Source organism: Notothenia coriiceps, unplaced genomic scaffold (genome assembly GCF_000735185.1).
Source record: "Notothenia coriiceps isolate Sejong01 unplaced genomic scaffold, NC01 NC01_scaffold00014991, whole genome shotgun sequence".
NCBI lineage: Eukaryota > Metazoa > Chordata > Actinopteri > Perciformes > Nototheniidae > Notothenia > Notothenia coriiceps.
In genome coordinates this window covers 124,636-194,981 of record NW_011347692.1, presented here as the reverse complement: position 1 = coordinate 194,981, position 70,346 = coordinate 124,636, and the positions used below count along the sequence as shown (strand labels likewise).

The window sequence follows — 70,346 nt, the reverse complement described above, 5'->3', positions numbered from 1 at the left end:
TGCCAGCTCAGCAAGTGCAGCCCTGAACTCGTCGTATGTGATGGTGCGACAGGATTTCTTCCTGTAATAAGGGCGAAAAAGGAGCTTAAGTATGGGATAACACGTGTAAAAACTACAGTCTTTAGGGACAGAAAAGTCATATTTTTATCAGCTTTTCTCCAGCCTCTCAGTAAAGTTTGAAAGCTTAAAAGTAGACAGTAGTGTACACAGAGCCATGTGTGATCACTTCAACATGGCAGATGTAAGACAGAATGGAGATGGTATCCTGCTGAGATAAACAGTGGGAAAACTTTCACTGGTTTGTTGTTGTCGCCCTGTACTCAACTGTTGTCTGAGCAACCGCACACATTTACACACACACACACACCTGTCAGCTGTATATGTGACTGTCTCTTCATATCATGGATCATATTGTCCAGTTTTACACTTCAGCTGCAGTCAGGATCCAGCACCCTGATGTTTTTCATTCCAGCTCTGGACATTTCAACCTGCTGAATCCCTGTATTCATTAATAAAATAAAGTGTCGTAAACTACTGACAGTACTGTACCACAGATCATCATCATAAATCACTCTCCTTCGGGGAGTGCTCCCGTTGTATAACTGGCCCTTTGCCCGTTTTACTTCCATGTAAAAAGTGCATAGTAACACAAACACAAACAGCCATTGCCGTGGTAATAAATCACCTAAACAACAGTCCATAAAACTGCTGGGCAACCTGCTGTCATAGCAACAAGCTACAGTAAACAGGGATGTTTGGGTTTATTATTAATTTGACTCATCTAGTGAGCGGTTTTGTTTGGGCGATCCATCAGTGTTGAACATTTGAGAGCCCCATTCTGCGCCTGTTCCATGCTGTCTATTGTCAGAGGGGAACTGGACTTCCAGCTGCCGCTTCTGTCCGAGCAAGATAACTGTGTGTCCTCTGCACATCTCCCCACACTGAGCTATTACTTTCCCCCAAGCACATACATTATTAAACTGTGTAAATAAACAGTAAATCACAATCTGAGGCGGCTGTGATAAGGTAGGGAACGACAAAGGTTATAGGGCGAGTGGAGCTTTATTTTATTTCTGGTTACTGTGGTATCTGACCTGCTGTTTATTTACATAGTTCAACCATCTGCAGTACATGATCCATATGGATCTGACACAGTAGTTGGCTGAATCTGTGTCATGCAGCTAATACGCTCCTGCACCGCCTACGATCATGTTCAGCCTAGAAAAAGAAGCCACCATAACACCATGTGTGCAGTTAATTAGGCAAGACCAGATTATTTTCTCATCCATAGTTAAAGCTGTGGTGTTCTGGCTCAAAGCAGAGTAACAACACAGCAGAGACTCAATGTGGAGCAGCAGACTTCCACACCCACAACAGATACAGATTCATTCGGCCGTACTGTGATCAGCCAGTGCTAATTAGGATGTTTAATTTTTCGTGTGCAAGCAAAGAGCTTTGACACTGATTAAAGGCAAAGTGGAGATCTGCATCTGTGGCATGGCAGCCCTCCAGTCATGCTTGGAGTCAGAAAAGACATGAACACGAGCCCTTCCCCCAGTCTGTACCTCTGGCTCACCACACGCTTTCTCGGAAAGTATACCGTAATATCCTCCTCGACACGGCTGTGGTTCAGAAAGCAAGCTATCTGGGACCCTCAGTAGAACCAATGACTATGTCTTAACATAGTGTGCTGTAATGTGTAAACAACATTACACAGATTCACCACAGATAGCATGTATGACAGGAAACATGTTTTTTCCCCCTAAAGTGCTTGGACCATATTTTTAAGCATATTTCTAAATATTGCTCTCTAAAGGAGTGGGATGTAAACAAGCTTAAATCATGCTGTCATCTTTAAGTTTACTTGATATTCTTGCCAAGAAATGTTAACGATAGTAAACATTGACAACCATTGCCATGCCAACAGTAAAGGTGTTGACTGGTGTCTGACTCACCATGTGAAAAACCAGTATACTTTTTATGCTTTATAAACACTTCTCAAGCTTACTGTAAAAAGGGATGGCTGAAATAATTGAGTTTGATTATTATCTTTCAACAGAGAATGTCCATTATTGGTTGCTACAAATCATGAAAACATGCAGACTTCAAGAACCTGTTTTTATGGTTTAGTTTGCATTTTCTATTCTGCAGCCAAATCTTATTTAGAAAATCTTTGAACATAGGGTTGTGACAATCTGGCTTCCTCTTTGAGACAGACGGTTTTCTGCGCTTTTGACTATTTATGATACAAGCTTACAATATTTAGGCTGTTTTTTTGTAACTAACTGGTGGTGTGCCAATTGATTTTAAAGTACAACACTTATTTTATAATTATTTCTGTATTTCTTTCGATGTGATACACAACAAATCCGAAATCCCTCAAATATAGCAATTTCACACATACTCTATATTCATAACTGTTGAAGTCAGTAAGTCCTAGTTTGATGGAAATACATTTTTAGGACTACAATTCTTATGTTATAAAAACAGGGATAAACACTTTCTAAAAAATCACATTTAAACCATTTTGGATCACCTCATTATATAAGGTGACTAAGATTGGATAATTGTTACACACCAGCAGATTATGGAAAGTTCACTGATTCAATGTGAGATTCTCCTTCCTGCAGAGTGTGTCTTCAAGCCATAATGTTTTATTCTGGTGCTGCCTAGCAGAATAATCTTTATTCATAACATTGAACCAGAAAAATAAATAAAAGCTGCTTTATGTATGAATGAACATTGCGGGAAACAAAATACAAACCTGCATTGTAACAGCCATGTTCTTTCTTACATCAGCTTTATTCTGTGTCCTATGGTATGTGGGCAATAATATGACATTCACAACACTACACTTATAACAAACAAAATTTTTCCTTTTTGGTTAAATAATATTAAGGTTAAAGCATATTATTAGACTCTACTCCAATTAAATCTGGCAGTAAAGGATGAATAAACCAGGCATGAGGTTTATTGCTCTGGCTGCTTCTAATGGACAGCCAAGCCGAGATAATATAAGAAAAGAAGGCAAAACGGCCAACAAAAACGGAAATCAGTCACTACAAAATATGTGCGGTTGGAGTCTCTTGCATTTGCTAATTTGACAGACATTGTTGGCCTAATGTTTGTTGGTGCATACACTAATAAAACAGTTGACACTTTAATTAGGTGTTATTAATAAGGTCGAAGCCTGCTTGCCAAAGACGATGCCACAGAAGAACGTATCTCAAAACAAAGACAATAGAATAAAAGCATTCCTACAGTGCAGTCCAAAGACTTCTTATGTTCTTAATAACCACAATGCAACCATGCTTGCATCACTTTAGTGACCTTTGTGCATGCTAATCTGAGTGTGTAAGCATGAAGTCATCTCTTATTAAGAATAAGAATCATGTCGTGGCTTGCCTGCAGGCTCAGGTGTTGCCAGATCAATTAAAGGTTCCTTTATACAGTGAACTGTAGCTCAAATTGACAGTTTGCCTTTCTTACTTGACTTTGCTGAAGACGATGTCCACATCAGTGAGGGTGATGTTTTTGCCGTCGATCACGCCACAGTCCTTGCAGAGCTTGGACCAGTTCTTGCCGTGCAAGTCCTTGCCTGTAGCGCGAGTATCACCGTGGATGGCAAAGCGGCGAAACGACTCCTCTAAAGCGGTCACCTCCACCGGTGTGGACGAGCCCACCCCTCCGTCACTGGTCCCATTAGAGTCAGTAGAAAGCCTTTTGGACATCCGGTCTTTAGACTGTTCACTGTGTGGCCGTAAAGGGGCCGAGCCCAAGTTAGGGTGCTTGGCTGTCTGAACTTTAAAGTCATCTATGTTGTCTCTGAGGGGGGGGAAATACAACATCATTTGTAAGAGGTGAACATCGCAGTTTTCAGTTGAGGTGATGTCATGGAAAATGCAGCAACACTTTCCAATGACAGAATACAGATTACAAGAGGTCCTATTGGCTGAACATCAAGCAACAGCTTTTTATAATTCCCTAGTTACATAAAAAGCTAAGCATTTCATAAAAAGGAACATATATCTTTTACACTAGAAAAAGAAGAAGAGGAGGAAGAGGAGGAGTTTTTGGCAGAGTTACATCTGATCCAAGCCTCTTCTGCAAGATTTGCAACGGGCAAACCCTTCCACAGAAAGTGTCATTCCTTAAGGTCAAGACACAACTTGCTGTCCCCTCTTTGTTAGGTACTTCTGTGTAACAAGGCAAGATTAGAATCTTAAGAGGTGCGTTTCTGTGAATGCACAGATGTCTTGCGTGTTCTGGCAAAGAGGAGAAGGATATAAATAGATCCTTGTGGAATTCAGAAGGGCGGACAAATCAAGAACCAAGAGAGCAGATGGATATTTGTAACCAACACACAAAATGTGAAGTGAAGACTCATAACGTGACTTCTGCACACTTACTTCTGGTCTGCCATGCTTGTGTGGGAATTTGGTTCCTTCTGTGCAGTGCTTGGAATAGCTGACATTTGTTTTCTCTTTGTGCTGTGGAAAAGATGAAAATGGAGGTGAATACGGTGAGAGGATGTGTCTGTACATACTGTACGTGAGTGGAAGGGATTTAAGGAAAAAATACATTAAAGCACTTGACACGACACAACACAAAGTACAATATCCCACTCTTGTCCTAGACACTCTTTAATCCTGGTTCAATAAATACACGATTATGTATGAAAGAATGTCCAATCCAGTCACAAACACAACTACATTGAGGGAAACCTTCTAATAATAACTACAGCCTCAAAAGGAACAAGATAAAATGTCCTCCTCCTCCTCATCATTATTAACAAATTACTTCAAGATAACATCCGTGTGTAAGTAATTGTTTGCTGGGACACATCTTAAAAGGATTATATTTGCACGCTAACAACTTCGCTTCCCTCTCTTGATTAAGATGATTTCATTCAGTCTGACATCAGGGATTTCTCTCTCAGCACATCGTCATCCTGACAGAGCAGAAGCATCTGAAGGGCTTACAAAAGTCCTTATTCATTAAAGTCAAATTACTGTCATCCAAAACAGAAAAAAGTCCCTCTGCTATTTCCATTAAGAAAATGTAGTCCTAAACTTGTAGCAAGTGAAGGTGCTCTTCTCACCTTTCAGCAGTTCCCATACTTAGCCCAGCATCCTTAATGCTTGTGTGTAGCAAAGTACACACAAACAAAATATTTAAAAAAAACTGTGGTTTTACTCGCTACAGCTCATACAAGATGCAAGCCGTAGATAGATAGTGTCCCGTGGAGCAAACCGTCTGCTCCAGCTAGCAAAGTTTCAAGCCAGTCCCTCAAGTCTCCAATAAAGAGCTTTCACTCACCCCAAGTATGTACAGCGAAGGGGTGTGTGTCCACGACTCTGTGACCAACAATTACAAATGTGACGTTGCTGAGTACAGTCAACACTTAACTTGGTACAAAAGTTCCAAGCTTGACACTGCATAAAGCCATTATAATCAAGATGTCGATTCTTAGGAGAAAAAAGGAGAGATTATTAATGTCTATGAATAATGGCATTCAGAGCAATAGACACTGGGACCCCATTGTCTAAAGTGGCTCCTCTGTCTGACCCAGGCCCGTTTCTATACACACACACGCATGGGGACATCGCAGAGCACCCCTATTGATGGCAGGGTTTTGTAGTCATATGTCATCGAGGACTCAGGCCAAGACAATCCAGATAGTGGTTGTTGAAGATGTTATCATTTTTATAAGTTTACATACCACAAACCATTTGTACATACCACTACAAGTTGATCAGTTGTTAATAAAGAAAACATAAAATCAGTAAGTTCCACTTAATCATATGATTATACTTTGAACTACACTTAGAAAATAAATTAAAACATATTTAAAGTAATAAATAAAAAAGTGTAACCTTTTATAACTGTGCCATACAGGCTCAATGTGAGACACCATTGTTTTGTTTGTTATATAAAGGAACCAACAAAATCATGTCAAAGGCGGAAACTACAATTACTGTATATACTAAGTAATCGTTGATTTAGTTTGTATTAATCATTTACTAATTTAGTCAATAAAATGTCAACGTCCAATACCAAAAGGTATTTCATTGAAGGTAATAAAAACATACAAGCAGCAAATTATACACTTTGAGAGGCTAACCAGAGAATATCTGCATGATAAACAACCTAAACTATTTTGATCCTTATAATCTGCAATCATTTTTTTGTCAAAATGGACTTATAAAATAATGTATCCTTTTTTAAAACAGTTTCACCATCAGCCGAACATCTTCTTGAACAGATTCCTGCATGTTAAGTTCTGTTTGTGGAAATGACTTCATGTCTGCTTCACTTGGGTCACACAAATCCAATTGCCTTTGTGGATAAAACAAACAAATATTGAATTGAATTAATCTACTTAGCGCTAATTACATCACATTCACTTTAGATCATTGTATTTTCTGTTTTTAAAAAAGTAGTTCAAGTATGATTATATGTTTATGGAGGGTTTCTAATTGATATTCAACAGAATTATACTGTACTAAAACATTGTATTCCAATTATAACCTGCAAACATGGAAACCTCAAGCAGAGTAAAATCTCCTTTGTGTTTAGATGTGATGCCCACACTGAGGTTTCATCATATTACATTTACTTTTATGTGGGATGCACATCCTTCAAATAGAGTAGCCACTTGCTGTGTGTTTTCCTTTGTGCTTCAATGAGAGCAGCAAAATCGATGTGAAACAAAGGAATCTTTTCACTCTCCTCCTCCAAATTATAGTCAGTAGTTCCAAGTGTCTAAGTCCTTAGTACAACAAGCCTCCTCAAACCACATCATGTTCAATACATGAGGGAGGTCATTAACACAGTTCAGTGGCCTCAAGTACTCCTCAAACGCAGAAGAAATGAAATTCAGTGCTCTGACAGAGCTTTTGTAACGCTATTATGATAAAGTATATAGACAGTTTGGAGAATAATTTGGTGCAGTGAAGGTCTACTTCACCAATTTGGTAATTTGGCAAAATTCTTATACTGATACAAAAATGAATGAGACATTAAAAAACATCGTTGTAAACATTTTTTCTTCGTGTGCCCCACTTTGCCAGATACAAATGAGAAGCCATTTGGTTAAGAGCAGATCTCCAGAGACAAATCTGTGACTGGATGACAGCATGCTTACATACACTCGCCTTCTGGCAATACACTGCACAGATGAGTGCTTTAACCATAAATTGACCCATTTCGAACCGCATCTATTCATAGCAACAATACGCAGCCATGGCTAGAACATTCTATTCATTCTCCAGGGGGGAGATCAGCTGGTAGACAACATGCAGACTTAAACACCAATAAATTACATTTTGAGTTTTAACTGCTAGCCCGACAGATGGTTTTTCACCTACGACATGATGACACTGTTCCCAGAATGATGTGAATATATACGAGTGTGTGAGGGCAGAGTGTGTAACTGAGGAGTATTCCCTCGTCAGGCCATCGTAGTAGGCTTTCAGATATCCCATCTGCTTTTTTATCTGGATCACTGTCCTTTCCAGGCAGCTGCTCAGGAATGTGACTGTGTCAGACAATCAAAAAATAAAGCAGAGACCATCATTACTACACTGGACCCCCCCCAGTGTGCTTAAAACTGAGCTCCATCTAAAGTACACCATGTCTTCCAGCTTTTTGCTACCTATTCTGGTGACTAGACAGTCGTAAACCATGATTATTGCCCTGAAACTCAATCATTGAGCCAATGAACTGCAACAATGAGTCAATCAATTGATAAGCCGATCAACAGAAAGTAATTGCTAACTATTTAAATCATCAATGTACTTGTAAATCATATGTTAAGCAGAGATGGCAATCATTTGATGGTTCAAGCTGGTGACATTGGATTATTATTAAAATATATATATTCTGGTGATCTGAACTGATGGTTAGACAAACGAGATTTGATGACTTCATTCTATGCTTGTAGGCAGTGTTTGATGACCTCACATAGGTCTCAAGGAAACATTGACCGATGCATGTGGGATTTTTTTTTTAAATAAATTACTATGACCATTTAGGTTCCAATCCACCCAATGCCACAGTGTAGTTTATTAGGACTGCTGACTATTTTCTCAATCAATCACTTGGTCATGTTTGAATAATGTTTATTAAGAAGATGCTGTAGGATATAATCACTTTTTGTAACATTACATCATATATTTAGAAAAATATCACTTCAGTAATGTGTTTTTATGATTCAGAAAGGATTAGTGAGAACTGAAAAGGGACAAACACATTGTTGGTGTTGGTCTTTTCTTTGAATTTGTTGATGAATCCCTGTGCTTCAACATGGTCTCAACCTTGTTTCAAGATTGCCCCATCAGACACCAATAAATACACTTAACACAAAAAGTAAGGAAGTCTATGTTTGGTAGATTATTTATTTATTGTAACAATCCTTCTTGGCAATAAATCTTATACCGTTGGAAAGCCTGTTTATTTATCTTTCAAATGGTTTGTCATTTTTTTATGGGCGTAACACACATACTCAGTTCTGCTGCTCATCCCACAAATGCATGTTCCTCACAAATGTGACACCATTTGAAAGGTAAATAAACAGGCTCCAAGGGTATAAGAAGTATTGCCAAGAAGCATAGTGACAACAACAAATAAATAATCTACCAAACACACATTTTCTTACTTTTTGTGTTAATTTTATAACCTCTTAACCATTTCCCAGTTTGGCCAGTCCTCCAACCTCACTCCCACCCTGCCCAAAGACACAAAGAGAGAAGGCATGACATCAGCTTGCTGCAGCTTGACTCTGAGGTCACCACCACGCTGTCTTTGTCAGTCCTCGCCTCCCTAAACCCCTTTAACTGCTCTGTGAGTCAAACATCTTGGCAAGCATTGAGCAGAAGAAAAACAAGATGTTAGCAACAAGCTACAGTGGTTATTGTTGGCAGCAACAGCAGGCCAAATAGAGTTATAAGGCAGTGTAAAGACAGCCGGGGGTCCTTATGCAACCCCACATTTGTGAGGAATACATTATGCCTGAGACAGGATAAGTGTCCAGGACATGGCTCACATGGAGAGAGAGCAAGAGGCAGCAAATTATCTCTGAGTCTAGTTTAAGATTTTGAGAAGCCAGACTGGGTTGTATAATTTCTTAATTCAACTCATTTTTAAGTCTTTGCAATGCAATGTTAGTGCCATCTGTGTTTCTGTTGCAATTTATTTTATAGCAGCCACAAATGCTAAAAGATAACGCAGTGAAAAACACCATGGCAGCTACTCCCCAATGTAAGGTCAACATGAACAAAAGATCGCCCCACGGTTTTGTGTCGTAAAGAAAATGCTGTCGGACTACAACACTTCATTTCGCCCCAAAGCAACCCCCTTTATTTTCTAACCTGACCTGAGATTGAGTCATCACAAACAAAATAGGGTAAATTACTCTCTGAGGTCAATTGTTTGTGACAGAAGCAGAACCCAAAGGCTCTTAAACCAATGCAATGAAACCTAGAACAGAGAAATCTGGGACAAAGTCAGTGACTGTGTCTTCTTCTCATGCATACTTAATTCAACCTATGGGGAGCACGCAGATACATAACAAAATAACTGAGAAGGAATGAACATATTTATTTCGTAGGGGTCTTTGCATGGCCTTTACGATCATATTCACTCCTCTATGACATTCATTTGCATGGAATCAGCAGGCTAATGAAGGCCTACATTTCCATGCATAATTATGTAACTATCTACATGTAACCCATGCAGATTGGCATGCAAGTTGTAGCCACAGGCTAGACGCATTGTCAATCATTGCCTTTAACCAATAACGGTTCTTAATGCAGAAGCCTTCACTGTGGCTGTCAATGATCCCGCGTTTTAAAGATAAACAGTGAGCTCGTGTTTATGTTAGCGGACATTGCTGCAGCTCCTGTTGAAACGAGGGTGTATGAGCGAAACATGTTACATAATGTCAGATCCCCACAGAGTCCACGTGATCAATGTGTTATTGCCAGCCATAATGCATGTATGTCAATACCAAACATGGCAATATAGCTAAATATTTGTTTAAAATCTTTAAATTCTCAATCTGAAACTCGAGGCGTAGCATTATGCCAAAACGTCTTTACAGCTTTAAATGTCCCTTATGTTGCAAACTCAGAAACCTCTACAGGAAGCAAACGTGCAGAGACATGACAACAAAACAACAAACACCTTGTCAGATATATTTGTGTGGGCTGGCATGCAGTCATCGAATTCTTTATAGTTTGAAAACATGCATGACCGCAATGAGCCAAAACAGGCAACTTTAAGAAGTGACAAATCCGTGTTTTATCACCTGGTGTTGATGTAATCCTCCGTCAAATTCACAAAAGCATAATTGCGCGTCGCGGATTCCTGAAGTGTGTTTCCTTACCGCCGCTGATCTCCGGTCTGCCCAACGGTGCGCTCCCCTCCGAGATGCTGAAGAGAAACCAGCCCGCTGATTGGCTGCCGCGCTCTGCGACGGGCTGTTTTCCTCTCGCCTCGATGCTGGAGCTGTGATGGTGCCACAACGGTCAGTGGAGCCCTGATAAACAAGCCTTTTGGAGCATATTTATGTGGTTCAAGAGGCGGTGATGGAACATGTAAACAAATGACCGAGTGTTTTATGTGGAGGGTCGTTGCAGCTTCATTAATAACCAACCAGGATTAACCCTTTCTGTGATCATGAACTATAGTATGAGGACATGAGAGTCCATGGTCACATACAGTAGCAATACTTGTTTTGTTTTAAATATGAGGTCACCCTGTTCCTGGCTCTTGTCCAGGGAAATGATGTCTTAATGTCCTGGTTGAACTCTTGGTGCACATATGATACATATACATACATACACATATGATGACTCGAGGGACTACACTTTAAATCATGAGAAATGTTCTGCTGGAAAATGGATGCTTATCCTGCCAATACATCGGAACCTTGCTCATCTGATGTCCAGTGAACTAATGTGTTACATAACAAGTAGATCGTTATACAGACTTTATATAACCTCTAGTCTTACTCATGGTTTTAATTATATTGTTGTCAAGATCTCCAATGTAACCACAGGGGCAAACGTGCATGTCCATAAGCAAAAGGAAGGGCTCAGATCATGATGAAAACAGCTTGGACTGAGTGAAATCATTGCATGACATAATACTGTATAGTCTATTTTAGGCTGCTTCAGCTGCGCCACAGTGTGGTTAAAAGATGCACTTTAAAAAAAAATCCCCCTCAAATAATTCCTATTTACACAACTTGTTTTAGTTGTGGAATGAAAACATAGAATAATGGTCCTTTTAATTGGTTAACTCATACCAATATACTTATTAAAACACATTGTTTTAACACTAAAACAATATCATTTATTGTTCCTCTTTTTACATTAATGCTGTTGATAGCCATCTAGTGGTAAAATATGTAACAGCCTACAGCTGTATTTCAACAAAGAGTTCAAGCAGAGATGTTAGATAATAGAATACAAACACATATCCTTCCTCATTGTTGAATTTCAGCAGAAAAAGCTCAGATCTGACTTCTTCCAGGTCCATTTCTGTGGCTACAGCCAGTTAAAAAATGTTGCTGTTCCCCTCTAGACACATCCATTTGATTATCAGTTGGTGATACACTTTATTTTACTCGCGAAAAAAATTAATTTAAGGTGGAAATTCTTCCCTAAATTGTAGCCTTGAGCATCGATCTCTCTGGTGAGGTATTTTCCATCTCGCTGAAAATAATTTTTTACATCAACGTACAGGGCTCTATTTGGATCTCAATCAAAGGACCATCTTCAATGCTTTGTTTTACCCACTTTTGCTGATGAATCAGTGGTTCTACTGTATGTTGCTGACAAATCCATTCAGATACGTACTGTACAGTATTTAGCTCAGAATACAGTGTTAGAAACTGTAAAAACGTGTAGAAGCTGGGACTTTCAAAACATTAACAGTTTAATTTAATTTAATATCTTTACTATCAAATCTAGCAAAAACAGTCTCTAAACACCAATAGCTTTGAGAAATCATTCAATAATAAATACAATTCACAGTGAGCTCCACTACTTCTAGTGAGACTATTCATTTTGCCATAAAAGGCTTTCTCTTTGGACATCAGATACAATGATAAGAGGCTGAAAGTTACTGCCAGTACATTTCTTGATCCCATTTGGCTTGGAATATGAACAGTAAACTGTTTGAGAAACATGCCAAAATCTGTCCGTTTATCTGACTCAGTGTAGTGGAATAGGGGCCGACCTGGAAGTGGGGCCGGACTTTGGCTCTCTTTTCAAAGTCAGTGAGATAAAACAATGCTTTAAATAATTGAAAAGGTTGTCATAAAAAAAGTGCAGATAAAAAAAGGAAAAGAAACACAATGACGGGTTCACAGTTCAGACTGCATACAAAATATCCACTGGAGGACAAAAGCATTCCATGAAGTCCATATCACAATGCAGCGTTTGATTGCGTCGCAAATGTTTCTTGATAGAATAATAAATCCTCAGAGCAGCTTATCCCGATGCACCGCCATACGGACATCAGGTACTGCTAAGTGCCATCTGGAGTCATAACGGCGCTGCCCAGAGGGTCCTGCACTCCTGGAACTCTGTGAGCAGACGTCACAACGCCGCTCTGAGTCTCTTCAATGTCGGGCATCCTGCTTTTACCGTTGCTCAATTCCACTATTAGACACAGGAATCAAGAGGAGACAAGAATATTTTACAAACTGTATGGACTAATATTCGTTTGTAATCCATATGCTGCTGACAAAAGTCCTTAAAACTGTCTGCAATTGATATGTATACATACTTTATTTACACTTTAGTCCAATCATGTAATATTTTTGCATCTCTGGCATCTTAAATTAGGCTGATGCAAAAAAAAGTGTACCGTAGATATAATTGTCAAACTCTTACTTGCTGCGTTTTTTGTGGGATTTTCTGTGCCATAATGGAAACGGTTCTCTTTATCTGCCGACTTCCTAAAGGTTTCCAACTAGAAAGCAAGCAGATTTCAATGTAGTATACTTTTATCTTTAGATTTTTCTATGTCTTTGTAAAGCACCTTTTTACTTTATGAAAAGTTGTTATTTTTATAACCCATTTGATGCATGTCAAATAATTCAACAGATATACAAAGCAGACACCCTTACCTCAGTGCATATGGACTCTGAAAATCGGCTTGTGAGTGAGCCTTTATTTTCCAATTTGCAGGTACTGCAGGAAAACCAGAGTGATATTAACTCACCTCCAAATTAGCTTAAATAAGAGAACAACAAGATCTGTAAGGAATGTGTTTTACCCTGAACTCTGTGATAATGCTGGCTCACAGTCAATGGAGGTATCTTGACTCTTTAAAAAAAAAAGGGAAAACTAAGTATTTTTAGACACCAGAGATTAACTAAATGTCACCCAGTGTGAGGCAGGACGCGTCTCACCTGTAGGGTCTTGTTATGGATTTTCACATCTTTTGGATTTCCTGATTCAGATTTCCTGCCTTCTTTTTGGCGCTGCATCTTTATATAATCATATGTGCTTATGCCTTTAAAAACTGAAAGGCAAAGAAGAGTGAGAATGATTGGCTGATTGAAGGGAAATGAACCTAATTAAAATGTCTGTCTTGAAGATTGGGACTCACAGAGGTAACAGTGAAAGCCCAGCAGATGAGCGAGCAGAAGCAGGCAGGTGATGCTCAGCATGGCTGTCACAAAGGCTAAGATAAGCAGACCAGCTGAACTAGTCTTTATGGGAGCTAAGGGTAAAAACACCAGCCAGGTACTGTTCCCCAGCAGATCTACAGAAAGAAGGAGCAAAGAACAATTACACAGAAACAGATTTTAACAACAATATGATCAAAATCGTTTCTAAAAACAAAGTTCAATATTATGGTGACTCACTGTGAAACTGTGGGGCAGTCCGGAGGCTGTCTGGACTCAAGTAATGCTGAATACATATGAAAAAGATGACAGCAACGAGCATCAACACGCCAAGCGTAGCCGAGCACAGTGCCACAAAGAAGCACCTGAAGGCAACACACAAAACCTGTTGTTAGTTTATACAGCATGTCACGTTTCATTTAGACATCGGCTAAGAAGTCAGAAACAGAAAGTCCCTCCATGTTGTCTTACCAGTAGTTTCTGCCCCCCACACACGTGTTCAGCCATTGGCAATGGTGATCAAAGTCTTCCACACACTTGTTGCAAACACCACAGTGTTTAACGTTGGGGCCACTACGTAAATATGGTAAATATCATTAAACACAACTTTTGAATGATTGCAAGAATATATAGCTGTCAATTTAAAAAAGCAAAATCAAAAACATTTATTTCTAAAGATACTAATTATATTCATTATTGATTAATCTGCTAATAATTTTTTAGATGGATGAATTGTTTGGTTCATAAAATTACAGAGAAAAGTAAAAAGTGTCGATTCCCGGTTTCTCAAGGCGATCTTTTTAAATGTCTTGTTTTATCAAAGGAAAACCAAAGGTATTCAGTGTAATACAAAAACAGAGAAAAGCAGATTTGACTTGAAGCATATTTGGTGGATGGATTGTCAAAACTGTTGGCCATTGTTTTTCGTTTCACTAGATTAAATCGATCAATGGACTGATTAGAATACTTACACCTTGACATCACAAAGATAACAGTGTAGATCCTTGATGACATGCGGTTGCTTCATCCGGTCAAAAAAGGGCATTGGATTTGAGTAGCTCTGTTTGGCCCTCACACTGGCATCTGCTGGGTCTATAGTGGCAGCTGCAATATGGGTGAAAAAGTGCAAAACAAAAGATATGCCAATCACCTGTACACAACAAGAGTCAAGGAAAATAGCAAACATTTTAGAACAATCCTGCAATATGTGTGAGAACACTAGATGGCAGTAAGAGAAACTGCAAACTGATGCACACAAGTGAACCTTTTGTGTGAGAAGTCAGTTCTGAAGAAATCGACTGTTCTTATGACTGAGTAAAGTGAACCAGTGTTGACATCACGCTGCATCCAACATGTGACAAAAACACCAATGATGTCTCTTGGGCTTTATAGAGACTACAGAACTATAGACAGTGACATCTGGTGTGACTAAGGCCCATACACACACAACAACATCTTTGTCTTGTCCAGCGGCCCAAACAAAACTGTAGCAGAGACTACATTTGATAAAGCTTATAGTTAGGGCTGATTAGATTCAGCCCCTAGTTTTGCTGATATAGGCTTAGTTTGTCGGGGGACATCTTACTTCTTCCTTCTCTCTGTCTATACCTGTGTACTCTCATGTTCCGATTAACCCAGCTTCCCCAAATTTCTTTCTTTTTGGTGTCTATATACGCCGGGATCCGGAGTCATGGATGATCCTGCGGTCCTGTGTCATGGATCGCGAGTCCTGGATCTTGAGTCGTGGCTGTGGTCCTGGATCATAAGTCCTGGATGGATATCCTCGTGGATTCATCTTCCTATTATACACACATGCATTTCCAAACATTTGGACTACCTATGTTGCAAATGTATTATCTTTTCAATTTACACACGGCATCTATTGCACGTCTGTCCGTCCTGGGAGAGGGATCCCTCCTCTGTTGCTCTCCCTGAGGTTTCTCCCATTTTTCCCTTTAAACTGTGGGTTTTCTCTGGAAGTTTTTCCTTGTACGATGTGAGGGTCTAAGGACAGAGGGTGTCGTATTGTCATACTGATATTCTGTACAAACTGTGAAGTCCACTGAGACAAATGTAACATTTGTGATATTGGGCTATATAAATAAACATTGATTGATTGATTGATTGATTGATTGATTGATACATATTCAAATCTGAAAGACCCATTTCTACACACTTAACAGTCAGCTACAACAACACAGTATCGGCTGTGTGTGTGTTGAGGATACAGAATAGACCACATGGTTCCATGGCGGAGGCAGAAGAGGGATATAGATGCCGAAGCTGACGATCCCGAGGTAGCTGTACACCAGCCAGCCGACTACTTGGAAAGCCTGAGGGGGCCAAGACCATCCGTTCATCCTGGGAAGTTTTGAGGGGACGAGTTCATTTTTACTGCTGCCATGTATGGGAGATGTGCGTCTCAGCTTTTTGTTGAAGCAGTTCATCTGGAGAATAAACAGTCAGATTACAAAAAGCTTCCTCCAAGCACCTTCAAACCTCCGTCCACACATTACAAACACTACAAGTCCAGCTCCAGCAGAGTGCGTGTGTATTTGCTGGAGAAATGAGTTAGGAAAATGAGTTGAGCATGATGATCGTGACTGTTCAGCCATTATGGTACAACACTCAGACTAGTGTAGCTAATAGACTGGCAACTAATACAACAGCCTTAAAATATTTTATTAAAATAAATAATTCAGAGACAAAATGATAATATACAAACAACAACAAAACTACAGCTTTCTAAACTGAAATTAACAAAAACTCAGACTGTAAATGTTGAGGGTATGAGTCATTGCAAAGCTGTTGTTTTACATTTCATTACTTTTACAATAGTCTACCTCATAAACTGACATTGCTGTGTTTTGTGTGACAGAGGCAGTACAATAATTGTGCTTTATCCATTCTAACAAATGGACAGCATCAGTGCGTATATATATAACAAGGAGCATATTGTCACATATTGCCTACAGAAAAACAGCTGATCAATTGTAAAACAGTGACACAAAGTAGCCTACTACATGCATTTCCTTAAAATGGCCTTGGAATCACATGATTTGCTTCTGGCTTGTAGCCTGACACAATGCTATGATACAACTCCATCAAATAGCCTAAAAAACATCTACAGTAGCAACAATGGTTTAAGTCAACCCATCAACTTGTAAGTCTTGTCTTCAGGCCCATTGGTTTTGTTGCCTCCGTTTTGCTGGCTTATGTTGGTTGTCTTCTTTAGCTCACCCAGCGTTTTGTGTTTAATTTACAATTCAAATAATTTCAACGGCTCAATAGGGACCACAAAGTAACTCCGAAAATACCCTAACGTTAAGGACAATAGTAATGTGTGAAGCTTTAATCCATGAAAACAATACTTACTTTTGCCGTTGAAAGAAAGCGACAATGAGATAAAAAAACAAATATTCCTATTCAGATGCTGACGGAGATTTCCACCGTCTGATATCCCATAATTAGAGTATCCGCCGAGCAGGTGCTTCAAAAGGTACAATTCACATAATGAGATAAAAGGCCAAGAAATAAACCGAAACAATTAAAAGCGTAAAAAGGATCAAATAACCCGACGTCCTCGGGTTTGTGTCACCGAGGGACCTGAATCAGAAGTTGAAGAATCAACTCACTCAGCAGGTCGGAGCGGCGCTATGGAAACCGTCCTACTGCGCATGTGCAATACAGCTCTCCTAAAGACACACAGCTCCTTTTTATTGTGGCCCTTCACTGAGTCGATAACTGCGCATGTATAGGCTACTGTTTGTCAAACTAACCGTATTTGCTGTCCTTTTACATACTTTTAACCCCTTGAGAATATAAAACCCTCAAGAATAGCCAGTGGTTACCATGATAGCATAAGGGAAATGCTATCATAGAGTTGCACAACACTTTTGCTTTTATAAGACCCATTTTTAAATCTTAAACCTCTCATGTAACAATATGCTGAACATATTACTTCCCTTTTGTGTATCAGTAGTGGAAAAAAGCAAATTTTGCTCAGTTAAAACACAGAAGTTTACTTGGCCGTATAATCTTACAACATCCTCTAACTGCAATTGCACTATATTCCGACGAGTTTTATACATGTTGACAGTTCCCACAGCATATTTGTTGCATAATACAGCTGATAACAGTTTCTATTTGGCTTATTTAACCACACGCATTTATAAATACAGGTGCAAGATTTTATTTTTCAGTTGTTTCACAAATACAAAAACATACAATGACACTACAAACATCCTGTACAATCATATTTAGTCTTTAAAAAGGTCAGAGGCTCCTGCAGTTTCCGCAGTGTTTAAATCAGTCCAAGACTGAGTACCCAGTGCTGTTAACACCAGGATAACAAAATGGCAGTGTGTGTGGTCAGCTGTTAGATGTGCTCTCTGGCTCCGGAGATTGCAGAAACTCGTAGGGGTCTGGAACCATTTCAGACTGGTCCCCAACGCCCAGGTGTGATGGGCTCCCTGTGGAGAGAGAAAATATGGCTCTAATGTTGTGGCACTGGTGTAACTAGTTGATATTTACCCAGAAACTGAGCAACACAGAATTACGGAACATTATCATACTAAGGACACTAATGTGATTTTAAAATTGTAGCTAAAAAAGGCAATAGCAGGGATCCTAGTTTTGTCCTATGGCAGATACCTAGATGATGCTGGTCCCTCTCTGAGGCATTAGAGAGGGAGGACAGGTTGGACGATGGTCTGGAGCCGACTCTGTCCACCTGAGCGTCCTGGAACTCTTGCAGGAGTTTGTCTGCTTCATCAAATTGCTGCTGGCCATCCTCGTTACACGGCTCCTTTTTAACTGTTTTACCTGATGGAAAAAAGGCAAGATCATTTGAATAAAAAATGCCACCAGCATATATAGCAGAAAAAGAGGAGTAGAGGATTATATCTAACAAGTCTGCAAGGCAAGTAGCAATCAAGAAGTTTGAATTCAGTGTGTGTTTCATAATGTAGTAAAATCTCATAGGACGATTATTGTGAATATTCAGCTCCACACATTCTCTTGTTAAATAAACATTATCCCATTAACGCAAGTTATGCACTTCCATAATCTTCACCTTCTCATTTCCATTTCTTAATGAGGTAAATGGATTATTGGAGTACATGTTAATGTAGCCACTGACAGTGTTGATGGGGAAAATCACCTAATGAGTTCAGCATGGATATATCCAGAGACATATCTGGGTAGTTCTTCATTGACATGAAGTCCAGGACTGAGCCACTGTCTCCCAGGCCGCTGCCGTCTGCCATCTGGACAGAAATACACAGCTTCAGTCAGACAAATACAGGCAAAGATTTGAATTCACCATCACTGTTTTATAAACTACAGCATACCTGCATGTCACAGATGTTGGATTTGGTTTCATCGGGTTTAAGCATGATATTTCGTTTCTGAAATGTAAAATGAGCATCAAACACATGATAGGCCAGAGAGCAGAGTGTGCTATAATTGGTCAAGAATACCCTGGAGACTGGCAGCAAAGTAATTCTGCACATCAAGTATAAAGTTAGATACCTGTCGGATTTGATTGACAGCTTTAGTGTGATCGTCTGCAGTCATCTTGTCCAGAAGCGTGTCGACCCAATGCTTTGTGACACCGCTGCAGCCCTTGACAAACTCCTGTATGCTGAGGGAGAAAGTGAACATGTTGAGAACTGGAAAGCAAAGAATGGGGACACATTATTTTCAATTTAAGTGTAACCTATGATAGAAAAATCCCTTACCTGAGAGCACATTGTACTCCTGTGTCATCGCCATAGGCTGAATAAAGCATGTCCACCTCATCAGGTTGCAGGTCTGGATAGATGGAGTTATTCTGAAGGGTCTGGACGTTGTAGGCACTGCTCAGAAAAGTCACTATACAGAACAAGAGAAATGCAACATCTGTTATAGGTCATAGACTTTGTTGCAATTTCTAGCAAATGTTATTAATTTGGTTTGAATAATGGTAATTAGAGCCGGTTGCCATACCTTTGTGTCTCCTGTCATCTTTGAAACCCAAAGTTGTTAATCCCGGCAGAAGCTTATTTGACAAAGAGCTCAGGTCCACTTTATGAGTGTCCACTTCTGCAAGAAAAAAAGGATAATCATACTAATGTCGCTCCAATCATGTGTGAACATAGGGCTTTGAAATCTGTATAAAAGATAAATGATCACAATGATGACAAACCTTCTACCTCAGGTTCAAGCTGATTTACAACCGTATAAAGAAGAGAACTGTCTGCTTCTTTACGCAGATAGCCCATCTGAAAACACAGAAGATCATTTGTCAATAAAAACATAAGAAGCTTGAAATATATATTCAATGTTCTGCGTATTTTGTTTGTCGTCTACTGCTGATATTTATATCTTTATTGTTTTATTTTTTTATTCTCATTCGTGTGCAATATAATGCAAATCCTAACCACCAATTTGTCAGTTATTCTCATAAAATATAGCTAGAAATGGTATGTATACATAGAAACAGTAGACACATTAAAAGGAAAACCTTGGAGTTGGGCATGTATCTGTTGAGCCGATCCCGAGCTTCATCAGCTGAATGCTCAACGAGTGCCAGGACGTGCTCTTCTGCTGTACTGTCAGTCAAGCTGCAAGCGTTCCCCTCTGGTTCAAACAGGTAACTGGAACGACACAAATAACAGCGTTACAGCAATATTACACTGACAGGGTGTTAAATCAGAGGCACATCAAATAAGCAGGACTTTCCTCCATGCTCTTTTTGACTACATTTATTATATTATTTCATAAATGTGCACAAAAGTCACATTTAATCTAGATTACCTGACTTCCTTCATGTCCTTGACTGGTTGTTTCTTGGACTTCTTAGCTGATTCCACTGGGCTGGGGATTATCTCTGGAAGAGGTAAATCATCCTCAAGATCTTCATCTCCCAAAATGGCTGCCTGCTGGGTGTAGTCCATTTCCTGCATAAAGGACATGCTGCGTTTCAGAGCCAGAAGCCGCTCCTGTACAAAGGGCAGAGGATAATAGGGCCGCACTTATTGTGACTGCTTTACTGTAAATGTATGGATAATGTATGGATGTGGGGATGGTTTTGATGATTAGAGTGAGTTTTTAAAGGGCCCTCAAATAATATTGTTGACATTCCAATAAGATCGTATCATCAAGACTTGAGTTTTGTGTATGTGTAGGGCTGATTATGCTCTGCTGCTGGGCAGTGGAAAATGTCATAATACTTTGAATACATGCCATCATACACTGTAAATGGAGCAGTGCCACGCTTACACTCCAGGTGACATTATTACTGCTGTCTGTCTGCCTGACGTACATTTCAAATGTATTCAAATTCAAATATTAAACTAAAATGTACAATTTATGGAAATATATTTTAAGGCAGATATGTAGTGATACATTTCTTGTAAAAAAATACTTGAAAAGGAAGTGAAGTACCAAAACAGGTAAATTACTTTTCAATTAAGCCAGTAAACAAGACAGCTAACATGGACTAAGCTGGTTTCATCGTCCCTTTGACCACATTACCTTGCTCATCATCTTGAATCCTGTGTGGAGCAGCTTCTTGGCAGCCTTGTAATAGACGGTCTCTGGTCGATTGTACACCATGGCGTTGTCACACATCAGTTTGAAGTCCCCCTGAAGGCAAATAATTGTTCGAACAGGTATTAAGACAAACTTGTTTTGCTGGCACTTTCTTACGCAGTATAATACATATTCAACATCCCAACTTTCTCCTTGTGTTGAAAACCCTCCTCACCTTAAATTCGGTAACTGTGTTGTAATCGTTGTTCATAATCTTGTCCTTCATGGTGCTGAAGTCCATAGGATGTTTGATGATCATTGAGTAACCGGGAGCGATTGCATCTGTTACTGGAAATGAGAAGAATCCATGGGGGTCTTTCCTGAAAGTAGTGCATAACATTATTAAATACAGCACCAAGCTTAAGATTTGTTCAGACTTGAGCGCAAGTTTTGGGATCATAATAGCGCACGTTATCTTTCAGGTCAATACGATCAATATAAATGGATCTTGCTGTGTTGTGATTCGAAGAACCAGACCAGATTGTACTGTGGACTTAACGTTTGCTCTGACGTTGTCCTAGTGTTGATAACAACATCTGGCTTAAACATCAGGAGTGGAGTCCACCAGCTGGGCGTAAAAAAGTAGGTCTTAACTCGAACGTTGGGCTTACCTACGTCCAACTTAGTGATTTGAATTTACACCGAGTGCACCAAGCCTGACCAGTCTAGGTCGTAGCTGCGCCTGGTCTTAAGATGCGCGTCCACGTGAATACACGCAAAACAGTAATTGTTGCCAAGCAACACACGTCTACATAATTTAAAACTCGAACTCCTCCATTCAGAGCAAACTAAGATTTGGATAACGAAGTCATGGATAACAGAAACCAAAAGAAGAGAAAAATTACTCTCTCGTCTTAAAGCCCTTTCGTTGTTACAACATGTAAACAAGACGCACTGCCATAGTTATTTTCCTTCTTGCCTGTTTTACGTTACTATGGATACTAGTCTCTCTTTCCGATTTACGCCTGCTCCATACTAGGCGTAAAAGTTACACCCGGGCGCAACGCATACAGGGCATAAGTCTAAGTGGTGCACTAGTCATAACTTTAGTTTGGTCTTAACCTTCGGTTCTACGTCGGACGTAGAGTTACGCCCAGCTTACGCCCAGCTGGTGCACTCCACTCCAGAAGTCACACACAACGTTTCTATCAAAACATGACTGACACTACCCTCCAGATTATAAATACAGAAATAGAATCTAGGCAAAATATACTACCTGTAAATGCAGCAATGTTTATTTCCCCCAACAATATTTTGTATGTAGGTGTTGCAAAAACCACAACATGCAAACTTTGCTCTTCTTAGATTCTTACTGGGGTTAGAGGAAAGTCATTTGAATCTGCTTTCAGGACATTTAATGTACATTTGTAAATTTGACATTCTAAATATACAAAGTTGACATTTGGTTTCACGTTTCGGGCAGTATGATTGGGCTCATTCATTACCAGTGTAATATGCAAATAGATGTATGATATGTTTGTGCTAGATGGTTTAAAAACAAAAAAATCCATATGAAGCTTAAGGAACATGTATCATTCTGCCTTGCCCTTAACCCTTAGTCTGTATGCTTCTGGATCTTTAAAATATTGAACAATGGTCTCTAGTTATAGCTCTTGAGAAGCAGCAATGAGGATGAAGGACAGAATGTTGACAATACATGTGGATGCTGCAATTAGAGTGAAATCAGTGTATCTCACCTCTGCAGCTGCCTCAGAAAGTGCTCCAGCAGTTGTTGACGAGGAGTGGATTCACTCTCTGCATTTGGAAAACATATGGAAATTCAGGTATTTACGAACACATCTACAATTAAATAATCGCCAAAAGGAGAAGTAACGTTTGCTTCTCAAATCTTTTAGATATTGTTCCGATAGAGAGGTAGGCATTCTCACCTTGTTGTGTCCTGCATGCTCGGACCGGCCTGTCTCCCAGCGGATCTCCTTCCATCTTCCCATCGGGGTCAAACTCATCCATTTCGTCCTCTAGCTCAAACTCTCTATCTCTCTCTCGCTCTTTCTTCTTTTTCTTCTCCTCTGGCTAATGAGATACAGTCATGTTGTGAGGGAGGGAATCATTAAGAAGCTTTTGGGTATATTTAGCGGGCTACGTTATTTTACTCACCTCTAGTCCAATACTTATGCTTATGCTACTTTTTGGCAATGTGAAGGGTTCAACAGCCACGCCGACGTTGCTGGGGGCAGTAGAAGCTGCAGCATCTGATTCGTTCTGCTCTCGCTCTCTCTTCTTCCTCTTTTCCTCCTTTGGTATAGGATCAAAACCAGTTTTTAACTTACAAAGGCACCAAACACAGATGCAAATGGTATAATGTTCTTTTGTAAACGAACCTTCCGTCGTCTTCTCTCATCATCATCGGCATATTTGTCTTTATCCTTTTCAGATTTTTTCTTCTTCTTCTTCTTTTTGTCTTTGTGCCGTTCCCGGTCATGGTCTGATCTGTCATCGTAGTAGCTGGAGTCATGGCCCGAACCAGAGAGCTCCGTCACCTCACTTCCTCCAACTTTGAGCACAAGCTTCAGGGGCTTCTCAAGAGCCTTGTCTTCACAGTCTAAAGCCAAAATAAACAACATTGAAGGCAAGAGTAGAGATAACAATTCATGATGCAAGGTGAAAAGTTGTGGAAGGAGTACGTGAACATTAAGTATAATGTTTATTAATATGATAGGAATCTTGCAAGTTTTCTCTGCTATTACTTTAAACGCTAAATATGTTGTGTATTGTAAAAGAAGTAGCTATAATAAACTTTTGTAGAAAACCTTCCACTGTATGTTGAATGATTGGGTTTGATGGAATTTTACTGTGTTGTTTTAGTGTAGTGTAGAAGATGACTCTTCTGCTTTTGCTCAACTGTTTGTGTTGCAATTATTAATTACAATTTTAAAATCACAATGCAAAAGAAAGGAGATAGATACAACTGTCTCAACAATGTTTTCATCAGCTATAACCGCATACTATGTTTATAAATACAACTACACAACCCTGACTTCACATGAAAATAATATGTTGCCTTTCTCTTTGCAATAATAATTTAACTGTGCAATACTCTGGTTAACTCTGGCTATGGGCTATTAATCAAATTTCTTCCCATTCTCTTTATTATTATTATTAGGTATACGGTTGTATATTATAGAATACATATTTTAAAGTATTGCATTATAATGTATCTTACAATGTAAAACAAGTGTAATTACAATGTATATGTATGTATGTATGAATGTTCCCCTGTTTAGGAAAATATTTGATTCCCCCCGTTATACATAAACAAACACGAACAATATTGATTACTATCCGATTTACTTGGACTTTTAGCAGGACACCATAACAGAGATGTGTGGGATGTGCACCCTGTTGGTTGATAAGAACAGACATTCATAACAAAAACAATGCAAATCTGATGTCACTTGAGCTAGCCAGGTAAGCTAGGCTAGCTAACGAAAAGCTAGCTAAAACAAAAGCAGTAACTATTATTTGAATATGTATTCAGGTACCATCAACTGTTCTCCACTCCGGCTTATGTTTCTTGTGTTTTTTCCCCATCTCTCCGTGTTTTATATCCGAAGATTTGACTTTATTCCAATTATATTGCAAGTAGTAGCTAGCTTTACTGTAGCTCTGCAGCAAGAAAGCTAGCGGCGGAAGTGATACAGAAATTAAATGAAGCACTTCCGGGTTTAACTAATCGGCGCGGTATTTGAGCGAGTGTTGTCGGCTTTCTGACAGCGGACCGTCCGTAGTTTCTTGGGTACCACAACTTTGGTGGATGCAAGTATTCCCAGTCTTGTCTTAAATGGTGTGAGGTATGTTTACAGTTGTGTTAATGTAGTAGACTGACTGATAAGCTTCAGCTACTACTTGAGATACGTTAACGTTAGCCACCTAAGTTAGCTAGCTAAAGCTCACTATCGCTTAAGTTACCTAGTTAACGTTTAGCAAATAGTAAACAATGCTGCAATAAAGTCATGATTGTTGCTCTGTTGTCTGCAGCTTTGCAGAGATGGACGGCGACAGAATGGAGGTGGGAAACCAGAAACAAGACATCAATGTGGAGGTCCATGTTAAATCTCACAGGTGGGCAGGCTAAGTAGTTTAAACATGTCACTGAAAACGTAAAAGTGTGAAACCAAAGACACTACCGTGGGAAAACAAATACACACACAGTATGTTTTGTATAGGGATGCTCCGTTCGCCAATTTTGGGGCCGATCGCCGGAATCAGTATCGGCCGATCCGATCGAGTGGGCGGGGCCTATGGGGATCTTCCATTTAAGTGATGTTTACAACCCGATAATGGGGCTCATTCAGTGGCGCTTCCACAAACAACAACCAACATAACACTGTCTCTCTCTCTCTCTCTCTCTCTCTCTCTCTCTCTCTCTCTCTCTCTCTCTCTCTCGGGTGGAGCTGCAGGATTGCTGCTTCACACACGTTGCATACCGCTATTTTATTGTCATTTGCGGACACCACAACAAGCTTGCAAAAATGGCTTCACGAGTCTGGCAGTATACTGATCGATCGGAGCATCCCTAGTTTTGTAAAAGTATAGAAACCAATATTCATATTAGTATTGAATGGTATCTCTGCCATACATATGTTTACTTACTGTGTTATACTAATGATAACCAATAATGTAATTGCGTTTTTCCATTTCTTGTTTGCATTTCAGCACAGCTAAACGGTCCGAGGTGAGGATTCATGTTCTGGCTCTTCTGAATCGCCACAGCATGGTGTTTGGAAACTACAGATGGACAGAGTTTGATGAGGACTACCTGCAGAAACATGTGGAGTCTGTGGCTATAGTTGATGTTGAGGAACTGGTCACACAGGTCTGTTACTTGCGATTATATTCCATCATTTTGTTTCTCATTATAGTAATAATGATTAGCAGTTGTTAAGCTGTTTCCCCCCCCCCATTTGTTCCCCCTGCTTAGCCTCTGGATTTGAAGAGCTGCTCTGTCTCCGTTCACATCTTCACTCTGAATGAGGATGGACCCAGCACGCTCAGTTTGGAGGAGGATGAGGAGCTTTCAGCAGCCAATCACTGGTTGCTGCCAGCAGGTGACACTTCCAAACATGGAGAAGGATAACATGTTGAATAGAAAACATCTTGAGGAAAAGGCTTGCCTTCTTAGTTTGAAAAGTTGGAGAGCCAGCAATAACCTAAAACAGGAAGTCATAATTTTGGTATGCAATGTGTTATTTCTATATGAGTTAATGTACACTTCAAAAAGGATGAATCACATCTCCTATAGGTGAGAAGGTGATCATGCGGATGTTACAGCAATATGCAGCTGAATTAATGGGCAAAGTGCTGACAACAAATAAAGACAGAACAAAAAGACTGAAGCAAACTGATTGACACTCCCTGTTGGCTTTATTTTTTTTGATTTGCTTGGATTCATCTTATGAACATGAATATGTTTGTCTCATTTAAATTCAATCTCTGCTGAATGTTCCCCTCAATTCCTCTATCTAATTTTCACAGCTGAATTCCATGGGATATGGGAGAGTCTGGTATATGAGAGCGGAGTAAAAACCCAGGTAAAATACATGAATTGGCAGTTGTGAGAACATGATTGCATAACTTTTTCACTCCTCAACTTCTCATTTTTTATATTTTCCTTCAGCTCCTGGATTATGTCACAACAACAATTTACTTCTCGGATAAAAATGTCAACAGCAACCTGATTTCGTGGAACCGTGTAGTGCTCCTTCACGGTAAATAACAAAGAAGATATCACCTTTTTTATCCATTGAGGTTGAAGTGTCTGAAATGGGTGTGTGAAAAGTGGTTTGTCATTGTTTGTCCAGGCCCCCCAGGCACAGGGAAAACATCACTCTGCAAAGCTCTCGCCCAGAAGCTGTCAATCAGACTGTCGAGTCGGTAAGACAATCCTAATTTTAGTGTTACAGCTTCAGCAGTAATTACACCTTCTCTTTTCATTTGAAAATACACTCCTCTCCCTGCAGGTATTCTTATGGGCAATTTGTGGAGATAAACAGCCACAGCTTGTTCTCAAAGTGGTTCTCAGAGGTACACCTGGCTCCTTTTATGTTACCTTGTTTCATTAACAATTGTTCCAGATTTAATTGATGTTATTTTTATCATGCTTTTTTGTTACAGAGTGGTAAGCTGGTCACAAAGATGTTTCAAAAAATCCAACAGCTGATTGACGACAAAGACGCCCTTGTGTTTGTTCTGATAGATGAGGTAAAGATGAAATACTTTTATTGGAATCTGTATTATCTAAGCCCCTAAAATCCAATTATTATGTACACTCCTTCATAGATTTTTTTCAGATTCACTTAAATCAACAAGATGGCTGTCTATACCTAATTATCTCCCGTTGATGTGACCATGGCTGCTCTTGTGGGAAAATGTTCATGGTGGGTAGGTGGAGAGTCTGACAGCAGCTAGGAGTGCCTGCCAGGCGGGGACAGAGCCCTCTGATGCCATTAGAGTGGTCAACGCCGTTCTCACTCAGCTGGACCAGATCAAACGGTGAGGAAGTAAAATTGTCTATGTACTCTTTTAGAACCTCTCCCTTATAGCTTGTGACCATAAGCCTTACGGCCCGTCTACACTACAGGCATCGAAAAATGCTTTCAACGCTTCGCCCATTCACTTCAATGGGGTGACGTAAAAGATTTTGAATCTTCGCCGAACTGCATTGTGGGGAGCATGGCATGGCTTTGCAAGCATCACGAGCATCTATCGGCATGTTCAACTTTTGAGCAATGTTCAATGTTCAAATGTTGAACAATGTTCAACTTTTGAGGCTCGATGCTTGGCATCAGCCAATCAAATCCCGTTTATGCAAATCCCGCCAGTGCAAGCGCAGCCAATCAAACCGCGTGCAAGCTGGGAGAGCCAGACCGCAGTTCATTTCCTCATATTCCAAACGAGATATTACGGTAGCAAATCACCGTTAGTTTTGCATTCTTATAATCACTGTTATTTATCGTTTGCACTGGGAAATCCTTCCGTCATACTTTGAATTAGTCCCATTTAAACAAGTTTGTTTGTTTCATATTTTAGACATCCCAACGTGGTGATTCTGACGACCTCGAATGTGACGGACAAGATAGACTTGGCGTTTGTGGACAGAGCTGACATCAAGCAGTACATCGGACCTCCATCAGAGAAGGGCATCTACAACATCTACCTTTCCTGCCTGGAGGAGCTGATGAAGGTGACCCAACACTCAGTAACATTGTGTCGTTATTTGCAATTATTCATCTTTTTTGTGTCCACTGATGAAAGGGTTACTGGTTCAACCCCCATTTTTTTCTGTCCATATGTCGAGTGTACTTAAACAAGACTCTCCCCAAATCCCCCCAATGGTTGTAGGTCTATACGCAGTGTTTCTCAAACTTTTTCATAACAAGGACCACTTAACCAATAAAAAAACACTCGCGGACCACCTAACAAACACATCGTTTTTCTAGAACAGATTACAAATCGCCTGAAAATGGTACAAACAGGTGGCAACATGTGTGACGAAGGTGTTGCGCTGGGCTATATCATTCAATCGAAAGTGAAACTTAAGCTCGCTCCATTATGGAGATATTCCTGCGAGAATGCGGAAAACTTAAATGTATTTATTTATTTCAAATGTGAAATGTTACTAATATACTCATGGACCACTAGGGGGCGCTCACCATACCTATATAAGGCATATTTATACTTTTTTTTTTTTCAAACACCAAACAGATCATGCATTTTAGCCATTCCTCATTTCGCTCAATGTAACACTGTCTTTGCATGGGCTGATTCTGTGAGAACAGCACCATCTACAAGCCTGGGATATGTACTACAGCGTCTCCAGCGCTTTCGAACGGCAATGTCCGTGGCTGTCTCCTCCTGATTGGTGGAGTTGGCCCAATAGCCGTAGCGCCACTTCTGTGACGTCATAGAAGTGTTCAAATCTGGATCAGTCTGTATCAGATCCGTTGCAGCCCCTTTTTAAGAGATTTGGGTATGGAGGAAAATAGAGAGGGTTGTGTTTTCTGACACTTGTTGAGTTCCCTGGAACACCTGGGACACATATTCATGTATAAAAGATGTACAAAAGTGCATTTTGCATGATAGGTCACCTTTAACATTTGGTCTATATAATGTCAGAGAATAGTGAAAAATGGCCATTCTAGTTTCTTAAAGTACAAAGTCATTTCTTTTTTTAAATGTCGAGTTTTGTTAGGCCAAAGCCTGAATAATTACGTTATTAGGATATAAAAGCATGAAATCTACATATTCCAATAAAATAAAAACTTTTATGGAAATAGTTGACCAATATGTTCTTGATTGACTATTCGTTTCAGCTCTAAGTAGCATAAAACAAAGACAATACTTAAAATATAATGGGCTGGATTGATGAATTGTGTCTGCTTCATGCTGTGTGATTTAGGTAACATTAAGCTGTCTTTGCCCTTTTCTGCTGTAACAATGTAAATGTCCCCTCTGTGGGACTAATAAAGGTATTCTGATTCTGATTTGTGCAGTGCCAGATCATCTACCCCCGGCAGCAGCTGTTTACCATGTTTGAGCTGGAGACGATGCGCTTCGCCAAGAGTGAGGTGTCCGAGCACAGCCTGAACCTGAGGAGCATTGCTCAGTGAGTATGACCTCCCATTAGGGCTGTCCCGAATACCATTTTTTGGGGCTCCGGATATTCGGTAGTAATCAGCAGCGAATATTCAAATATTCGGCCCGCTCCTTATTTTGAAGGAGAGTTAGCGCTGTTGACAGGGAGTTGTTGTTGCTATGGAAACAACGTGACGGAGATTAACGGAGAAAAAGTAATATCTACATATAAAGACTAAGAAAGTAAACGATAACGTTGGCAGTGTTGGCACCCCCCCGAAGAGGCACAAGCTCTGACGTTGATATTGGTGTTTTCAATAAATAAATAAAAAAACGAAAATAAAAAAACGAGTAACGAAATTGAAACCTGAATAGTACTCCAACGAACGGACATTCGGATATTCTGATATTCGGGTACAGCCCTACCTCCCATAATGCAATAGAACCCAAATTGCACCATCTCCGTGCTCTTGTATAGCACTGAGTGCCGGTGGGAACTGAAACAGCCTGAGGCTTATGTTGTTTTTCTTTTCCTTTCCAGAAAAAGCAAAGGTTTGAGTGGAAGAGCACTCAGGAAGTTACCATTTCTAGCCCACGCGCTGTTCGTAAAGGTAAGAATTCGATTTTGTTCTTCCGAGTGTAGCGAGAAAAGAGTTGTTTGGTTTTCTTAACGCAGTTTGTTTGCCTGCAGACACCAACAGCAACCCTTGAGAGTTTTATGGAGGCTATGCACCAAACAGTGGAGAAACAGAGGGAGGAAAAAGCTCATCTGGTGAACGGTATCTGAACTTTTACAAAGCCCAAAGGCTGACACACGGTGGTTCATGAGCCCTCCTCAACAAAATTACAATGAACTCAAGGTTTTGGAAATTACGACCTTTACATATTTTTTAACAAATACTATCTCTAACATAAATGTTTGTTCAGGTGATTCTGTTGGTGCTGCTGCGAAGTTGGTTTTCAGTATTTGCAGTTTGGGTTAAGATGGAGTGCCAAATGCTTTGTGTGTTTTCTGATATTTTTATGTATTTTTATATTTAGCTTAACAGTGCCACCATTTTTTGTCGGTTCCTTTTGTTAAAGGGATAGTTCACATCTATAATTGGCATACGTTACCTTTTGTAAAACACATTAGCTCCTTTCATGGATTGTTTTGAAGATATCTCATTGAGATGTGGGAACTTTTTTTTTAAATTCCCTTTTCTGGTGTTCATTTAAAAGTTGCTATCCCACTGATCCAACTCCATCCACAGAATCTGTAGAAAAGGCTAATGTTCATGCAAGATACCGACTCATGTTGAGAAATGTGAACTTTCCCTTAAACATGTGTTTTAGAAAGGGATGTTCCTCATAGACCATCACTTACAAATGTTAAGTTATGTTTGTCAGTTCTATATTCATGTTAACAACAGTCCTCTTTAAACTCTCTGGATTAATGTGTTCATTACGACTTTATTTTGTATATAACTTTGTAATAAACAATATCCATTATTTTCATGTTGGTTTTTGATATGCAGATGCATTATGGAGGTTTTGCGGCCACCACTTGGTGGCGCAGATATGCCATTGAACAGTTTTAAATAGACTAATTATTGCGGGTTTTTTGAAAATATGTGATATCGGGAGAGGAAAATGAAAATGCCCATAGCATTGACCCCAGATTGCAGATGACCTTGAGCATGTCTCATGTGGGTTATCTAAATAATTGTAATGAATGAAAACAATTAACCCACACAAATGCAGATCTAATAGTAAAAAAGCTGCTCCAGGTTTTACTAAGAGTGCAATGTGCAGCTACACAGTAGTCCTCCGTTATGAGACTCAAAGGGAAATATGCGTATACTGTCCGACTGACTGTTTGCGCGTGGTTGCCACCAATCTGCCCTTAAAACAAAACTGTTGAAAGAGGATTCATTTATAAAATGTATCGGCCAAATGCGCAGTTTACATGAACAGATCAGTGGCTCCATTGTTCGTATGAACATGTTTTGCATTCTGTGAATGCTCTGCCGCTTTGCATGTCAGCTGCCGGGTTCAGACAATGTGCCCTTTGTTTGTTGTTGAGCAACAGCTTTTTCACTCCACTTCAAAGGTGCATTCTGCAGGCTGTTCCACGATGTAAAAGGAAAGCAAGCAGTTCATCTCTTTTCACACACTTCATTTAAACTCAATCTTATCGCCATCACACTTTAAATGACCTTTCTTGGCTGTTCCATTGAGTATATTTCACGTGAGACTTTTATGGATTTGATTATACTGCTGGCGTTAAGATCAAGCAAAAAGATTGATACTGTAATCAAGACCTTTTTAAAGGATTCACAAGTATTAGGTTTTACAAGAATCCCAGAATGGATTTCCCCTGAAAGCGGTCCTTTCATTAAGGAAGCGTATTGTTGCTTCTGTGAATTATCCCTTTTTAATTCCAGTGTATCTTTTATATTTAATTAAGTGCCCACTGATTTTATGTCAATTAAGTTTTTATGTGAGGTGAATCGCATGAAAGAGCTCCCCGTTCTTCTAATCAGGTCAATGATCACAAAGGGCAGAGGAAAAATAAAGAAAGAGAGCTGTTAGAACGGGCATTGTAAATAAAACCATAATCGCTCTGTCTGGAGGCCTTTTTCTCTTTTGACTGTAGTTACTCCAAAACCAGGCAGCTGTTGAAAGGCAATCAAGACGCAGAAGGATGAAAAGTCATAAGCCTTATTGTTACAGGGTTTTATCACTGTTGCAAGCAGTTTGAAAATATCAGAAAACTCCAAACATAACAAACAGTCAGATGTTTATCCTCTCAACAAGGTACATGGCTGAAAGCAATGGAATATCGCTGCATGTGCCAATGGTGATTCACATAGGGAGGGAATTAACTTATAGGCATGTTAGGGGGAAACTGAACAGAGCTGCACACTAAATTGTGGAAACTATCACTCATTTCTCTGAGTAAAAAATGATAGATTAAAGAGGTTGATTGACGTAAAACACTGCACTTTTGGCAGAATAATGATCCACATCTATTGTGCAAAGAAGCACTAAGAGCACATAAAAGTCAAGCCATGTCAGGGCTTTTCAATTCTTCATCTGCATGACAGCCTTTGATGAAAAACCAGGACTTTTATCATTGCTCTTTAAAGACATCCTCTGTCTGTTTCCGGCAATCCTGTCAGAAACGGCACGAACAGTATGCTTCAGATTTTTTTATATCCCATATGTATGTCATCTATTTAAGTTGGATGTTAGAGAGAGCGCTAGACAGGATAAGGATAAAGGAGAGATACCTTGTACAGACGCAGAATCCTGGGAGCCAGGCTGCATAAAGAAATGGTGATAATTAGGCAAGGCAAGTAGGATCAAAGAAGCTGCCATCAATGAGCTATGCAAATGTCGGCTCATCCTGTCAGCCACTGAGCAGTCTGTGAAGAAGTCAAATGGCAGACAAATTGACAGGAAGAGCAATATATAGTTGCACTCACCATTCATCACGGTATGCTGGTAATAAGATGTTCTGCAGCAGCATAGAGAAAGCATGGGTCTGATGTTCCTCCAGCTGCTCTGTTTAGGTAAAGGATAAGATTTAAGGAATGGGCTGTCATTTTTTGTTTGACAGCAGCCCTTTTGAGCAGTGAGCGAGTGAGACACCAGGCGTGTACTAACAGTTTATGCCTTGATCACATGCAAAGATCAGCATAGCATATCTCCTTATGTTGAGTTTAATCAGCGGCACAGGAGTGGAATATTTACAAAACACTAAGATGACAGTTGTGTCTTCATACTGAGCCAAAGTGTGCCTTAGTGAATGGAAATACATAACTCTTGGCATGTGTCCTGCGGCCAGGCCCAGTTTTAACGCCCTGCCAAAGGGAACAACTATTAAACTGCTAAAAAGCTTTTGATGTCTGGTACAACATGTTCTTCCTGTTTTTCTTTAATAAACAACATGTTATCTTAAGCATCCGTTGCACACACAACCAAAGCAAATAATGGCAAGTTTAATGTGGATCGAAATGGTGTTTGAATAACACACAGACTTGTACTATAACAACTTACTAATAATGTTAATAATTGCACACCAAAAAAGCCTCTGTTGTTTTACAAAACGAAATAGTTTGAAGTGATCCAACATAAATTATTTTGCTGTAATATTAGTGTACATCACAGCACTTTGTGGATAATTAGCTGTTATTTCACAACTTACTAGTGTACAGCTTTACCCATTTAATTGACCTGTGTTACTACCAGGCCGAATTTGACATTGAATAACGGAAAACGAATTATTTATTTAAAGGAAAGTGTCCTAGTCATAAATATTGGTCCACTTTGAAAACCATGAATGGAGCTGTTCGGAAAATCACACCAACAGAGGACGCGGTTTGACATTCAACGCCACACGAGCTGCCAAACCAGGCGAAAGTGCGACAAGCTAAACAAGACCTACAACCGGAAATGAATCCATTCGCTTTTCAAAATAATGGATAACTTGTCAAATGTAAGGATTTGCTGGGTGTAAACCGTGTTGTCGTTGTTTACTTTAATACTGTTTTAAAAGAAAAAAGGCAGCATTTCAACCTTTAATTAAGATACAATTCAATAAGTGTAGCCTACTCATGTCTTTTTCTGTCTGGAATATCATATACAATTTTTAACCTGGGCATATGCTAAAAAGGGTTAAGGTTTTTGTTATAAGTGTTGATACTCTTATAATTAGGCTATTCAATTATTAATAAACAATACATTTTGTTTTTGCTGCTACCGGTCATGAAATAAAAATAATTTGATACAAAATCCGTCTATCGGTTTTAGTAGATTTGTGATCAAATGAAAATGTGTCTGATAATGTCAACAATTTAATTTGGATAACGAATTCCCTTTTTTATTCAGTAATTAGTTGATCATTTTCTCCTTTTCGCGTGAATGTTTTATCACTTGTTAAAATGTTGGCATGTTGATATTTTATTTTGTAGAAACACTAACCGGAAGTGCCCTACCTGCTGTCTGCCTTGATGCTCCGGGATGTGAGCTGTGTTCAAAGCGCTTCTGCATTCAGTCGGACTGAAGGGAAGTCTGGAGGCAGACATCGAGTGCCCTGTCTCCTGCACAGATATTTTTTAAACATTTATATATTTTCAAGTGATACTTCAATGAACAAGCGACTAAATTACCTGCCTATGGATGAAGTTGGAGTTTCCTTCTCGCAGAATAAACACAATGTGACCATGCTGAAGCAGTGACTGTGTTCACCTTCTGCCATATCGGAGTACGTTCATTGATCTAGGGAAGAGGGACTTAAGAATGGGGAAACTTCAGTCAAAACATGGTAAGAAATGTTCAAGTTTTTCCGCACTTATTGACAGTATTTTAAAAATATTCCTATCCTTACAAAGACTAACAAATGTCTTTTTCACATCCCTGTCTCTGATGAACTGAAGCGTGCAAGCGCAGAGAAAACCCTGAAGGTGAGGATAAACTGGTTATTTTGTATAATGATTGTTTATTAATTATGATAATCTTATAAAATAGGTTAAGCTTGAGATGTTTACCTGCTAATCGGTGTGTTTTCTTCATGTCTCAGGAGACAGTTTTGTAGTGAACGCCTTCCTCCGAAAAGGGATGGAAGAATGTGAGAGATACAGCCCGACGGATCACAAGCTCAAGAGCATGCAGGTATGAGGCGTTTATGGCTTTATTTGCTCCCTATACCTAATGGTAAAAACATATTGAAAATACTATATAAGGCTATTAATTATTCCCTTTAATTGTTAAGATTGTGTGGATCAAGTGGTTTTTACAAAGAGTAAAACTAAAAAAATGTATGTATATCTGTTGTTTAAAACAAATAAAAAATGCTATGTATTATTATTTATTCTGTCTAAATTGTTAAATGTTGACTGTTAGAAATTCCATCTTCTTATTCTGCACATGCAACTCTCATGTCAAAAGTGTGCCCAGGTGTGTATGCGTGTGTGCTGATGGGGATGAGCCTGTCAAGCACTTCAAAGTTGTCTGTTAGAAGCTGTTACATTCCCTCTTCCGAAGAAAAAAAAAAAGCTAAGAACTTCTTGACCAGAGGGGAAGGGGAACTGTTTTCATAAAGCATGTGTGAGGACATGCTGATGTCTTAGCAAAGTTGTAGGTTGTTGTTCTTTCTGTCATGTCTGGCTCCGGCACAACACTGCAGCGGTTATTCCCCTGCCAGCATCACTGGATGGGTTATGACAGCCATGAGCCCTGTGTGTGAAGCGGCTTGGCAAGACACACACACACACACACACACACACACACACACACACACATTAGAAGACAGTCTGTCTTTAGTTAGTATCACAATACTTCAGACTGACACCAGGAACAGTAATGAACTTCTGACACTAGGTGGCGCCAGATATCAACATTATCGTCTCTTTAAACTGAATCAGAAAATACCTTCACTTTTATCAGTCAGCACATGAACTTCAATCCGCAGCAAACTGNTCTCACACACACACACACACACACACACACACACACACACACACACACACACACACACACACACACACACACACACACACACACACACACACACACACACACACACACACACACACTGGATGGAAAGGTAGTCGTTTCTCAGACTGAGGGATATAACGTTTGCTCTTGTGGCTGCTGGCATCATGAGTCAGGGCTGTGTCTTTTTCCTCAATGCCTCCCATTCTACTGCGGCTCCCAGTGGGCAGCCCTTGTGGCATAACATTACATCACTTCAATTAGTGTGTCGTTTTTGAGGGGTACGAGAGTCCCGATGTCTCAGACAGAAATTGCGAGAAGTTCACACAGAGGTACTGACAATCTGTGATGTGGGTGGTTGTAATAGTGGACGAGTTATGGATTATATCAGGGCTAAAAACCACCCACTCATGGCAAATTAAAGGAGAACTTTACTCTGCTTCAGAGGAGGCTGAGTTCACACTCCCCTCAAGGAAAACCACCAAAGGCACAAGTTTGGCACTATTTAGGTGGGTCCCACCCTCACTTCTATCAAAGTCAGGCCCCTGATTTATTTTGTGTCATTAATTGGTTACATTAGAGGCTCATTCCCAGACCAGAACTGGATAACTACCAGCGTTTAGCTAACCAGCCTACTACTTTTCTTGATTCTTTGAGGCTAATTTAGGATTGGTTGAGAGGAGAGGCGCCACAGGTATATAGCATTAGTCATGATGTATTGATGGGAGCCAGGCTGAATATCATCCAGGCTACATATTCTACTACAGAAATATTTTTTCTCAAATAAGGGTAACATGAAGTTACATCGAAAAACATCAATGTTTAAAGCAGTGAAAATGGGCTTGGTGAAACCCAAAGCAGGATTAAAAGTAGACCCAATACAATAAATCCAACGTATATAAAATAAAACACTGATAGAAAATCAATCAACAAAGACTTATCCAAATAATACATTGATAGATTGTTTTTTAAAAAAAAAGTAAACTATTCTGAAATGTGCAGTTTATGCTTTTCTTTACCTAATGTCACATGTCTGTTGATGTCTGACTGTTGATTGGACAAAACCAGCAATTTGAAGACAGAACTTTGGGCTTAAGGAAATTGTAAAGGGCAATTTGAAGTATTTCTAACTTTTTACTTAACAATACCAAACAATATATGATGAAATGTGAAAATATTGTTCAGATTTACTGATAACGAATGTCGTGGTTGTTGCCCTGATGGAAAGTATCCCGTTTTAAATAAACGAGTAGCATGAATGAAATTGATACTCGGATGATATCTTGCATATATGCTCACTATTGTATCGCAGAGGCAAGATGTGAAAGCCTGCTCGTATAGTGACAGCTCTGTTCATGCTGTTTGAAATGAGCCCATGCCTACATTAACGTAAAGATGGAAGATGTCCCCGGGGAGTTTCTCGTGCTGTATAGTTTCCCATCTAACAGGCTGACTTTCAACACAGATAGAATTTATATCTGCAGTAAGACTGTAACGTTTCCTCTTTTGATCCCATACACCGTTAATTAATTCTTCACCAGGATGGGATTACATTGTGACATTTCCCAGATATAATTATCGGATTATACTTTGTAAGATGTCTGGAGACCTTTGGACCATGATTAAAAAAAAGTCAAAGAGGAAACTGCATTTTAATGAGATTTGATGATATTACATGGATTTCTGCCATATTTTCTCTTCCTGAGTGTTTTAGCGTATAGCTCTCACCAGACAGCAGTTTCACCACTAAGCCCTGGTTGATGAGCAGCAGGGACAGATACAATTGCTTATGATTTTGTACAGGATGAGATTGGCCAAACGCATTGTTTAGCTATGACCATCCCCCTCCTCATTGTCAAATGGGGGAGTAGGATTCCTGAGCTGTCTGGCTGTGACTTCAAAGCGTAGAGCTGGGAGTTATAAAAGGGCTCTGATATCAGTGGAGCCTCCGAACCCTCACCCCTCTATCCCCCTGCCCTGTCCCGGGGGATGGGCTGAAGGATGGAGTACAACCAGGAAAACAAGCCTGTGCCCAACATCAGTTTGTGTAAACCCATCCATCTTTTCAGTAAAGCAGTCATTTCTTTTCAACAAATTGTGATTGCTTTGACTCGCTTTGGCAAGAAATAACAAAAGATCAAAGGATGCAAAGGCCTGTTTAAATATTGATATCGCCGCAAACCATGATTCAAAATTACAGCTGGCAGGTTCCTCTCAGTGTGTAACCTTATATGCTCTTTAAAAAGAGGTATTAGTGGACAAAGAGAGCGTGATTCAGCAGGATGACTTGGCTCATCCTGGCAACAGTCATTAAGATTTTGACACTTCTTTGCAGGTGCTCAAAACAACAATGTTACCTGTTAAAGCACCTGGTAGGAAATATTACAGGTGAGATCAAAGTGGTATTCCAAGGTATCTGTGGTTATTACATTTATAAAATGCAGGAACAATCCTAACTCTGTGCTCATCCAAATCGCGTTCATTAGTGGAAGAGCTCTGTGAAGGTTCACTGTGTTTCACCTCTGGAAACACACACACACACACACACACACACACACACACACACACACACACAGACACACACACACACACACAGAGACATGCTTGGATGCCCAAATAATGACAGGCTAATTCAGCTTTTCAGCACCATCTTTTGTCTCAAAACATCCCACAGACTTTGCCTGTGAAGAGGGAGTGTGTCAACATTTTTAATTCCACAACAAAGAACTTTATTATTCCACTTTGAAATGTTAATAATATCACACGTGAGGTTAAAAAGGGCTCAAAGCAGCAAGGCGCTAATTTATTGTGCTTACACAGCACTCACTGCTCAATAGTAAATCTAGTTTAAGTGAAGAGTTCCCACTTAACTAATTGTAAACTAATGGTTTTTTTAACATTCATTTTGAATCTGTGAATAAGACTTTCCCTTTTACATAAAAATCCTCATTTGGCTATCCTCCTCAAAATGGATATTATGTTTGGACAATTTTTCCGCTGGGCATTTGAAAATATCTTCGAGTCACCGTGTTCCTTTTGAGTTAGCAGTATTTGATTTGGATCTGAAGCTGGCGTATCTGTGTAATCTTAAGGTTGTGGCCCCAAATTATACTTTATTTTTCAGTACACATCCAAAAGTGTAAAACTAAGGTCTGTTATTTTGTAGTCTTGAGTTGTGTGCACAGGATACAATCGTGACGCTCCTAAAGTTTTTGAGAACTCTTAAGAAATATTCTCATCAGAAACATCTCATGACTTTTCTCTTCCACCTCACTAACGCCAACAATCTTGACCTTAATGCAGCCTAACCAGGGAGCAATACATGGTGGAGACGAAACAAAAAGGTGTGCTCATATATGTACTGCTTTTGAAGGGACTTGAAGGCATTTGGAGAGTTTGTTTTTTCCAGTCCTTTTTTTTTTTGGGAAATTGGCTTCACAAGAAGGCGAGCTGTGAGCCTTCATCTCTGAATGAAAAGCATGTGGCTGGCATCCAGAACAGCGGGGTCTTTCAGCACGGCCCCGGCAGACATCTGTTCCTGGTTTGTACAGCAAAATCCTGGAGCAGGGAGAGGGGCTGTGGTGGGAAGGGGGGAGGGAGAGGGTGGCGGGGAAGAGGAAAAGAGGAGGAGAGGTTGGGGGTTTTTAAGGGTGTTTTTTTTTCATGGGGGAGATATTTGAGGGGTTTTAAAGGTAGTGGGGGGAAGGGGAGTAATGGAGAGCCACATCCGCCTGGTCCACTGCATTGTTGGGCAGGAGCTGACCATTGATCTCACTTTGCCAAATCACTTGGGACTTTTTTTTTTCTATATTGGTTGCCATTTGTCCTGAACAAACATTCACGTCTCTGTCAGTGTAAACATCATCACCTGGTGGGCTCCAACACCCGCCCCAAGCGCGAGATGCTTGTTTTAGCCATTCTTTCATGCTGGAGTGTGTGAGTGCGAATCACCACACGGCTCCTTCGCCTGTAAGCCAGAGGTCCTGTCCCTCTCTCACTCCCTGACCGTGTGTTTGTGAGTGAATGACTGAGTGAGAGGCAACGAGTGGTTTGTGTGGCCTGTGCCTTGTGGAGAAAGACATTCGAAACACTGCAGGCGGACTAACTGTTTATTTTTCTGAGGATATTTATACGGTCTCAAGTACTTTGAAGTAGTTTACTCACTTTCTCCCTAATTCCCCTGTGACCTACACTCATGGCCTCTCTCTGGCCATCAGGGGGAATCAAAGAGTCATCACACATGGCTCAAGATTCTTCAGCACAAACCAGGCCCTAATTTATCTTTCAGAGGTGTCTGGAAAATAATTAACTATTGTCCCTTTTGATACTCCCACCCCTTTGATTGCTGGCTCTAAACTCAATTTGAGATCAGGTTAATCCTTTTTTTCCACTTTATATGTGGGATGATGTGATTGTTGCAGTAGTGTTGCATTTGACTAAATGAATTTGCAGCTACAATGTTCAGCGACTACAACTGAAGCTGCCTTAAAGTTCAGACTGACGTTTAAATGGGTCCAGTCTGGGGCAGCAACGATGCCAACACAGTGAGCACTAGCAAAAAAGAATTGAACATGGCATAATCTTTGATGCAACAAAACATCACGTGTCAATCACTTAAATGGCCGATCACATACATGCAAGATTACTTTGTAATATGAACACTATGTATTTAAACTGTTTATCTGTGTATGAGAAGCCTTCAAGTTCTCAGATCTGTTACTTAAACTAGACTTCCTGGATTGACTTCAATGTCTCACTAGTACCTGAAACAACACAACCCCCCTCCAGTGCATTTATAGGTCATTTATGGACACATTATATCTTGTTTGCTAAGGAAGTCACTGTGTCTTGCCAAAAACTGTGCCTGAAAAACAAGTTATGACATGATGTTTGGTTTGGTGAGCTTTAGAAATGATGGTACGCTGATTTTTGTTGCCGTTAGACAGAGCTGGGCTAGCTGTTTCCCCTTGTTTCAAGTCATTAAGCTAAGCACAGCTTATCATATACTGGCTGTAGCTCAGAGTGGAATAAGACAATAATGTGAGCGTGAAATGCATGATTAATGCCTGTTTACACCAGGGTTATCATCAAATTAGGTATAAAATACCCAGATTGCCTACACATTTTCATGGCATATGTATGATGGCATACAATAAATATAGATCTCTTACAGCTCACAAGAGTATGCTATATTTAGACAAGAGAAATGACAGTCGCTTCCTTCATTATTGGAGCTCTTATCAGCAGACATATGGAATGAAGCTCTGTCCCATCAGCGCTGCTTTGAAGTCATTTCTTGTCACTGCTTTTCATGATATGTATGAGTTATCTCATACTTCCAGAGAGATCAATGTAACTCAACAGGACTGGATTGTAGCAAGTCATCAGACGTGCAATTGCATGTGAATATCTCAAGTTCCTGAGCCCATCGCAGGATTTCAGTGACACTACATTACCTAGACATGCATGGTCAGCGATGACAGCAGGGAGACCTCACTTCCCCTTCTTGGTTAGTGTGCTGGTGGCTTTTTGGGGCTGCCCCGCCTAGGGTTAACACTGCTCAGTGTCGTTGCTCTCGCTCCCTGCCAGGGGAAAGAAAATACCTGAAGCTGGAGCCCAGTGCTTAACGCTGACATTTTTGGCAAAGGCTGCTGGATCCAAGTCTGTGTTTGATCTTGTGCTTCTCCCAGCCAAGTAAAACACCGGGAGACTCAAAGGTTATTACATTTTAGTGTGTAAGGTATGTTTCCACATAAACCCCTGTTCCCCCTTAGAAAGCTTTAGCTCTTTTCCAAGTGGACTTCATTTCGCAAGTCTTAGAGCAGCCAGGGGAATATCATATTTGTTCAGTTATGGTTGTTGGTGGTGTTATTATATTCTGTCGTTATAGCCATTGTTAATTGATTACATTGTTTAAGTCTTCAGTGAGCGTAGTGCATGTGAGGAGCTCAGGGAGGACACGGAAAGCTTCAGACTTGAACATTATCAGAAGAGGCTTTGCAGATCTATGTTTGTTCAATATTTAGTTGCTTTAAACATTTGCAGATTGAAAGCGAGACGGAGGGTTTGCTTGCTTGTTTAAACCGGACAGGGGATCGCTCTTTTGGACACAAGTTTGTTATCCTATGAATTCTGCCAGTGGAAATTTGAGATTGTCTCCACAGAGGTCATATGCTGACCTCACTTATATTCCACAATACACAGCGCAGGGGAAACTAAATAGCAGTGTGCAGGACAATATGGTGAAAGATGTGAATGAGTTCGAATATAAATCTTTTTGTGTTAGCGTGAGGAGAAATGGCAGAACATGAAAAGGGCCTCCTCATGTTGTGATGCATCTCCTTTTGGCCCTTTGGGGGATTACATTCACTCTTAGCGTTTTTATGGTACAAAAAGCTTTAAGAGTCACCCCTGGATTCTTTAAAACCTAATTCTTGCTCCACATTCCTGAACCTGACGCCCTGCCAGGTTTGAGACTGGAGATTGAAACACTGCACACCACAAACCCCGACTTCCTGTATGCTAAAGAAAGGCCTTGTGGAGGGCACCCAAAGCGACTGGCATTGTTGCTCACTGTTGTGATGTTGGGCTGCTTTATTCTTTAGATTTAGACGAAGCATTCTGCCAATGTGTTTGCTTGTAGCATACATTCCAGATGACATTTTGGAGTATTGCCAGGATTTGTGTGTTTATTCCATACAAGGAGTCAATACCTTTAACCCTTCTGAAGTTCAAGAACCTTTGGAAAAAAATTGAATTCATAGCCGAACTGTGTTCATAGTTGAACAGACACTACGAAACATCCGTCTTCCTGTCGTCCGATTTCATATACAGAATGCCATAGCACAACATTTATCAAACACAGCCAAACCCAGACCCCCGAGGAGTTTCTTTCTCCCTGCTCTGAGCTGAGCCTCCCCCTCTTTGGGACCCCGAGCCTGCACATGTATAGGTATCGGTATTACTCAGCTCATAAAACGCCACAGTCCCATCTGAAAGTGGTTAGCTGTTGAAACACACGAGCAGCTTCAAAGCTTGGATCCAGGCTCTGCAGACAGCCCAGGCCTGGCCTTCCTTCTGCACATCACATTCCTCTCCGATGGGGAATGGCTGAAAACTTGCTTTTGTTACACAAACCTGTTCCCGTCATCATAAACCTCAATGGGTCTCCATTAAAAGGAAGTGGTTTATTTTTTGTCACGGGTGGTAATTCTTCTTGGGAATTTATTTAGGAAGTAATGACTGCAGAATGATTCTCTTACTGTTCAGGAGAAATAAGAAATCAGCGGTTTTCACATTCTGTGCTGGTGTATTTATATACCAAAAACACCTTTTGTGCTTTTTCTATATGTGACAAAAAGGGAGGGAGAGGATGAAACGGCGCTGAAAGAGGCCACTGTTCTCATTTCCTCTGAAGGCAGCCTTCTTTTCTTCCCCCACCCATTTCTTTCCTGAGCCTCGTCCACTTCAAAAGCTGACCTGGCCCTGTGTGTGCTATGTAACTTGTTTACCTAAAGGCTCATTTCAAATAAACAGCAGTTCTCCTTGAAATGCCTGCCCCCCCCCCCTCACTGAGAGCCTTTCAGAGACGCCATCTGCTTGAAGGAGGTGCTTCACTAAGAAAACGCACTTTTCTAAATCAGGATTTTATTTCATGATATTGCTGCTGAGTGCTTTTTTTCAAACCAGCCTTACAACAAAGTACTCAAAAGTGTACCAAAATATGTACAAAAAACGTTGTCAAGAAAAATCTGCTTTTGAAATTCTGTGACAAACAGTGACAGTAAGCACTTAGTATTTGCCTATAAAACAATACAGAAAAGTTCTCAGATATAGCAGCACCGAAAGGTATTTCTCTAAAACCAGCACCTACTTCTCCGTGTTGATAGGGGCTGACTGATCCTATCACATCAAGAATGCCAGTGTATCAGAATATCTGAACTTTTACCCCCAGTGTCATGTGCTCAGCTTTGAGAACTGCTCTATCCTGGCAGCACCTGATTATCTCATAGCTTTTAAGGTGTTATTGCACATCAGCACCTTTGGGCTTTTTGAGGCATAAGTTGTCTTTCAAGAACTTCTATCAAACATTGAGTGTCACACTTAGTACTTTCAAGTGGACTGCCTCAAGACGTGCTGTGTGGAAGAGAAGGAGACTCCAACAGACTTAGCTTTATCCCTAAGATAAGAATATACAAGCAGCTAAGCTAAGCTAACTCAGCTCATGTTTAAGTGCTCTTTCATATTGCCTCACGACCCAGGTTTCCAGTAATTATGGCTGTGAAAGCAGCAGCTCTCTGTGCGCTCTGCTGAGCTGCCCTCTGCACCATAGCCTTTTGATCTCTGCTTGTGCCATGGATGAATTACGTTCCAGAATTTCACACTGGGGAACAGTGTTTCAGACACACACAGCTTGTCTGTCAGGTCACTAAAGTGCACACATGGCAGCTTCAGCCCGAAAGGAAGAAGCACAGATGTTGAAGTCTGACTGACTGCGGCCTCAAAATCTCTACTTGGCATATTTCTGGGATGTTTCACAAATAAAAATTATAATTCAGGGTTTGCACCATGGGATTTAACATTCTTGTCTTGTACATTTTCAAAAGTAATTCATCATACGCATATCCTCATATCCTTTTGATTTTTTCGACCAGTAATTTTCTTTGAGAATAATTCAACAGAAATGTGAAAAAGCTTGCATGATTTTGGTGCATCAGTAATTGGCCCATCTGCTATTTTCTTTTTTCTCATCCGTTCATCTTCAGCTCTCAACTTTGTCCTCTTCTTCATGGGAAGTTGCATCTAATATTCCAAAGCATTAAAGCCAGTGGTCCTTTGGCAGTGGTCCATTTTACATGTCCAGGCTTCCTTCACATCGTCTGAATATCGTGGAGTCTCCTCTGCTTCCTGCACCCAGCAGGAGGGTATTTTTAGGAATCCTCAGGAAAACACTGGCTGTTGACCCTGGGATGACCCCCCGTCCAGTTCCAGGACTGTGAGGAACTTCACAGCTTGGAAATAAGCCTGTCCTTGCAGTGTCATGAATTTTCGTGGTCTTTGAGACTGGCAATCCCTACCAACTGGCGGAGAGAGCCAGAGAGAGTTACACAACAACACAGACAGAGACATGAGATAAAAGAGGTGTAGCCACTTTGAATATGCAGCAGCTCGTTTTTTGTATCAGATTCCAGATATTTAGTGTCAAAAACTTTGCAGCGTTGCAACATCCAACACATTTTTCACCCAAAGCCATAAATATTTCATAGTGAGGAGTAACAGTGCCAATTATGCAAACAAGTAGTTTCTCCTGGGACTTAAGGTTTGGCAAGTGTCACTGAGAATAGTTGGATGAGTTGTTAGGGGCTCAGCCTGTCTACCTTGGTTATTTGTTGCATCCTGCTGCACTGAACTCTGTGTTTTGGCAGCCTGTGGCCAGTGAGCCTAATTCTCCCTGAGGGCTGAATGCATTAATAGTACTGTACAACAGCCGCCCGTCTCTGTTTGCCCAGTATATGCCTCACAGATGGATGTGTTGAGAGTTCATGCTACATTACCGGCTGATTGGTCACGGCTGCAAAAGCTCCTCTTATCGTGGTCAGTCATATGGATCTGTACTTCTCTGTGTAAGTTCCCCGTAGGGAGCAGTAACTAGTGGACGGTAAAGCTGTGGTTTTGACCCTGAACCTGTTCTTATCCTGCTGGAAGACATGTTCAGGAAACCAGCGGGCAGCTCATCCACAAGCCCATTAACAGCAGGAGGGCTTCAGATTTAAGTGAGCAGCCAACAGTCATTGTGGATTAGATAGACCGCATTATTCAAGTGTGTACACCAGGGATATCCAACCAGGGGGCACTTATCTGGGGATACACTTATTCCGAGGTGGACATGGAACACTAAAATAATCTTGACAAATGTAAATGAAAGAATAATGTAATTTGATTAAGAAAAATATCCAAATATTTATGTTGTTTGTAAATGTAATGTTTAAGATGCCTAAGAATCTTAGCCATGTTTTGCAGATAAACGGGAATGAAAACTAAACAGCAACTGAGCAGAACATTTGAAATGGTTGGCATCCCCGTTGAGTAATGGAGAAATTAAACAATTCAAATGAAGAAAGAAGTAAACGTTTGATATTTTAGAATTTTTAGCTTAAACAAATGGATAAACAGTCGAAATATAAAAAGGTAATTGATCGAGCCCCTGCCACTTGAAGTACAAATACAAACTTAACCAAAAGAACATACACACTGACAATTCAATTTGATTAAAAAATAGAATAATATAATATAACAACATTTGTTTAACATCCAGTTTATAATACATTTGAAAGAAATACGATTAAATACAAATAATATTTATTTGGAACTGACAGGTTGTTGATGAAGAGGTTGTCTAATCTCCCCCTGATGCTGAGGGGGACACATCACACAGAGATAAAGGTTGAGAACCACTTTACATGTTTAGTTTTGACAATGTTGCTGATCCTCCACACTGGCGCGCAGCTGTCCTTCCCAAACATGGTTTGTTTACATTTCTCAGTCACCCACAGGAGCACTGCAGTGCCTGTAGCTCCACCAACCTCCAACCACAGCCTCGCCCCTATGAACTGCCAGGACTGCCTTTCAAAGCTGTGACTCAAATCCCTTGCAGCTTAATAAAAACGAGCAGTGAAAACAGTGGTGTTGGCGGTTATGTCACAGGTGAGAGCAATTATAACATCTCAATACTAGACAGACAGCTGGAAACCTGACACTAACTACAGTACACAAAAAGTGCCCTTACAGGTGAGAGTGAGTGTGTTGAAATGGTTTTCACCCAGCAGACACAGACAAGGTGGAGATGCACTTACAAAGACTTGTTGACTGACATTTGGAAAAGTTAAGTTATAAGAAACCACCTGGCTACATCAGGTCATTGCATGTAAATAATGCTCAGCCGGGCAATTATGAAAAGTCTCTACATGTGAGAGGTGGCGTTTGGCACAACCTCACCCACAACCTGGCTCTCTCAGATCCACTGTGTTGTTTAAAGGGACTGTGGAATGTGGAACAAATCCCCTTAGCTTTATCGGCCTGGGCGCGCTCCCCATTGGCCGGGCTTAAGAGCCAGAGGCCTGCGCGGGAGCTCACAGAATTTCACATGAAGGCCAGAAACAGTGGAACATCCTGTTTGAGTCTAACCGCCTGTCCCACACTGGCTTTGATATGCCTTCTTGCGTGTTTGTCAGGGTGTGTGTGTGCATGTTTCAAAATCCTGTGTAGTTTCTAGTGTACTGTTTTCTTATGTCTGGAGCTGCTGTTTACAGTTTAAAGCTGGAATGATTAATAGGGTGGTTGAAGTAGTAATTTAAATGTATTTTTAATTGCCAAACATTTGGATTGTGGACTGTAAGTTGTACAGAAAAGGACATGTTAAGACTCCACCTTTGGCCCTGGAAAATTGGGCCAGATATTTATTTCCATTCCCTGAATTTGAAGATGTTTTAATGAATTGATTGAAAAAATTATATTAATTTGAAAACTCCTTAGTTGCAGTTTATTTGCAAAAGTTGAGAAGAGAAAAAGTTCTAATGAGTTAACCACATCACAGAGGACTGGAAACCCAAGCAAAAACATTGAAGTCTTGAGTTTTTAGCTGTTAAAAACCAAAAAACCAAATAAAGTATAAACTTTTGACTGTTAAAATAACCCATTTTACAAAACTTTTTTAAGAGTTCATTGTAAAATGTTTGAGTGCATATTACACATGGCAGTGGTCATATATAAGTCCACCCAGAGACTATTGCATTACACCACCAAGCCCTGTTACCTCTGAATTAAAGCAACATGCTCTCTGTGGTTCACTCACAATGTGTGTGGCACCACATTTTAACTATACTTCAGCTTTTTGTGTTTGGAATATAGTGAAGCATGAAAGCCACTTTGTATTTCTCTTTTTTGAGTAACTGATCAAATAGTGTTATGATGTACTACCTCTATAATTTAAGACATTTGCCGAACCCAGATTCATGTGATTCCAGTCCCTGGTATGAAGCACATGGTTTCCAAGTCCCTACAGTAGCTGCCTGTGTGACAGCTGAGAGGAGGGCCACCATTACATCAGACTCCCATCAAAGCCCACTTTAATGAAGGCAAGCTGATTACAGCACCGGTGACAGATGCAGGGTGGTCAGCCAGTGATGCTAATCTTTGTTTATGCCATCCGGCAGGTCATAATCAAAGTGAGGAGAAAGATCAGTGAGAGGGTAAGGGGGGTTAGGAGGTGCGTGCGGAGTTTAAGAGATAGTCTTTCCTGATTGAAGGCGAGCGGTTGACTTTCAGTGGTTTACGTGCTGCTCTGACATAGACAGGCAAGCATGCTCATCTCTCCGCACAGCTGTTGTTATACTAGGAGCGAAGAGGCTTCACCCCGGTGATTCATGTCCTGCCAAGGGAGAGGTTTTGCCTCCTGTTTGACCTCAGTCAGTCCCTCTACCCTGAAAGGGCCATATCTGGGCCATCTTGTCCACATGGGTCCAGTCCAGCTGACAGGATGGCATTCTGCTCTGATCTCATTTCCATTCATAGAAAGACATATTAGAGCACTCGCATAGCTAACATATCTTAATTAGTGGACAAAGGCACATTTGAGCTTACTGTCGAGGAAGGGCGAAGATTCAGAAGGTGAGGTGTGGCTGAAATAACAAAATGCTCCAAACCCTTATTGAGAATCCTTGGATTAGTTTGAAAATAAAAGATATCCTCATACAATGGCCTGTATGATATCATGGTTTGGGTTACGGAAGCAGTGGTATTTAAGTATGGAAGTTAGGTAGACAACAATGACTTCTACTTCCTGGCGTCCTATGTTGTTGGACCCATCCATCCCCTCCTCGTTACTATGTCGCTCTTTATAATACGACACCTGTCCTGGCTCACAATTATGTGTGTTATTTGTTTGTTGGGTTTATATTTGAATAAGTGCATTACTTTTAGAATTACAAACCGTGTATTAGATAATCCAGGCCAACATTGCAGTGTTAGAAACTGAATCATACAAAAATGCTTTAGAATGGTTTTAATATTGTGATGAACATTATAAGGCTGGCTAACTCAGACCTAGCAGAATATGCAGTGCTGTTGGTTTTAATATTGATACTCAGAAGTAGCTGAGGCCAATCTGCTCTGTTGACTCTGAACACTATAATTACCATGACTTGGACTGAAAGCTGACGTCTGATGAGCCAGAGGAAAAGAAAGCTCTCTGTTTAGTCGTCAAGAGACCGACATATTGTTCTTTCAATGTCTTGCAAGAGAAGAGACAGAAGTTGTGCAACTGGCCTTCTCTCTTCAGCTCTCCATATTTTCAGCCCCAGCCCCTTCCCCCCTCATCCCCCTCTCTTTTGCTCTGCCTCTCTTTAGTGTAACCGCTCACATCTGGTTTTGAGTCAAGGCCAGGTTGGTTTCTTCTGGAATGGAGGGCTTTTATTTCTCAATGGCCCCACTCCCTCTCCAGTTTCACATTGCGGTGAAGAGTATGCAGTTTGTTTACGAACTGGTGTTCCTTTCTTTATATTGACTCTACTCAATCCCCATTTTCATCATTGGGGAACCCCACAATCCTCCCAATAATTGCCAGTGAGAATGCCGGTCGGCTGGTGGTCCTCAAAGATTTCCTGTGGAGCCTTTTAAGTGTCAGCTCCAGGTGACTTTGTATTTCTAGAAATGTTGTAGAGTCAGGAGAAAACCAACTGTTAGCCGCTCAGTATTTGTCTCCAAAGACGCTCTCTTCATCACATAAAGAAAATAACTGAGACACAATAACTGCACAGATACACAGAATTAAATGTACAGTTTTAGAATGAACCCTGCTGTAAAAGTTGTATTTAAACTAGTTACAGGCTATTTTTAAAGTATTTCCAAAAACGACATATCTTAAAATGATATGAGGAAGCATCCAGAGAGTATCCTGTGTTTGTGTTTATACTTGGATATGCTTCCAGACGTCAGATCCAGTTGCCATATTTCATAACCCGAGGCCAGAGGAGCCGTGTAAACAATCTTCACGTTGGCCTCCTCCTGTTTCTGAAGATGTGATTTTCAAAATCAGTTGTGCATCGTATGGTTTGAAGAATGGTCTAAAAAAAGAGTGTGCTTATATTTAGGGGGTGAGTTGGAAGAGGGGGATGTGAGAACAAAGATGTGCAGTGTTTTCCAGCGGGAGGATGGGTGGCAGGCAGAGAGAGAGAGAGAGACTGCTGGGGGATGTCTGATGTCACCTGGTAGGGAGCTATGAAAGCTTCCCCTGGTTACCCTATCCCACATAAAAGTCTGGCAGTAGGCTGAGGCTTTAGGGAAGCTTGGCAGAACTGCTGCATTAAACAGGAACAAACATCACACACCTCTCTGTCTGTCTCTTATGTCAAGCCGTCTGGGATCCTGTTTACATGGAACAGTGTCAGTGCATATTTTCACTGCATTTTTTTAAGACAACGCAGATCTAAAACCTTATCATCTCCTTGTCATTCTTGTCGAAGCGTCCGCCCCACACATGCAGTCCCCCCCATACTTAATATCACACACTGTGTTTGGATGTGAATATGATTGGCTTCAGGTGGAAAACAAAGAACACTTTACTCTAAAATGCTAACACATTTGCCTCCAGAGTAGTTTGTGATCTGATAGTGAAGGAATGAGAGCAGCTCAGATGCCAGAAAGCAGTTAATTACACATGTGGTGGGCAGATTTAAGCCCGACACCGTGGGCGATGTGGATGGAGATGCCATGTGTTTAGACGTTAAACGGCAGACTGCGGTCAGACCTAGCCTGCTCTCTCATTAGCTCCCCCGATGGATGTAATGAGCACGAAGGTGGTGGTGGTGATGAGGGGGAGCCATGTGTTCAACACAAGCCCTGCTGGTCCCCTCTTTGCGCACGCAGCAAGACGTCTCTGGATATCAGAATTTTAATTAGAGACCAGATTCACTTTTGGCAGTTGGTTGATTGATTTGTTTCATTATATTTAGCGTGGAAACCTGTCTTTTAATTTAAAGGTGCGCATACCTTGCTCTGCACCCTCATGGGAACGAGGATAAGAAGAATCAATGGCTGTCTTTGATGTTCCTCTGAGCTGCAGAACAGTGTGTCTGTGTGAACTCCCTCTTCCCTACATACTGCCCTTCATTAGGGCCTGTGCTACAAAGAGGGGAGATAAAAGCAGCCAGCGTAGAAAGGAAACAACAACTTGGCTTCGGTAATCACAAAAGATGGTGTGTGTTTTTTCATAGTGATGCACATACACTCGACTAGTTTATAATGTGTGTGTTTTGTTATTAAAGACTGCAGCTTGTTTGGGGCCCAGGGAGCGGTACCAGTTGTCTCCACCTTTCCCAGAAGGCTTCCAGAGTCTTTAAAATCCAGCCTCCACCTCTCCCACTGAGCTCCCAGGGACTAGAGTAAGCAATAGATAGGCCCTATCTCCCGTTTAACAAAACACATCCTCCTCTGCTTCAGCTCTTATCTGCTTCTCTCCTCTTCCATCTTTGTTCCTCTTATCTTGCCTTCCCTCCTTTCCCCCTTTGTGCCCTCTTCCCTCCACTCCTTTCTTTCTTCTTTCTCCCTTATTTCCTGCTCCTCTCCTGCTTCCTTGCCTCCTCTCCCCAAGGCTCGACTCCCATTCTTTTCGCTGTTTTTCTCTAAATGTCTCCGTGGCCAATTTGCAGGGGGTGTCCTGGCCTTGACCCTGAGACTCCACCGGCTCCCCCCTTCAGCAGTGAAGGTCAGGGCCAGATTGCAAGATGGAGGTATCATCTTCTGAAGTGAGGAATAATCAAGGGCTCTGCGATTGTTAAACAGAACCACAGGCCCTGGCGCTGTCATTACTCTGAGAAAGAGGGGAAGGGGAAAGGGAAAGGGGGGCTCGTTCACCTAAACGCATGCAGATGTTCAGACTCTCGCTTGAGCCTCGGCTCTGTTGAAGGTACATGGAGTTCTTTTGTTTTCTAGCATCTATCTGTTTTTTATTTGTCTCGTTCCACTGGGCTTCATTGATTCAATATGGTAGGGATTTTATTTCAAAGTGTGTGTGGAGCAGCTTAGAGGACTGAGATGACGTAAATAAGATGAATCATTTGTTGTTTAAATACTTGTGGTTTAGGGGCTGTCCTGCACTTCATTTTCATTGTTTCCACAATCCAGTTGTAATTAAAGAATGGCTGCGTGTGCGCACATAGAGACATGGCTGCATTTGCCTCACTGTGCCTCTGCATTAGCACATGTGTGGGATGGTTATGAATACATTGGGGTTCTGTTTTCCCCCTGAAAAAAGATTATTCACATATGACAGCAGAGCTTTTTTCCCCCTTCCAGCCTTTTTTCCTGCTTTTGTTTTATGGCTGTGGAATTGTGCATTAAATCAGTCCCATCCTATCCAATTTCCATCTGGCAATTGTTCTCCGTTCAACATAAATACACACATGTTGTTGAGAGCTCATTGGAACGTTTCTTTTACATAAACCAACTTCTCAGTCCTGAGTCCAGTTTTCAATGAGAAATGCAACAAAACTTTGAGCATGTTCCATAAAACTCTCCTCGCCTGGTTCCATGTCAGGCAGGATGAGAATAAACAGATTGGCTCAGAGAGAGAGCTCTGACGATAAAGTGCCATTATGGGTTTTGTGATGGAGGCGAGGGGTCCGAATGAAGGGCTTGGAGGACTCTTGAAAGCTTGGCTTTGGCTGCACTCGCCGTGTCTCAGACAGTGAAACACAATAAGCGTGCAGATGTTCAAAGTGTTTGGCCGCGCTGGAGCCTCCTCCAGCCCTCTCCTCTCATCTGAGTAGGAAATGCTTTAGCTGGAACTGTTTGTTTTCTCTGTCTGTGGTCTGAACTGTAGATTAACTTACATCTCTGACCCCCCTCCTCTCTCTTTCTCTCTCCCTTCATTTCTTTCCTTGTCCCAGGAGTTTCCAAATGGAAGTCTGAAGCAAAGACAATTCACAGATCAACACTGTCCCCTAGAGGGTAGGTTGAAAAGATTTGATTCTCTCTCTTACTGATAAGCTTTATGCTATGACATGAATATGTAATGCTACGTTTTATGATAAATGAGCATATGTGTGAAATAACTATTTACTACCCCTTTATAAAACAACACTAGAACTGGTGTACATAGATTTGTATGATATCACTGTATGTTTTTAATTCAAAAATGTCCATTATTAAGATCATGAGATGAGTGTACAAAGTGTTACCAAAGTTCTGCATGGTTTTTGTGAGTGGAAAGTCAACGGGTCCTCCTGTGCCAACAGTGGTTCTTCCTCCAGAGAAGGCTGAGGGCTGTGAAAGCTACCTGCAGTACCTGCACTCAGAGGACGGGGTGCGGGAGATACTGAGAGATTCAAACAAAGCTCCGGGGAAGAAACGCATCAGTCTGGATGTAAGCAGCTTTTGGACCTGGCCACAATGATATGCTGTCATTTGGATTAGTTTCCAAGAACACAACAATTCACACGTCACATGAAAATGCAACAAAGGCGTGTAACAGGGAGTGAGGAATCTAAATAACTAATTAATATTGTCCAATAGTTTTGTTGTGGGCTGAGAAACATGTACAAAGAAAAAAGGTCAAGAGAACCGAGTGCAAAATGATTAATCCATAGGTTATTAAATAAATACATGGTGGGTATCCTCCTGAAGCTGTATGCCTTCACCCTGTGCACAGAACATCTGTCTGCATGTTGACACTACTCCAGACCATATCCTGATTGAATTTAGGGATCAATAAATTGAATAAATAGATTGTAATGTTTAGACTTGCCTGTTTTAAATAACTGCTTAGATCTGCCCTTTGGTGATCACTCCTGGTTATGTGAGCCCAGGAGATATTATAGCACCATAAAGTTATGCTTCTCTCCCTGGGGCGCCTCCCTTGTAAACGCACACTGCCTTCACACAGTGTCAGCTCCCCAACATGCCTGCAGGCTAGTCCTATATTCCAGATGTTTATTTTTCCAATTATGGCCATGTTACTAGATACATCTGAATCAAAGTAACTGCCAACAAATTGTAACTGAGAATAGTAGATTTGCTCATTCTTTCCTAGAAATACAAGGTCTTAGTGGTAGGGCCGACCGTACTGACTTTCTCTGTGCTCCCCCACAGAAGGTAAAAGCAGCAGAAAAGTCATATGTTTACATAATTGCCCTACGCTCTTTTTGCCATAGGAAGGTAGTTTTTTAATGTACTTTATGAGGTACATGCACATTGAAGCTAGGTGTGATTTGATCGTGAACAGATAGCTTGTAGGTTGGATAACATTGTTTCATAAATCCCTGTTTTTAGAGACGAGAGGATGCGGTGGCCTTGATGATTAAATTGAGAGTAGTTTTCAGCCCCCTGGTGTCATAAATGCTTATTGACATACTGTAGAAGAAACATTTATAAGCTTATTATTAATAGAAATATGTAGATTTAACCTTCTAACTGTTTATTTGTGTTAAGTATGATCACGTTTGTATCCACAGGACTTGGAATGTGACGTTTCCGTGGAGGATGACAACCGCCAGGAGTGGATCTTCACACTTTATGACTTTGACAACAGTGGGAAAGTCACTAAGGATGTACGTGTTTGTAAGCTTTCATTACTTTACGTGCTGTGTTTTGTGTGCTCCTTGGTGTGCCATGTTTTCTTTTGGTAGTCTGTCCCTTTCACATGTTATTTTTTCAGAGATAATGCTAACAAATGTGTTTATCTATCACTATAGGACATGTCCAGTCTGATGCACACCATCTATGATGTGGTGGATGCCTCAGTGAATCACTCCTGCCATAATAAGAGCAAAACTCTGCGTGTCAAACTGACCGTCACTCCAGAACCTAGGTCCCACAGAAGAGAAACAGGAACAGGTGAATGAAAGCAAAAGCAGCATCATACCTCGGACATTATTTACTATCCCTATGTGCTTTGAGAAAACTCTATTCTTGTATACTTTTCAATCAATCAGTTTGGCAAGGTCTGCAACTTTAAGATTGTTCCACTGTAGACACTTCCTGGTTCTTAGTCTACCAATATTTCTAGACATGCCAAATATGTTATTAATTCAAATACAAACAAATAATTTGAATACCAAATGTCAATGCTTCTTACACTCAAAATGACATTTCTCTAAAGGCATGGGTCGTGAAAATTGTAATGGAGCAGGTTGAATGTAAATAATACGTTATTTTGTCGTAAACATGTCTACCTGTTTCATGTATTTTCCCTCTTCAGATCGCTGTCACCAGGAAGAGGGGCGATCAGCTGACAAGCGGCTATCCTCCTACGTCAGGTCAGTGCACGTCATGTATACTTTGCTTAGAGGCTGGCGGGTGTCTGTTGAAGTAATTGTAGTAGTTTCATTGTTAAAAAAAATACTTACAGTCCTCTAATCCCGAATAATTTGCTCATATTTAGCAGCAAAGGGCAAAGCAATGAGGCGCCGGCCACCGAGGGTCAGCATTACTGTGTGGATGAGAACACAGAGAGGAGGAATCACTACCTGGACCTGGCCGGCATAGAGAACTACACATCCAGATTTGAAGGTATAGTTGTCTTTAAAGTTTTTTAATATGATTAAAAGGTGTTATTTTTGTTTTGTTAATATTTGCTGCTGCAGGTGTAAAGTGTCTTTAAACCAATACTGTCTGAATAGTAACCACAAGGCCTTTTATTAAAGATGGTTTATAGAGATATTTGTATTAAGTCTTTAATACACTTATTCTTTGTATATAAATTACATGTATTTAAAAAATGTTTTAAATGTTATGTTGTTTTACTACTATTACTGTTATAATATCTTTTGATGCTATTTTATTTAAATAATTTATCACTTTGATTTGTCCCTGTTTATTTTTTTACGGTGCATAAAATGTCTTATTTTTGGATGTCAGTCATCTGTATAACACTTTGAACATAGAAGTTTTATTAATTAATTCATATAATATCACAATGACAAGGTTAAAAGTTTACTATAATTAATCGGTGGGTGAACAGCAGCAGTGTTATAACTTTAACGACTAGTGCATAAAACCACTGACCCTGTGGCTCATGCCTGGCTTTCAGGAACCACCCCTCCCCAGGAGACCCACGCTCGGACCTCCCAGAGCCAGAGCCGCTCACGCTCCCAGGAACCAGAACCCCAAGTTATCCACCATCGTCGCTCACAGGTCATCGGGGATAGCTACAACCCTGCGGAGTCTCGAAGCAAAGGCACACATTTTGTGAAATCTCCCAAAGGAACCTACAAGGGGGGGAATAACGGGGGCAGCGGTGGCAAATCCACTAAATGTCACGGCCACCACCCGCCTGTGGAAAGGATGTTACACAGCGGCAATGCAGCAGCACACGGGGGGCAGGACGTGTACCACCTGCCACACCAAGGCCAATCCTCCGGCCACCACCAGCACCCTTTGCAATACAGTCACAGCAAACGTCTTAGGGCAAAAGCCCGAGAAGCCATGTCCCCATCCAAAGCCCCGCTGTCCCCTCAGTCCCACCCCCAGCAGCATCCCCCAACACTGCCAGGCCTGGAGAGAGAGCAGGTGTCGGGTCCACCTGGGAGCCCGGGGTTTGTGGTTCCCGTGGTCCAGCGTCACGAGCACCACCATCACCATGAACACCACCACCACCACCACTACCACCATTACCATCAGACATGACCGCGTTCAGCGTGCAGTGACTGAAACTGTTCAGGACCAACCACAAACCAACCACACCAGTCTGAAGGACTTAACGTCATCCCACAGGAGTGTCTCACGCTCTGTCCAGGATCTTTTTACTATCCTTTTGCAAGCTAAACAGATATATGCTGAGATTAGATGTACTGGGGAATCTTGTAGTGCGATAGCTGATGATATTGGACCAGAAGGATCTTTTTTCTGAAGTTATTGTGTTATAACAAAAGATGTGTGGCACAAATTTGAAGTTTTCGTAGATTTTGTGCTGGGACTGCTGCGACTGTACCGATGTTCGGTAAGGGCGCGGGTGACAGAAAGGAACAGATCACAGGACTTTTGACGAGACATCCTTTCCCTCCTGATGCTGCGGGTAGAAGTCCCTGGAAGCTATATGTCAGATTAGGTGTGTCGTTCTGTGTGAGACCTTTCCAAAACATGGATCTCAGGTGTAAAGGTGCTGCTGCTCTCAAGCTATTCACAGAGGCTGCTTCCTCTCGGAGGCCTGACGTGGACTGAGGGGTTTCCTGTTAGGGGGGAGGGAAGTAAAAAATCACCACTGTTAGTTTTAATGCAAAGTATCTTGCTATATGTATAAAAAAATCTATATATGTAAACACATTTTACTGTATAATTATTATACTGTATATGCATATTTCATCATGGATATAATTATGCATATATGTATTTTGTCTTTTATATATTTTAATAAACGTTATATAGTTCATTTATATTATTTCTGCAACAGTTTGTTTATTTCTGATCATAACACACTCATTATAATGGCGTGTCTGCTGCTGTTGTGCTGTGTGGATAGAAACAACACCACAAAACCAATCAGTTTTATGTTTTTGGTAAAGACTTTCACATGAATAAAATGTATATGGCGATTAAAACCAAACTTTGCTACAAAAGTAGATACAAAATAAATGTTGTTTTGCTTTTCTGGCTATTTTGACAGAATGGAAATATTTGGAATCAAGGCTGGAGTTTTTCAGATTATTAAGTAAATTAAAACAGCCCGTGAGTGAGTTTTAGTGTTCGGTTAATCAGGTTAATTTACATACATTCATGCAATTGCTTTGTTTTCACTCCAACAAGCACATGAGGAACCATCATGCACCAGGTCAGCAAAAGGTCAGCAGCAGGAACTGGAATGTAAAAATGACTATCGGCTATATAGATATATGTGGGAACAGCAACTGTCTACTAGTAACACAAATGGTGTAATTGTCTGGCCACAAATGTATCTATAAGAGAGTGTCTTGTTTTGCTTTCTGTTTGCACTTTCTTCTCCTTCCCTCTTATTATCTGAGAATACAGAGCACTGGCTATTTTAGAACATTGCACCTTAGTGTGAAGAGTCAGTCAGTTTAAAGTACTAACACAAAGGTGGTGACGCTTTAATAATTGGCTGTGCTGAATTTCCCTAAAGAGTTCATACCTTAGACAAATAACAATGCCCCTGGTGGTTCTACAAAGTGAATACTAAGTAGAAAGAAGCCTAGGGAATAGTTTTATACCACATGGTAGTTCCTGCGATCTGCAGCATCTAGCCCCTTGGGTGACAATTATGTTTTGGTAATTTGACTAAGCAGAAATGACTATGCAGGGACAATATAAACTGATATAAGTTTAAGAAATTAAACTTTAAGAAAGTGCCTCTAGAAGTTATCATTTAGGATCAGACTCTTAATATTGGCAGTTGTTTCAATTGGGCATATTATCAAAAGCAAATTATGTTGAATTGTCAAAGTAGGAAAAGCAGAAATGCATTGTTAACATGACAGTGAGCCATCAATAAAGAACCTTGAACCTTCATACACATTACCAGGATCCTGAAACTGTTCAATTAGAGTCAGCCACTAGGTGGCAACAAATGGCCTCCAATGTGGCATACAACCTACTGTAGGAAGACAGCAGTGAAGTGTTCCTTGAGAAATTGTAAAATTCAGTAGGGTGACAGGCAATTCTTAGATCTGTTAAAAGTATAAAGTAAGTATAAAAATTGTCACCTTAAGGTCTAGTTGGTTAGTTGTTATGTGTCACATGATCTTCATCTGTGGACAAAAAGCAGAAGGATATTGTCAACTGCTGCCCAAGGGTCAATAGTTCACCCTGAACCTTAATATTAAACATATTTGAAGCTGTCGGAGTTGGGTGAGGTAAACACAATATTAAAACAGAGCTATGATCAGCAGTGAAAGCACAACATTGATTGAAATATATGTTTTAACTCAATTGCTCAAGTGAGTATGTTGTCATTAAATTAGGCTTTAAATTACACGTCTGCTTCCTTCCTCTAGGTCTAGGAAAAGTAAGACCAAATGCCATTGAGTGCCTCTATGTTATTGCATCTATTTCAGGTATTTCCATCAGGGGGTCAAGTTGAGCTGTCACCTTTCTGAGCATGCCCTGTTCACGTGACCATAGATGCTACAGTCAGTAGGCTATCTGTCAAGTAAAACAGTAAAACCCTTCTACAGCCACATGTATGCTAATTCTCCGCCATATTAGGCATGTGTTTTCCCGACGACCAGATTATTTAATGTATTATAATTTAAAGCTGTTGGCATAATAGTTTCTTTGTGTCGTTTCATATCAACGCGCTTTTGTTAATTGCCAGCCCAGCTCAGAGAAAGCAGCATTCCCTGCTCCGGTCGTCAGGGATTTAGGGAAGGTCTGAATCCGAGCCCCGACTGAGACAAACAATGGCAGCTATGAAAGGCGAGGGGAGGGTCGGCCTAATGCAAATATCCACTTTGTGCGCCTTGGAGAACCTGCACTAAACACTGACAACTAGCTACCAACTTCCACTCAAAGTGAGTTCGTGTTACGCCAACTGTTAAAGAGTTACGTTTTTCGGTATTTGTCTGTTTATTTTGCGTACATGTACATCTGCGGACATAGTTCTCACATGGAGGGGGTTTTGCTTCAGCAACAAGTGGCAAAGCGAAGTGGAGACTGTTTGAGGAGACAGGACGCTGCAGCATCTCTGAAATGTGCCAAGTGCACCTGCTGAGGGACGAAACCGAGAGGTAGGAAACATATGGCGTTCAAATACAAGTGCAGCATCACGATGTAGCATGTACTGGAACTTTAGCCTGCTTCATAAACTCTCTCCTCCACTTTCCTTCCGTCGTTTCAACTTTTTTAAAACCCTTTCTTTCACATTCCTCACCGCTTCTTTTCATTTCTGTTGACGTGTCTAGTGGAAAACTTTACTTCTAATATAGGCTACAACAGTTTTGTTCGACCCACCTTTTTTTCTGTGCAGTTTATTTAGTGCATCTAAGCCTGTCTCAGGAAAACGTGATTATCCTCAGACCATCGATACGCTGGCTTTCATTCAAGACATGCAAGGCTTTGCAACATAATAGATCAGTGGGAGCCTGTCTGCCTGACGTGGGGCTAACGGAGGGGAATCTCACTTGAATGTTGATATTTTTGGGTATAAAATAGACTACATAATACATGCAACATTTGAGATGGTCCCCCAAATGTTTAATTGTGTGCTAGAAAATGCTATACAATTCAGTTTTTTTTAGCACTAAGCCCTATTTTGCATCATCTCTGCAGCATGCACTCTTTTGCCAGCGGTGAGCATAATGTGATGGAGTGAAATGCTACTGTAAAATCCCAGAATATCCCCCTGAGAAACATCAAAGAAGACCCAACATGAGGCCTTTATCTGAACAATTACTCCATTCTACCCTGCACCCAAACCCTGACCACCCCCACAACCCCCTATTCCCAATTTCCACTTGATTAAGCCCTAAACTGAGCAGAGTTGAATCTGGAGGGAAAATGGTTCACTAATTCTGACTCTCAAGTTCTGACACAAAAGAAGGAAGGCTGTTTTCTCAGTTTTTAATTTGATCTGATTCAAAAAGTGTTCCCTGGTGGCTTCAAACCCATATTGTGGGACTAAGTGTGAGAGACACCTCAAAGCAAGCTAAATGCTTATATATTATCAGTTTAATAATTAATCTCCTGTTGGATTATTCTATTTTTAGGAATAGGATGCACAAATTTGTTGCTGTACACTGTGTAAAATACAACAAGAATATCAGTTCTGCATTAAAAGTTGTTAACTACTGATTAACAACAACATCGACATGTAAGCATAATGCTATTTTAGCTGTTTCACACCAAAAGCAGATTGTTAGCAATCAGACCAGATGTTAATTATCAAGCAAACATAACAATGCATGGACAACAGTAACATGGTTGTTTATTTTGACGTGGACACTAGTTTTCAAGGATTGGTGTGAATGCCACCAATGCAGTTTATGACAACTCTTTACTATTCAGGCAAAGATCTGACAGCTTCTCTTTGAGTGGCGCTTTATTGCTGTTTAGATCCCTCCTCCCTGTACCACTAAACTGCAAGCTCAGGTTTCTCACAGAAGTTAACAGCAGGTTCAAATCCATTCCTCCCTACTGATTTTCTGTATTTGTAAGCAATTATCTCTAATGTCGAGAGCACGCAGATCACTGTACACATTCTCTGTCTGGTGGTGAGGTTGCCAGGCGATGAGCTGCTGGACGCAGGCTGCTCTGGAGGGTCTTTTCTCCCCCAGGCCGCTCTCTCCATCTCTTTCTGTCTTGCAACCCCCCACCTCTCCTCTTAGCTTGCGTCTCCTCTTCTGCATACTAATAGATAGACAAAAAGCTGATTACAAACCCGGACTGTCAAACTGATTATTAATATTCCTCGCTTTGTGGTCTTTTTTCAGGGGGCCGAAGTTTATGGTTCCTTCCTCTTTTGTTATTTGTTATATTTATGGTTCTCACTAAGTCACTGTGAAATACAGTAGACAGTAAGTCTACCAGCCTGCAGTTACTGTTAGCTGCATGTGGTCTACTTGTATTCAGCAAGAACATCTTTATGTTGTCCACCAGAGGAGGGCAGTGTCCAAGTAATGTTGGGAAGCAGTAAACTCAGTTGTAGAGTGGACCTTCTTCTAACTGTTTTTGCTGTGATGTGCTGAATGTTTGTAAAACCTCCTTTGGAGCTACAAACTCTTTGCCCCAGTCCCAGCTATCAGTCAAAAGAGACTATCTCCACCTCATCTTTAAACAGGAAGTATTCATTACTCTGACAACAACTCACAAACAGATAGAGTGTTTAGTTTATATAAGAAGAGACGCTCTCAATTGCAAAAGACGACCAACAAACCAACAGTCGGTTTGATGCCACATCAATGCAATAAGAAAAGGGGCATTTGTTTTGCGGTTATTTTGTCTTTTGGGATTAAGGATTATAACAGTTTGACAGAACAGGAAGAGCTCAGTGAATTTCTTCTCTGCACAAATCTGAATGTTACGCTTTATGAATATGTAAAGCTCATGTTGGATTTAGCTTTTGGTCCAATCTGTAGGCTAACTTTATCGAATGCACATATATAAACATAGCTAAAGCAAAGCATAGAAACTCAGCATTTTGTCATTGAGGATTTACTCAATGACAAAATCCCTCTTCCTGATAGGCCGTATCCTCCAGAGACAGGTATAATTAGAGCTATGGAAACAGGAAACACCTCGCCCTCCCTATCGTTTTCTCCCTCCTCTCTCCACCCCCCCTACACTCTCTCCCTCCTCTCTCTCTTCTCAGATGTGCATTTATTTATACAAATGATCAGGTGCAGAGACTATAATGAGTCCTGTGATGGTTATCGGTTTGTCTTACATTCTTGGGTTTACTGGAAATGAGGACATTGCTTGTGCCTGATTTTTTTTTTTTTTTCTCCATAAAGCAATATGTTGCACATTCAGTTAGGACAATTTAGCAACATTGGACATTCTCGCTCTCATGTTCATGCCTGATAGAATAAAAACCCACTTATTCTCACCATAGCTTGTCCTTTTGTCTACCTTCTGACAAAACATCTAATATAAGTGGCACCTTGAAAAAAATTGCGAAAAAGCGCTACGGCATTGAAATCAAAATGCTATGAAACAATAAACACAACCACATCTCACATTTGAGAAACGTTTGTACCCAATAGAAGAAAGCAGACATGTGTATCTGTATTTATTTCCCAAGTCACTAATATGACATTGACTGCAATGTCCCACTGTCTAAACCTTAATCCTCCCACACTCTTCAGCTTGACTTGCATCACAATGCCTCTGACTGCCAGTGATTCATTGGTGGTGGATATTTACACGCCCTTGTTTAACCCAATGTGAGGGATGCAGGAGAGGGGCCTCTAATTTCTGCTCCTTCCTCAAAAGATTAAAGACCCTGTGGAGACCAGGTGTACACTTCAGACCAATGATTAGACACCCATCGCGCTTCCCTTCATCTTAGACCAAATACACGTCTTGCTCGTGCACTCCGCCGCTGTGAAGGTGCACAGATTTACATTTAGAGCAGGAAAGCTTCTCCTGACGTCCAGTAAAAGGGGTGCATCAGCAGGTAACCCAACTCCAACCGTCTCTCTTTCTGCTCGGGCACGCAGAGTTCAGGAGAGTGAGAAAAGTCTGCGCTTTTTATTGATTCGGAGGAGCGGCTCCCACCTTTCCCCTTCCTGGTGAGGAATGCACACCTGGAGGTGTTTGCTGAGTGGCTCTAGTAATCCATATAACAATGCAGGTTGACATCTGGTGCCATCAGGTGCACTGGAGGCCGTTTGCTCTGACAGGCGCTGCATTGTCTCTGCAGATCAGTGTGACTGTGATGTTGTTGATCTCTGTAATCCTTTATGTTTATTACTGACAGCACAGTAGGGAGTCCACCGGGTTTAAGTGCTTTTTAAATTAGCAGAAAATGTGATGAAATTATGGAATTGTGTTTAAAAGAATAATATACCTCCTCAAGCATAACTTTTGTATGAATTAAAGGGCATTAATTGGACAGAAAGCACAGGTTAAGTGCAGTTGGCTAGACTTTGTTGACATGGCAGGCCAGCTCTCGGTTCCCCTCGCAGTGTACACACACGAGGGAGATGGGTGCAGATAAAACGACTAGGTCACGCCCCGCCGAGGAATTGGGATGCCTGGGGGGCTGGGAAACTTTCTGCCTGGCTAGCCTTAATATTGTGATTCTCCTCAGTCAACAAAGCCGTGCGTTTGATGGAACATGTCAGGGTCCTCCAGGACTCGGGGGCTGGTCCTCTCTGGTTAGACAGCTGTCAGCCCGCCAGAGCTCAGAGAAGCAGAGACTCCTCCATGTGCTGTTCAAGGCTTCAAAGCAGGACAGCAGAGTGAGGTGAGTGCTGGATTTTAAAACAATCCCATGCTTTAGCTGGGATTCATTTGTGTCCTGTGCTGGGTTGTTGAGTCAAGTTGCGCCCAGTGATCTTTGGGGCATTGTTCTGTTTTGGGATGTGTTTTCTGTTTTTAAGCCTGCTTTCTTAAAGGGAGAAGTTGAGTCGCAGCCATTGTTAATTGCACTTAATCTAAGAGGAGAGCACTGTTTAGCTTTATTATTGCTGCACAGTATTTCTGTGTAGCAGATGTAAGGGATGTTGGTCTGTGTTGACGGTTTAAGGTGTTGAAATTGTTTATATTCAAAAGGAAATGTAGAATCTATGAGAGTTTGAGAGTTACGCTAAACTACTAAAAAGGGGTATTTGTGGTTAGTTTGTAAAACCTGTCACATGGCTTGATTAAATAATACAAATGTAATAGTACTAATGTCTTATGACCTGCTTATGGAAGAGTTTATATTGTCTATCCTCAAAGAAATTAAATAAATGCAATACGATACAACAAAAACAAAATGGTTTATCTGACATAATAAGTGAGTCTACAGTATTTAGTGGATGTTTTAAATGCTTGTTGAGACAGATTTACAGATCCGTGGTAACCCAGACAAGTCTGTGCAAGGACAGTCAAATCTAACATCAGTGTGTTTTAATAAAGGAGAAGATTTGTTTCATGACTTACCTTTTCTTCTGCCCTACAGCACGGATTAAATTAGATTCTGCGCGATTAGACTTTAAAGGGGAGGAAAGCTTGATTACTGGAGTTTTAGACCCAGGATTACTTATAGAAACATAAAAACCAAATGTTTTACAATATGAAGTTCAGTTTCGGTTTGTTCTGTTTGTCTACAAATACAGTTTATGTGTCAGACTGAGCTTGTCCTCTCCTTGACTCCTTGATTATTTCCACTGTGGGAGCCTCTGCTGTAACTCGACCTGTCGTCTTCCAGCCACCTGTGCTCGCGCGCTCAGAGAAAACACTGGCTTTTGTGTTGGAGTGAGACGTCCACACGGCAGGGGGGCTGAGGTACGTTAGGCGGCTATGACAGGTGGCATGCTCTTCCTCTGCTGCCCCGCAGTAAGAGCATGAAAGCGGTCGGGCTGTTGGTGGAACAGCTGCACCACACAGCCACGGTGGTGGGGGAAAATCTCTTTCCTGACAAAGACATCAGAAAAAAACACTTATTTTTAAATGCCTCAGTGCAACATGTCTCCATACAGATTTGGGACTCAGAGTTTGCATGGCAATGGGGACAGGGGGTTAGGGTGCAATGTGGGTGCTTGTGTTTGTGTAGCTGTGTGCATTTGCGTAGCGAGGTAATCAATCTGAGTCCTGGAGCCCAACGTGCGCAACTCTGTCCGTCTGTGAGAGGAGGAACGGTTTTAGTCAAAGCCCCCTTTAACTGCTTTTACTCGCCTGTTGGGACTGAGAGGGGACAGAGGGGGTAGCAGCTCAGCCTGTGTGAGGCTGGATGGTGATGTGATGTGAGTTCCCATGGCTGTGTGAGGCGGTCAAAAGGAGAGCGATGACTCGTTCACTCTGTCCCCTGTCATCTGGTCTCAGCTTCTTTACAGTCTGAACTGTAAGTATAACATTTCTAAAAAAGTGCTGTACTTTTCAATTTGTATCCTACCGTACCTCTGTTATTTATATATTAAACAGTGACTTCTGCTATTAGAGACAGATTATGGTAATTTTGTATTTCTCATGTACTCGGTTGACACTTATTTTGGTAAGCATGAAAAAACATATATACTTTGGATATATATACGACATTGATAATAATTTCCAAATTATTTGATTTTAGATTTATTTATTTATATTTGAGTTTAATTCTTTAAGTAATTTATAAGCAAAACTGCCCAAATGTGATGTTTGAGGTTTTGAAATGTAAGAATATGCAGCTTTTTCTGTTCCTGCATTGTTTTAAATGAAATACTGCTGGTTATTGCTGAAATACTGTTGGTTATTAAGTCAGGAAAAAAACAAAGAGGTTTGGAGATGTGGAGGGTTTTTTGTTTCGATAATCAGATTTTTCCACAATGAAAATAAATGTTAGTTGAAACCCTAGTTGTTATGGATTGCCTTGATGCTCAATTTAGATTGATCCAACAGACATTGTGCTGCTGTTGGACATGTTTATTTAAATAACAGTAATGCTGTGGTGACAGACATCATATTTCGCCTTATCTATCTGTTTAAAATAAAAGAAAGGGGTGAAGTTTAAAGTTTTCATGCCAACAGTTGTTGGGTGGCCTGTGTTGCACTGTGAGGTTGGTACGAAGTGAGGTAGGACCAAGGTGTCACATTCCACAGTTTGGTGTGTATATGTGTGTGTGTGTGTGTGTGTGTGTGTTTGTGTGTGTGTGTGTGTATATCTGTGTGTGCTTGGATTCATCCCAAATGACCACCCATCCACTAATAACAGTGCATGTTCTTGATCGAATCATTCCTACTTTTAGAAATAAAATACAAATTAATCCATTAAAGAGTAAAGTTTGGTTGTTTTTGTACTGGTCCAAAATGGACTTGAAATCTTTGAATCTTAATACAAACAACAACTACCCCCTGACATCTGTCTCTGATTTTTATCTCTCGAACTACCGTAAGATATAGCGATGAAAAATGATGAAACTGGAGCTCTCATGTCATCTGACTAATTTGTTCCCCTGATTGCTTTATCAGATGGCATGCCCCACCCCTGGGACCGCCCTATCTGGCCTTTCAGATCACATAAATATTGTTTACCAGAAGTCTGCGTCAACGAGGCTATTTTAAACCTCATGCTTGCTTGTGGAAGACCAGCAGGAAAAGTTTAATTTGTGTAGTTGTACAAACATTTTAGTTTACATGGAGTCGATGTTTTACTGTCCACAGCTTTACTGCGGTATTGAATCAGACCACACTGTTGATAAGAACGTATGAAGCTCACAAATGGATTTATTTTTGTCTTCAGCACTGTGGACCGTAGCATACATTTAAACCTACATTTATGCTCCAGGATACATGCTTCTGACTGTTTGTCACAGCTGATGCCTCCCCTAGTGGCCACAGAGGAACCACATGTCCAAATCCTCAAACAGGACATAGAAGAGGGGACAATATACAGTAAATAGTAACAGAAGTTGTTCCTTATCACGTGACCATACATCTGTTCTGAGTAAGAAGCTTTGAATCTATACCCTTTGTTACCGAATATCCAAAATGTCAACGTGGTTAGAAGCCTGAAATATTTAATTTATTTGAATCATCATGTTATCATTTAATCATATATCACGTTATATCAACTAAGTGCCATTTGATGTTGCTATTATCGACAAATGCAAATGTTTTTGTAAATAGATTTTCTCCAAGTATATTGGATTTTTTTCTCGAAAGAAATTAAATCCATTGTGTCTAAAACAGCCTTTAAAAAACAAACACATTGTGTACACCGAACATGGCAGTTTTATGGCTCATTTAATATATGTTTATTTAAATGAGCCATATATATGATTTATAATCTGAATATTGTTCAATAAGCTTGAAAAAACACACACTTGTATACAATGTGAGATGTGAAGACTTTGGAGCTCAGTTTAGTCACTCATGGTTCCTTAGTGGCCATGAGAAACAAGGCTCCCAGTACGCCGCCTCGAGGGACCCCTGCTGCATGTCATTCCCCCTCACTTCCTGTCATCTCTCTACTGTCAGACTCAATTAATTGACTTTAGAATCTTACAAATATAATTCCTCCCTATGTGGCCGTGACGGACACGACTACTGCCTCACCCCTGCTGGCTCAGTTGGCTGACGTGCCTGCATCTTGGACATGTGCCGAGCCGAGACCTTTGTTGACTTCAATATGAACCGTTTTGTCGCTCATGTGCTATAATTTCAAACCAATGAGATAAGTAAGAATTAAAAAGAAGGAAAGAAGAAAACAAGTTGGAATGAAGGAGACGTAAAAGAAGAGAGTCTGCCCTCACTGATGGTAAAACCAGCCTAGTGGAAAGGCCAGGGTAGCAGAAATTATAGGGTCAGACATGGCAGACTGGTAGAGTGTATATTTGCATAGTGCATATGTGAGGTATGTGTGTGTCTGTTTATATAGGAGATTATACAGGAGATATATATATAGACTAAAAGTAGATGCTACCGTATAACAATATGTGCTGTTTCTATTTATGAACTTACCTCTTAGTTTACAGTAACGTCGCTGCTCTTTTGTCTACGTTTATCAATGTGAGAGTAACTAAAGTGTGTTTGTGTGACATCCACGTGTGCTGTGTGACTGCAGCCAGTGACAGCGTGTCTTTTTGTCCCCGTCAAGCCATTGTGAATCAAGAATTTAGCCCCTCTCTAAATTTAAACCAACCCAATTACCTACCCTTCACTACCGTCTCAGCTTAGTTTACACAGGCTGCCCTAATGTGATCTTCACATTTTCACACAAGGTATGCATAGTTTCCCCTGAACAAGGACTTCCTGTGTTTGGGAAGAGCTGGTCAGGAGCTAACAAATTGTCACTGCATTCAAGCAGTCAAAAACATGCTCCTGTTTTCTTGTGTCTCGTGAGGTTTTCTTGTGATGCCTGTCAGATATCATCATTGAGGAATGTCAACTAATGACATAATTGAGTTTATTGTTCCATGTCTTGAACTCAACGGCACTCTTAAAAGCTCTATAAAGAAGGACAGTTTATCTGTTTTGAAGATGTCATGTGTCTTATATAACAGGAGGATGCCCCACATATGTCAGTGTGTAAGAGCCAGTTAGAGGATTGGGTTTCCCCTGTCAATATTTAAGGGGGGAACGCCATTGTAGAGAGTGACCTGAGCCACCAATCCTATGCTGATGTCTTCCTTTCTGTTTCCTTTTGAAAAGCAGCAGAATAAGCTGAAACCCTAGTCCATTTGTATTGTCAGGACAAAGAGAGACCATTGTGGCAGGAGGGGTGGAGGGGAGCTGCTGGTGGAGGTAGGGGTGCAAGAGGTCAGGGGGGGGCAGAGAGGAGTTAGTCAGAGTCTGACCCCTGCTGGGTGGAGGGTTGGGGGCGGTGGGGGCATGCAGGTCAGGTAGTGTTTTTTTTCTTTCTCTCTGAATGATGAGCCTGAAGTTGCAGCAGTGTGCATTTATCCAGCTGGAAGAGGCTTCAGTAGCAGAGCAGCAGGGCGGGGGAGGTTACGTTTTAGGGAGGGAGGGAGGGTGAGTGACGGGGAAGCCAGCTCTCCGCTTCTCTCACGCTCCGACTGGAGTCTATTTTGCTCCAGCTGCCTAAACCACAGCACACAGAGACAGAGCTGGGGAGAGAAGAGGCACGGGACCTGTTGATATCACTGCAATGACCTACAGCACTTACACAGAGGATTGTACACTGGTGGATCCTGGCGCTTGGAATTGATGTCACTTGTTTATTTATTGAAGTTTGGCACTTTGTCTGGTGCCTAAATGCTGTCACTGGGCAAAATGCACTCCAGAGCAAAGTCTCGGAGTTGTGACAACTACCTGAGTATTAAGGTACGAACTTTAAATATGTCTTCTTTGAAGTTTTACGAAGACCTTTTCAGGTTTTCCTTTGGGTCTGTTTTTGTATGTTTTCACTCATCTGTGTTGGGAGCAAACCTGGCTTCAGTTTTTGACTGTGGACGATTTTCTTGTTCTTTTGACTAAACATTGAGGCAGATATCTATTTAGACATTCATAAAGTGAGAGAGGAATGAGCAGCATGTTTGTAGTTCTTGCTATATTTTCACATCCCTTCACTTTCATTTAGTGTTTATTTGATGCCTTTGTTTTCTTGTGTGTGTAATTATAGTAACTCAGTATGGCACAGTGTGTACATGGTTGCATTTCAGCAACATTTTGTCCACTGATGTCGGATGCCTGTTTGTAGTACTCGGTGTTCACTTTGAAGGGCATGAGAGAATTCCTCAGCTATGGCCCTTCAATGTGTTCTAAACCTTTGATGACAAGTACAAAGTGACTGTGGCAAATCACTATGTGGTTAAAGACAAATTAGGTGGACAGACTTTATAGGGCGCTAAACACATACATTCACTCATACATACACCTTACTTAAAACCTTAAAAGTATTTCTTCAGAAAATATAGACATCCACATATTTCTGCTCTGTGCCATCATTTGTTTTGTTTTTGTTTCT

The 70,346-nt window shown here is 40.7% G+C and overlaps 6 protein-coding genes across 13 annotated transcripts in view; 3 read left to right on the top strand and 3 right to left on the bottom strand.

The window, feature by feature from the left end:
* The window catches only part of cep72 (centrosomal protein 72), an 11,828-nt gene extending 7,405 nt beyond the window's left edge, over positions 1-4,423 (bottom strand). The window contains exons 1-3 of the mRNA XM_010774965.1: positions 4,410-4,423; positions 3,490-3,825; positions 1-61 (exon numbers count right to left, since the gene is read on the bottom strand). The exon at positions 1-61 is cut by the window's left edge and continues 93 nt beyond it. Coding sequence (XP_010773267.1) covers positions 1-61; positions 3,490-3,825; positions 4,410-4,423 — 411 coding nt within the window. The remainder of the gene's footprint in view (positions 62-3,489; positions 3,826-4,409) is intronic.
* Positions 4,408-17,319, bottom strand: zdhhc11 (zDHHC palmitoyltransferase 11). Of its 2 annotated transcripts, XM_010774960.1 has the most exons (13): positions 17,281-17,311; positions 17,021-17,135; positions 15,874-16,092; positions 14,617-14,795; positions 14,117-14,218; positions 13,886-14,010; positions 13,627-13,782; positions 13,427-13,539; positions 13,291-13,340; positions 13,142-13,205; positions 12,906-12,984; positions 10,310-12,671; positions 4,408-4,490 (listed from the first exon to the last, which is right to left on the bottom strand). In XM_010774960.1, the coding sequence occupies exons 3-12, from the start codon at positions 16,090-16,092 to the stop codon at positions 12,538-12,540; spliced, it is 1,221 nt and encodes a 406-aa protein (XP_010773262.1). In that variant the 5' UTR covers positions 17,021-17,135; positions 17,281-17,311; the 3' UTR covers positions 4,408-4,490; positions 10,310-12,537. The 2 variants fall into 2 exon arrangements, with proteins under 2 accessions (XP_010773262.1, XP_010773261.1); XM_010774959.1 differs by having other exon boundaries at positions 17,021-17,319.
* A 458-nt stretch (positions 17,320-17,777) lies between these two features.
* Positions 17,778-25,471, bottom strand: brd9 (bromodomain containing 9). Of its 2 annotated transcripts, none has more exons than XM_010774952.1 (17): positions 24,724-25,471; positions 23,563-23,783; positions 23,339-23,476; positions 23,110-23,254; positions 22,918-22,975; positions 21,396-21,540; positions 21,164-21,274; positions 20,444-20,628; positions 20,151-20,283; positions 19,833-19,908; positions 19,634-19,729; positions 19,387-19,519; positions 19,178-19,289; positions 18,997-19,053; positions 18,807-18,912; positions 18,299-18,469; positions 17,778-18,117 (listed from the first exon to the last, which is right to left on the bottom strand). In XM_010774952.1, exons 1-17 carry the CDS (start codon positions 24,770-24,772, stop codon positions 18,017-18,019), a joined length of 2,037 nt encoding a protein of 678 aa, XP_010773254.1. In that variant the 5' UTR covers positions 24,773-25,471; the 3' UTR covers positions 17,778-18,016. The 2 variants fall into 2 exon arrangements, with proteins under 2 accessions (XP_010773254.1, XP_010773255.1); XM_010774953.1 differs by having other exon boundaries at positions 20,444-20,586.
* On the top strand, positions 24,922-31,285 carry trip13 (thyroid hormone receptor interactor 13). Of its 4 annotated transcripts, none has more exons than XM_010774956.1 (14): positions 24,922-24,997; positions 25,220-25,303; positions 25,898-26,057; positions 26,163-26,289; positions 26,717-26,772; positions 26,859-26,949; positions 27,043-27,115; positions 27,202-27,265; positions 27,356-27,442; positions 27,627-27,733; positions 28,271-28,424; positions 29,734-29,846; positions 30,357-30,426; positions 30,507-31,285. In XM_010774956.1, the coding sequence occupies exons 2-14, from the start codon at positions 25,230-25,232 to the stop codon at positions 30,600-30,602; spliced, it is 1,272 nt and encodes a 423-aa protein (XP_010773258.1). In that variant the 5' UTR covers positions 24,922-24,997; positions 25,220-25,229; the 3' UTR covers positions 30,603-31,285. The 4 variants fall into 4 exon arrangements, with proteins under 4 accessions (XP_010773258.1, XP_010773259.1, XP_010773256.1 ...); XM_010774957.1 differs by having other exon boundaries at positions 24,942-25,025; XM_010774954.1 differs by having other exon boundaries at positions 24,942-25,032.
* A 3,560-nt stretch (positions 31,286-34,845) lies between these two features.
* nkd2b (NKD inhibitor of WNT signaling pathway 2b) lies at positions 34,846-57,898 on the top strand. Of its 2 annotated transcripts, none has more exons than XM_010774951.1 (10): positions 34,846-35,126; positions 35,239-35,265; positions 35,382-35,473; positions 53,239-53,299; positions 53,587-53,714; positions 54,802-54,897; positions 55,042-55,183; positions 55,548-55,605; positions 55,734-55,858; positions 56,379-57,898. In XM_010774951.1, the coding sequence occupies exons 1-10, from the start codon at positions 35,102-35,104 to the stop codon at positions 56,972-56,974; spliced, it is 1,350 nt and encodes a 449-aa protein (XP_010773253.1). In that variant the 5' UTR covers positions 34,846-35,101; the 3' UTR covers positions 56,975-57,898. The 2 variants fall into 2 exon arrangements, with proteins under 2 accessions (XP_010773253.1, XP_010773252.1); XM_010774950.1 differs by having other exon boundaries at positions 55,731-55,858.
* Positions 57,899-69,478: 11,580 nt separating this feature from the next.
* The window catches only part of plekhg4b (pleckstrin homology domain containing, family G (with RhoGef domain) member 4B), a 26,043-nt gene continuing 25,175 nt past the window's right edge, over positions 69,479-70,346 (top strand). The window contains exon 1 of one of the 2 annotated variants that reach the window (XM_010774948.1): positions 69,479-69,703. In XM_010774948.1, coding sequence (XP_010773250.1) covers positions 69,635-69,703 — 69 coding nt within the window. In that variant the 5' untranslated portion in view covers positions 69,479-69,634. The remainder of the gene's footprint in view (positions 69,704-70,346) is intronic. The other variant, XM_010774949.1, reaches the window with a different exon arrangement.

Bases quoted from the DNA above. Each gene is read 5' to 3' on its own strand.
- trip13 (XM_010774956.1), top strand. From the start codon at position 25,230: ATGGACGGCGACAGAATGGAGGTGGGAAACCAGAAACAAGACATCAAT. The intron at 26,950-27,042 runs GTAAATAACAAA...TTGTTTGTCCAG, and splicing joins CCGTGTAGTGCTCCTTCACG to GCCCCCCAGGCACAGGGAAA. The intron at 30,427-30,506 runs GTAAGAATTCGA...GTTTGCCTGCAG, and splicing joins CCCACGCGCTGTTCGTAAAG to ACACCAACAGCAACCCTTGA.
- zdhhc11 (XM_010774959.1), bottom strand. From the start codon at position 16,092: ATGAACTGCTTCAACAAAAAGCTGAGACGCACATCTCCCATACATGGC. The intron at 14,796-15,873 runs GTATCCTCAACA...TGTTGTGTACAG, and splicing joins GGAACCATGTGGTCTATTCT to GTGATTGGCATATCTTTTGT. The intron at 13,540-13,626 runs GTGAGTCCCAAT...TTTGCCTTTCAG, and splicing joins GGGCTTTCACTGTTACCTCT to TTTTTAAAGGCATAAGCACA.
- nkd2b (XM_010774950.1), top strand. From the start codon at position 35,102: ATGGGGAAACTTCAGTCAAAACATG. The intron at 35,127-35,238 runs GTAAGAAATGTT...GATGAACTGAAG, and splicing joins GAAACTTCAGTCAAAACATG to CGTGCAAGCGCAGAGAAAAC. The intron at 55,606-55,730 runs GTCAGTGCACGT...GCTCATATTTAG, and splicing joins CGGCTATCCTCCTACGTCAG to CAGCAAAGGGCAAAGCAATG.
- brd9 (XM_010774952.1), bottom strand. From the start codon at position 24,772: ATGGGGAAAAAACACAAGAAACATAAGCCGGAGTGGAGAACAGTTGAT. The intron at 19,730-19,832 runs GTTTGTCATCAT...TTTTTCTTGCAG, and splicing joins GCTTGAACCTGAGGTAGAAG to AAGTGGACACTCATAAAGTG. The intron at 18,118-18,298 runs GTATCTGCCATA...CTCTCTCCACAG, and splicing joins GAGGGACCAGCATCATCTAG to GGAGCCCATCACACCTGGGC.